We start from the raw sequence: 72,089 nt of genomic DNA on the forward strand, positions 1-72,089 counted from the left end.
CTGACATGGTGGTCAAGAGTCCCCCCCACCAGCTCCTGGGGTGCAGTTTCATGCTTTTCTCTTTGGTTCCCTTCCCAGCCATACCTCCGAAGGCCTTGTCCCACTGGAGAACGTGCATCCAGGTGGGCTTGGCACCCAGCCTCACCCATCTCTCAGATGCAACTTGTCCTCTTCCAACTCTTTTGTGCAATAGGGTGCATCCATCTGGTCCCTCTGGAAGAGAAAGGCCTGCCCATTGCCAAGCCATCCATAGGAGTGGACTGTGTAATTTGTTTTCTGAAATAAGAGTTTTGAGAGTGAGATGGGGGGGTGTTTTTACTGATGATGTTAAGAAAATAGGAGTAAACCAGGGCTACCCACATCCCCGAAACACTCTAACTGGTAGGACCACTTTTTCTGGACTCCTTGGGCCAGCCCACCCACTTCTGATGGTCACATTCTTCAGCTACTTTGGTGCCTTCAACACGATTTCATTTTTTGGCTGCCTCTACCCCTTCAGGGTAACTTCTCAAATTGCTGTACTCACTGATTATGGGTCGGCTGTTACAGCAGAACTCTCAAAGGAAATCTTATTTCCAAGTTCCTGAGGGCATCTTAGGATGCTTGTCCACTCACTTCCTCTCCCCTACCCCTTACTCTCCTACCCAGTTGGGGAAATTTATCTTAACAAAACAATCTGAAATTGTACTATTATTTAAAATAACGCAGAAATAAAGCCCCAAGAGCAATGCAGATATTCAACAGTAAGGAACTATCCAAGTAAAACTGACGTGTGCTGATGATTGGTTCATGTTTAGAGAGGTGATGATTTTGGAGAATTTAGCAACATGGAAATTGTATATCCTGTAATGGTTAAGGAAAAATTAGGAATGAGGGTATACAATGGTAACACTTTGACTATAATTATATAAAAATAATAACAAATACATTAAGATGTCGGGGTGAAAACAATTGCCAGTATGGTAACAATAACTTTGTTTCAATTATGGGATTAGGGCTGATTTTTTTTCTCTCTTACTATTCTCCAATTTTTCTGGAATGTGGTTCATATAATGGGAACAATGCTCTCTCCCTCCCCTTCTGCAGGAATTAAATGAGGTAATGATTATGAAGTACTTTTCCCTTTGTTTCTCCCCTCTCCGTAACCCCATTGTGTCCTCATGACCTTGTCCTGAAAGAGAGGGAGAATGGGGTTTGGCTGGATTCTCTTGTTCCCAGGGCAAGGCTTTCTCTAGTTTTCTTCCCTGTCCTTGAACTGTGTCAACCATGGGCCACAAATGAAATACCCTTGACAACCCCAGTGGACTTATCTTGGGGATCTCTTGCACCTGCAAACTGAAGGCCTCCGTATCCCTTCCACAAAAACTTCAACCCTGTCAAAAACAGCTTGGCTATGTGAAGTTTTATTGGGAAAGGAAGTGTCCCAAGAATTTTCTATAGCCGAGCCTGTTACAAAAGTTCACTCCATGTCTCTGACACTCGCTCAGGTTTCTAACCGCCTTGGTGGTCCCTGCTCTCTTTCTGCGTGTTGAGCTATGATTCCCTGCTCAGGTCTGAAGCAATTCTGTATGTTGCCTCATTTTGACGTATGTTCTCCACTTCTTCAATTTTACTTTGTTTTTTCTAGACCACTTGTGAAGAGGAAAGTGATTCCTCTTAAAGATGAAACATGTTTCCACTCTAACTAATGAAAGCATCCCCAGTACGATCCACCCCAGGCCAGTCCTGGAGAAATGAATGGCCCTTGGCAGTCCTGGGCATGGGTCTGAGCTGGGGAGGGGCCAGCATTCTGCTTCCGAGGGAATCCTGAACACGGCTCTCATATTCTAAAGAGACTTGGAAATACATCACCGATATTTATTTCAGCATCACTTGTTAATATTGGACTATTGGACATGTTCTGATGTCCATTAAGTGGGATCTGGCTTAAGAAAATACGGTCCATCTAACAAGGCCCAGAGCAGTGTGTGCAGTGAGGTCTCATTTGTATTAAAATATACTTATATATTTATGTAACTAGATGTGCATAGAATATTTCTGCAAAGATAGAGAAGGAAACAGTAACATTCTCCTCGGAGGAAGACAAAGAGAGGGGCTGAAAGGCAGAGGGGTGAAGACCAACTATTTTATTTTATTTTGTATTTCTTTGGTTTCTCTGAATTTTGTATTAAATTATATATATATATATATATAGTCTCTTTGTATTTACTAGGAAAAAATGGAAACCTATAACTAGTGGGCATGCTAAGAGACCTTTCCATTTGGGTGAATTACCTCTTAGGTTTACAATTTTCTCATTTTCATCTCTCTGCATTAAAAAAGGAAATAATTTCCATGCCTGTGTCTTTGGCAAGCCCTCTCACCCTACTTTATAAAATTGCTTCAGGCTGCTGCAAACATATTCAAGGTTTGCTTTCTTTATTTTTCAGCTCCTCACTCTCTTGGGAGCCACTATAAAAATTTTCTGGCTAGGAATTCACCCCACCCCTCCTGGCCCCACCTGTAAAGGGTGGCAAGAAATCTAAAACACAAATACTGGAAAACTGATTTTTGATAAGAACGTAAGACGTAATATTTATGTAAACTTTAGTTCTTGCGAGAGGTGCCTTGAGTATGCTGGGTGTCAAACGATAAGGAGGGTGCAGCTTTCAGCAGCCCAGTGAAGTGATCTAAAATCGCTCACACACTGATGGATGAATTAATAAGTGGAGGGTGTAAATTATGAGTCGCTCCTCCACACTCAGGTGCAAGAAGCATCACATTTCTTTATTTTTCCAAATCAAATTACACCTGGCTCCAAGCATCCGCTCCCTAGGGTTAACGAGAAACACGATGCTCGCTGTTCTCAGGGTTCCTTCCTCTTCAATTAGGTCATGCAGGGATCCCGGGCCCAAGAGCCCTGGAAAAGGGCAGGAGCTGCTCCTCAGCCTGCAATCAGCATCACAGCTACTGCATGTTCTCTTGGCTTCATGATTCTGCCATCTTTAGGGGTCTGCAGCTCAAGGGTCACAGAAATGCCGCTCAGACCACATTGTTCTTGGCCAGAAGGAGGGTTTGCTGCTTGGCTCAGAAGCAGCGGAGGGTAGTTTCAAGCTTCCATGCAGCTGTGAAGGACTGGCTCCACACTCTCCAAAGCCCTAGCTGCCCCCAGACCTCGGTTTCAATGGCAACAGGTTCCCAGGGCTCATGCCTGCCCACCTGGGGCATCTTCCCTGTCTTAAAAACACCATTCTCCCTCCTCTTCTTGTGCACAAACACAGAGACTTCTCTGGATGGTTTAGCTTTCCAGAGCAAAAGCTTGAGTCTGCAGAGCTGTGATACACCTCCTGAAATTTGGGAATTGGGTGTTCATGGTCTCAAGAAAATAGTGCCTGCTTCTCTGAGTGGCACGTTGAAGCTTTCCCTGGTAAGCTGAGGATAGCAGCACTGACTGCATAAACGGCCATGCTGTGTCCACCCGAACCGTACACTCATCTCTCTAAACACAAAGATAGTGGCTGCGTTATGTTCTCCAGCTCTCACCAGGAAAGGGAAAAATGGGCAGTCTTCAGCTTGCATTCATCTACCTCTGCTGGGTCTCCAAGCTCAGCCACCCTGAGCCTCGCAGTGACCATGGTTCCTAAGCTTCCTCACTTGCAGGCTAGCCTGCAAACAGCAGGTTTGATGCCTTGCCCATGGGCCAGTGGCTCCCCTTAACTGGGCTTGTCCCTTCTGCCCCAGAGAACGTGGATGCAGGAGGACACTTCGGAAGCTTTCATTCAGTGTTTTGTAATAATATGGTTCCACCCGAGGTTTGCAGTCTACAGAAAAGTGATTCTCAAACACTGTGTTACAAGATTCTCTATATGTGTTCCTTCAAAAACACACTGAGAGATTGAGACAGTTAGCTGCCTGAGAGAAACTGAGTGGACGCACAGTGGATTCCAACATAGCTGGTCCCTTGAGCTGTCATTGAGAAATAATCCTTCCAAAACGACAAGTCCACCTGAGATTTACCCTGTCACCTGAAATCCACACTCACTTTTTCAATGGTGTATTAGTTAACAGACAGGGGAAAGCAGGGCCTTGTTGTGCATTAATCAGCTCCAATACCCTAGGCTGTCATGGGGCAGTGGCACACCTATTTGCTGCTGTCTATCTTGCTACTTGTGGTGGGATCACCAGCAGTTCCTCTAGAGGCTCTGATTCCCCAGCTCCTTGTAGAGAGGATGGGCAGAGGCACTAAGTGCTTGCTTGATGGTGGGAGTGTGCGCTGAGGACAGGTGAATGCATAGAAAAAGGAAGAACTGTAAGTTTAACCAAATACTGGAAAAACAAAAGGACACAATAGAGTCCTGAAGTGTTCTGAGGAAAACCTTAAAGATCGTTGGCCAAGGTAGTTGTGATTTGCTTTCAAATTTTAATTTTTTTTGGATGACAGAGAGTGATATATATTCAAAGTATCAATTTTATGCAATAGAGAAATAAATGCATAAAAAATCATGTCCACCTGTCCATATGACTAGAAGCAATATACAGATTTGGTGCAATCGTATACAAATTTTAATAACATTTTTCATAGAAATAAACAATCTTAAATTTTTATGCAATGACAAAAGACCTTGAATAACCAAAACTATCTTGAGAAAGAAAAACAAAGTTGGAGGCATTACACGTCTGGATTGCAAATTATATTACAAAGCAGTAATATTCACATGGTATGGTACTGGCATAAAAACATTCATGCTGTGTATACCAGTGGGACAGAACAAAGCGTCCAGAAAATAAGCCTAAGTATACATCGTCAACTAATTTTTGACAAGGCCACCTGGAAGACATGATGGGGAAAAGATGATCTCTTCAATAAGTGGTGTTGGAAAGACTGGACGTTCACATGCCTAAGAAGGAAACTGGATTTTTATGTTACCTCATTTACAAAAATCAACTCAAAATTGATTAAAGACCTAAATGTAAGGCATGAAACCATAAAATTCCTAGAAGAAAACACAGGAGAAAATCATTTGGCATTTTTTTTTTTTTCTTTTTGTGGACATGACTCCAAAAAGCACAGGCAACAAAATAAAAAACAAACAGGTAACGGCTACATCAAACTAAAGTTCTTCCGCACAGCAAAGGAAACAGTCAACAAACTGAAAAGGCAACCAGCAGAGTGGGAGAAAATATTTGTGAACCACAAATCAGATAAGCGTTAAAATCGCCATGGAGCTCATACAACTCAGTAGTATAAAAAACAAATTAACTAATGTAAAAAAGGGCAAATGGCCTGAAAAGATATTACTGCAAAGAAGACATAAACATGGCCAACAGGTACATGAAAAGGTACTTAACATCACCAATCACTGGAAAAATGCATGTCAAAATCACCATGAGGTATCATCCTACACCTGTTAGGATGGCTATTGTAAAAATGACAAGAGATAACCAGTGTTGAAAAAGGTGTAGAGAAAAGGGAATCCTTGTACTCTGTTGGTTGGAATGTAGATTTGTGCAATCATTATGGAAAACAGTATGGAGATTCATACACACACACACACACACACACACTACACACACACAAACAGAACTTCATACAACCCAGCAATCCCTCTTTTGGGTATACTCAGATGAAAGCTCCAGCTTGTAAAGATATCTGTATTTATCTGTATTGCCATGTTCACTGCACCATTACTCACAATAGTTAAGATATGGAAACAAGTCGTGTCTATCAACAGATAACTGGATAAAGAAAATGTGGTACACATACACAGTGGAATAATATTCAGCCTTAACAAAGAAGAAAATCCTGCCATTTATGATAACACAGATGAAACTAGAAGATATTATGCTAAATGAAATAAGCCAGACAGAGAAATAAAAATATGGCATTATCTCACTTAGATGTAGAGTCTAAAAAAGAAAAACCATGAATACATAGCAGCAGAATAGAAAGGTGGTTTCCAGAGGTAGAAGCAGGGGTCGATGAAGTGGGGAGATATGGTCAAAGGGCACAGACTTGCGATTATGTGGCACGCTAAGGTTAGAGACCTAATGTACAGCAAGTGGACTAGAGTTAATTCTGTTGCAATGTATATTGAAAATTTGCTGGAGTAGATTTTAGGTGCTCTTGTCACATACACACACACAAAAGGAAATGTAACTATGTGAGATGATTGGTGGATATGATTGGTGGATATTTGATTGTAGTAACCAGTTCACTATGAATATGTAATATCAAAGCATCATGTTGTATTCCTTAAATACATGCAATTTGTAAAATAAGGAAAAAACACAATGCCCACCTCCTCAAACTCACACAACAGAGCTAACTGCTGGTATGCATCCCTCCACATTTTTTTTTAGTGGTCATAAAACTTATATGAGCAAATGTAAAGGATGTTTTCTTTCCTTAAAGAAAAAAACCCCACCGAAGCCAAAGTAAGGACTTATTATTTCACTTGCTTTGCAGTTTGCCTCTGTCCCCCCAAATATATCCTGGACATCTCTGTAGGTCAATTTTAAAAGATCTAGTATATTCTTTCAAAATTATTTCATAAGATTCCATGATATGAGTGTTGTGTGCCTTAGTCTTCCTGAGCCTCTTCCCTTCCTTCTTTCTCTTCTTCTCTTCCTCTATTTCTTTTTCTTCCCTTTTCTATCATTTTCCTTCTCTTCTCTTCTTCTCCTCATTCTTCCGATCTGTACAAATAACCGTGTAATAAAATCCCTGCATCATTTGAACATCACTGCTAGTCCAAATGGTGACAGTTAGAAAAAGGCATCCCCCGAGACATTTTACTGCCAGAAACTGTTATAAAATATATACAAATCCATGATAACTAACAGGAAGATGATACGTCTTAGAGTTCACAGTTGCAAAACTTTATGCAGCAGTCCTCACATACTAAGACCATTATTTACATAAGACCAGATTCTTAGTCAATGCAGATACATACTTTAACTTTTAGTAGCTTCTGTCAAATTACATTCCAAAACAGTTGTAATACTACAGTGTATGCAATACACTTTCCACACCCTTAATAACATGAATTTCTATCTGAAGATAAAAACTTCCACAAATAGCTTTATTGTTTATTGTATAATGAAATAAGCTCATTGCCCAAAATCCCCAGAGTCCTAATAGCCTAAGATGGCCATTGTTAACTCTCAGATTAGCATTTGTGCAGGTATTTCTTTAAGCCTGTTGAAATACATGCCAATACTTTTCCTCACTGGCATCTCACTAAAACAGCTGTTCTTCGACCTACTCTTTAAACTTAACGCTATTGGGAGCCCCTTTGAGGGCCAAGAAAGGGAGATGTGCGCCGTCATTTTCTGGGAACATGCATTATTTTCCACTCTCACCTTCTGGGTGGACATGCATCATTACCTAGCCTCACTTTTGCGGGTTTATGTGTTGGGGCCCATTTTTACTTTCTTGGATTCTTGCAATATGTTGTGATGTGACTACTCTGAGTCCAGATATTACTAATTTGTGTCTTCTGTTTTTTTTTCCTGATCGGTCTGAATGGAAATGGATCAGTATAAATTTGATTGGACTTCTGAAAGATTCCACTTTTGACTTTATTAATTTCCTATATTGCTTTTCTTTTTTGTTTTATTGAAATCCACCCTGATCTTTATTATTATTCCTTGTCTTCTGCTTATTTGGAGTTTCTTTTAAAAGTAACAACACTAAAAGTATTGTCTTTAATATTTTTTCTAATTTAATATTTTTCTAAATTTATTTTTTAAAAGTTGACAAAAATTGTATATATTTATTGTATACAACATGTATTTTGAAATATTTTTACTAGCTTCTTTCAGTGGAAGCTGAGGTTATTGATTTGAGACCTTTCTTTTCTAATACAGGCATTCAGTGCTATAAAATTCTACGTTAGCTGCATATCACCAATTTCAGTATGTTTCATTTTCATTTACAAATTACCTCAGAATACTTTCTAATTTCTGTTTTAATTCCTTCTTTGATCCCTGAGTTATTTAGAAGTGTGTTACTTATTTTTCTACATAATTGGGGATTTTAAAGGTACGTTTCTTTTACTAATCTCTTTTACTAATTTCTAAAGCAGTTTCATGCGGTCAGAGAACATGCTTCGTGTGTCCTTGCATGCTTTTACCATTGAGACTTTACAGCTAAGAGTATGCCTTGGCAGATGTTCCGGGTGCCCCTGAAAAGAATGTGCGTGCTTGTCAGGAAGAGTGTTCTATCAGTGTCGACTAGGTTAAAGCTGGTTGATAGTTTTGTTCAAATCTATATCCTTACTGATTTTCTACTTGTTCTACTAGTTATTGAGATAGGAATTTGCAAATCTTAGATTCTAACTGTGCCTTTTTCTATGTCTCTTTTCAGTTCTATTAGCAGTTTTTGCTTCATGTATCTTGAAGCTATGTTGTTAGTTACAGAGAATCTCTTAGTTGTTTGACCTCTTTGACATTATAAAATGATGCTCTTTATCACTGCTATTCTTTGCTCAAAATCTACTTTGTCTGATATTTATTTACATAGCTATTCTTAGTTTCTTTTGATTGATGTCAGGATTACATATCTTTTTCCGGTCTTTAGCTGTTCAGCTCTTTGTATCATTTTATTTAAAGTGTTTTCTTATAGGCAGCATATACTTAGGCCTGTTTTTTTTTGGTCCTATTTTATTAATACATAATTTGCCTTTTAATTGAGGATTTAGATCACTTGTGTGATTATTGATATGATAGGTTTAAAACTATCATCTTGCTATTTGAGACCAGCCTGGGCAACATAGGGAGACCCTAGCTCTATCAAAAAAAATTAGTTGGGCATAGTGGCACGCACCTGTGGTCCCAAGTGGCTGAGATGAGAGGATCATTTGAGCTGGGACAGTTGAGGCTGCAGTGAAATGTGATATTGCCACTGCACTCCAGCCTGGGTGGCAGAGAAAGACCTTTTAAATTGGTTAAATGATCACTGTCAGCCATTTGACCCTTATGTTCCCAATTAATTATGACTGAATTTTGATTAATGTGCTTTTTCTGGATTATGTTTTCAAGAATAATTATCAGGAAGTGATGTGGTTCATCCACATTTGGATGACTTACCTATATTAGAATATTTCTATTGCCATAGACACATGACAACTGAGGAGTAATAGAGCTGTTAGTCTGACTTTCTGCAAATCTTGATTGTTTCATTGCATTTTAGTAAGAAGGAAATGCTGAGGAAAGTATGATAGTCAGCTAATAATCTTCCTTTTAGGATATTGGCTTTTACTTTTTCAAACCATCTGTGGTTCTTTGTTGGACAAATCTTGGTGTATTTAATCCTATATTCTTTTTATCAGGACACAGTGAACCTTTGAATTGTATTTTTTTTTTATTGTAGAAAAGATCCTATTTGAATTTTATGTCTTACAATATTTCCTAGTCTCTTCCTTAGGTATATAATTATTTTTATGTTAAATTTCCAATTTTCTTTTCTGTTTGTCTCTTTTATTTTCACCCTTGTCACTTTTATTTCTTTATTCGTATTCCTTTGTGTTTCTTGTCATTAATTTTATTTTCTTCTTTGTTCTCCTGGTGTCAGTATCCTACAGTGTTTGCTTCAACTATCTTTTGGAATCTGGGATGCTTTTCTTTCTCTTGCACCCCCCCCTTCTATTTCCTCCTCCTCCTCCCCGAATCATCCGGTATTTCCTTCTCTTCTTCTCTCTATTCTTCTTCCTTCTTCAGTTCAAGTTTCACTGAATATTGAATGACATGATTTTAAATATACTTTTGACCTGTGAAGAAATAGGTTTGAACAACAGGGGTCCACTTATATGTGGATTTTGTTTTTGAGCAAAGGCAGATCTTAAAATACAATATTCGCAGAATAGGAAAGTCAAGTACATGGAGGACCGACTTTCCTAGAAGGAGGTTCTGCAGGGCTGATGGTGGAGACCTGAGTATGTGCTGATTTTTGTATACTTGGCGGGTCCTGGAACCAGTTCTCTGCCACTTTGTATAGTGAGGAATGTCCGTATTTGCTTTTGAATAGGGTCAGTTCTGTTTGCCTAACCATCATTCTAAGCGTCTCCTTAGGACACAAGTTAAATGAATGTGTTAGACCTCGTGTTTGGGCATAGAGCATGCTGAGCAAGGGAGGGAACCTAGAGCCTTGATTCTACTTCAGGTGAGAACCAGGGAGGCAACACAAAGATGCTAGCTAAATGTTTGCTGACTGAGTGTGCGAACCACTGAATGCCTGCCTGACTGCCTCACAGAGAAGTGCAAGATTAGGTGAGATGACTAAAGCCGCTTCGAGACATGGAATTAATCATGGTGCCCATCAAGGGTGGATTGGATGAAGAAAATGTGATACACATACACCATGGAATACTATAGCCATAAAAAAGAAGGAGATTATGTTTTCTGCAGCAACCTGGATGCAGCCAGAAACTGTTGTCCTAAGTGAATTAATGAAGAAGTAGAAAATCAAATGCCAACCAAAACCAAGTGCATTTCTCACTTATAAGTGGGAGCTAAACGTTGGCTACACATAGACACAAAGATGGGAACAATAAACAGTGGGAATTCCCAAAGTGGGAAGACTTGGAAAAACTACCTATTAGGTACTGTGTTCACTACTTGGGAGGCTGGTTCATCAGAAGCCCAAATCAACATCATGCAATATACCCATGTAACAAAACTGCACAGGGATTTCCCAATCTAATATCAAATAAAATTAAAAATACAAATTTAACAACAGTAAAAAAGCTACTTGGAGCATTACCAAGCACTCCACACAGCCTGGGCTGAGGTTCTAAGGGTTAGCAAAGGTGGCAGCTGCAGAGCATTGCTTTTTGGTAAAACATCTGACACCACAACTTTTTATCCAAAAGAAATTGTGCCGTGTGCACTTGGGTCCTGTTGCATGGCTACAAAACAGTGACAGTTATTACAAATTAGAAGTCTGTGGTTGTGACCAAATTCCTGGGATGGGTGACTCCAGGGCCCAGACAGACAATGTCTGCCCTTCAGAGTGCAGACTGGGGAGGGAAGTCCCCTGGCAGTGCTGCCACTGATGTAACACATCTGTGCTGGACACTCACTACCAAGCTCTCCTTTCCCAAACATTTCCTATGCTGCTGTGTGGGAGTAGATCCCATAAGGTGCATTAAATTGTGCTCCACTGAGAGGCCTATGCCTCCCAACAGCTTCCAGAGATGGGCAGTGTGTGATCTGGGGAGGTCATCAGGTTCACTATTACTCTTGTTCCCTCTGCACTGTGACATTTTATGGAGAATTCACACTCAGACATGTCAGAGCTAAATGGCGACAGGCTGATCCGGTGTCACTGTGAATGCTCTGGATTCTTTACTGCTGCAGACTTGCACATGTGAGAGACAGGTCAGACTCCCAGGCTCCCAGCTTGGCCCCTTTCCACGCTGGACGGCAGACAGCAACCCCCTCCTTCATCAACTTCTTTTGGAGCAAAGTCTTCGCCTTTATCCTGTTTTCTCGTAACTGTTCCCGAGCTTGGTTGAACCTCTAGTGTTAATACTCCTTTGCTACTGCTTGATCTGGCCCATGATCCTGTGTTTCTGAGGACTAAATACATCAACAGAAAAGGGACCCATGCATTATTTGCATATAATAGATGTGAGATTTGCATCACTGAAATTGGGCTTGAATTGGCTAAGCAAGCTTCAATGAAAACTTAAGACTTCTGGGATATACAGAATACAGAAAGTGGTACGTTGTCCAGCTCACAACGTCTGCAGAGTGTGAGTGGTGCTCACCCACTCCACTCTAGACCATGGCTGATTGATTCTAGGGAGAGGAGCCTGAGCCAAGCTCAGCCAATCACATTCTCACTCTCAGGAGTATGAAAACCTGAGTGGAGACTGAAGCACAGTCATCCTAGGGAGGAAACCCAGACCTAAGGCCCCCTAGCCTCTACACTTGATGTTCTCAGCCTCTCCTCCAAGGTCCTCTCATTTCTGCTATGATCCTTCGCTCTTGCTCCTTAACATCTAGGCCTCTAGATTCAAGAGCCTCAAGACTGTTGTGGCCATGCCCTTGCTGCTGGCCATGCTTGTTGGACATGTCCTCACATCTTGTCTGTGATGCAGCTCAGCCAACATGCTCAGAATCCAGGCCTCTAAACTCATTGTCTCAGGATACTCAGGCCCTACTTTCACCCTTTTTTGTAGGCCACAAAACTCAAGTTATGGAAACAAAATGAAGATGAAGATCTATGGGGTATCTGCCTTTTTGAAGTCCAACAAATTTGAGCGTAGAAACCTTTGGTCTGGTGGGCTCAAAAATAAGTCAAAAGACTTTAGGATTATTATCTAGACCCAAGATGCATGCACTCAGTTGACCAATTCAATAATGATTATTATTTCAAGTTAATCCTTGGTGTTATAATGGGAAGTAAACAAAATGCAGAAATTGAGTCAGTCTCAAGGAGTTTAAAGTAAACAACGATTGACTTATTTATTGATGGAGTAATTCTTTAATTTATTTAATGGTCATCTATTCATTCAACAAAAGTTTATAGAAAATAAGCTGATGGCACAGCATGTTTTGGGTGAGTTCAGGGATGAGCAGTCAATCCTAATGACTCATGTCAAAATATGCTGATAAACATGAGAAAAGGCTTGGCATGAGCCTAAAAAAGTACTTACATTTAATACAGGCATTGCACTAGTCAGGGTTCTCTACAGGGACAGAACTAAAAGGATAGATGCATATGTGAAGGGGAGTTTGTTTGAACTGAGTCACAGGATCAGAAGGTGAAGTCCCACAGTGACCATCTGCAAGCTGAGGAGCAAGGAAGCCAGCCCTCAAAAGTTGGGAAGCCGACAGTGCAGCCTTCACTGCGTGGCCGAAGTTCCCAGAAGCTCCTGGCAAATCACTGATATAAGTGCAAGAATCTAAAGGCTGAGGAACTCGGAGTCTGATGTTCAAGAGCAGAAAGCATCCAGCACGGGAGAAAGATGGAGGCCGAAAGACTCAGCAAGTCAGTTTCTTCTACCTTCTTCTGACTGCTTTATTCTAGCCACGCGGGTAGCTGATTAGATGGTGCCCACCCAGATTCAGGGTGGGTCTGCCTCTCCCAGTCCACTGATTCAAATGTTAATCTCCTTTGGCAACACCCTCATGGGTACCCCACCCCGCTGCCACCATAGGGAACAATATTTTGCATCCTTTAATCCAATCAAGTTGACACCCAATATTAAGCATCACAGCCATGTATGAAGGCAAGAGACTAGAAGTTTCTTGCCATCAGGCAGGGAGATGACAATGATCTAGACTATGGAAATGGCAGTGAGTATGAACGGAAGATTAGTTTTGAAAGATATTTAAGAAGTAGGTGATTGAAAGGTATGGAGATAGAGGGGGAGGTGAGGGAGAGTCAAAGGTGAGGTCATGTTGCTGACTTGTAGGGCTTGTTAGATGCAGATAGAGATAGAGAAGTAGTTTATGTGGGAAGATCATTCTGTTTTCTGATATGGGTTTCTTAGATGTGAATGAAAATGTTGAGTGAGTCTGAGTTTTGGAGAGACATATAGGTTGAACGTCTAATCGGAGAATCATTTTCTTCCTTTTTGTTTTTGTTCTCCAGCTTTATTGACTTATCAGAGAATAATTTTCTTAAGAGATGGTAATGGAATCCATGCAATGAAATAAATCAACAGAAAAAAAAATGATCCAGAAGAGAGGTGACTATCCTAAGAACCACTGTGATATTATGAAATATATATGGGTCTTCATCCTGTCTCCTGTTATACACCTCCTAAAACCCTTGGAATGTCTAAAGGCATACTTTCCATGTGCAAATGTTTGACTGATGTCTTCATGATGGAGCCAATCACCAGAAATATCAAAGCATAATTAGAGTGTTGGGACTTTCAGCCACAAACCACATGACCTTTGGGGAGGAGAGAAGGGCTGAAGGTTGAGTCCATCACCAATGGCCAGTGATGCCTATGCAATGAAGCGTCCATAAAAATCCCAAAGGACTGGGTCTGGAGAACTTCTGGATTTCTGAGCACATGGAGGTTCCTGGAGGGTAGTGCCTGGGGAGGGCGTGGAAGCATCTCATCCCTTCCCACATGCCTTGCTCTACACATCTTTTCATCTGTATGCTTTAAAATATCTTTTGTAATAAACTGCTAACCATAAGTGTGTTCCTGATTTCTGTTAGTCATCCTAGCAAATTAAACTGAGAGAGGGATCATGGGAACTCCAATTTATAGCCAATCTGTCAGAAGCACAGGTGAAATAACCTGGGGCTTGTAATCAGCATCAGAAGTCAGCGGCGATCTTGTGGGACTGAGCCCTCACCCTGTGGGGTCTGATGCTACCTCTAGGAAGAGGGTGTTAGAATCGAATTGGAGGACACACAGCTGGTGTCCACTGCTGCAGGACTGGTTATTTGCCTGGTATGCGGGAAAAATCCCCTACACAACCTGGTTTCACAAGTACTCTGCATTGTGAAAGTAGAGAAGAAACTACATTTTCCCCCCTCAATATTATTACATTCAAAATATAAAAGAAAGCATGAGCAGAAGGATAAGGGAGATAACTGAAAGGGTGTCAAAGGGGCAGAAGAAAAATTAATGGAGGATGGTGTTAAGAGAGCCAAATAGAGTCTTTGGATTTAAAGCAAAGAATCATCATTGAATGATAGTGAAATGTGAAGGAAGGTATCTGCCAAGTTCTCAATTAATGACTTCTATTTTCTCTGAGCTGCAGGAGAGAAAGCTTTCTGAGAATGCATTTCAGAGACTGGAGGGCAGGGTTTCTGGGCAGCTTTCCAGCAGGATGCAGGGCATGGGACGAGATAATCTATGTAATGAACTTTGAATAATGTCTGGTGGGGATTACGCTTTCAATAGATGCAGTGAGGTGAGCTATTATAATGGCTCCAAATTGTTCAGCTTTGTGGTTTTTCTCTAACAGTGATTAACACCCGGGATGTAAGCACAAAACAGTTGGCAGATGGTATGGTTTGGCTGTGTCCCCACCCAAATCTCAACTTGAATTACATCTCCCAGAATTCCCACATGTTGTCGGAGGGACCCAGGGGGAAGTAATTGACTCGTGGGGGCTGGTCTTTCCCGTGCTATTCCTGTGATAGTGAATAAGTCTCAGGAGATCTGATGGGTGTGCCAGGGATTTCTGCTTTTGCTTCTTCCTCATTTTCTCTTGCCACTGTCATAGAAGTGCCTTTTGCCTCCTGCCTTGATTCTGAGGCCTCCCCGACCAGGGGAACCATAGGTACAATTAAACCTCTTTTTCTTCCCGTTCTCCGGTGTGTCTTCATCAGCAGCATGAAGATGGATTGATACAGCAGTTGTATTAATTCTGAGGTGATTTTGTCAAGAAATAAGATAGGAGAGTAAGAGGATAGTGGAAATTGGGAAGCATGATAGATACATTGTTCTCTGGAATCTTAACTTAAAAAACTTAAAAAAACCAACAAACAAAAGACAAGGGAGGCTGCTAGGTAACGAGAAAGGAGATGGTTCCTAAGCCAGAAAGTGTCGATGATGCTAAACATTTGGTGCAGAGGGAGTGACTGACTGAAAGGGACTGAGGGAAGGTTGAGGAAGAGAAAGGGATGTTGACATCTGGACTCATGAATATGGCAGTCATTGGCGATGACAGTGCTCTGGGAGGCACTAGAAGCAAGCTGATAAAGTGGAATGGAGGTGAGGGCACTGGAAATGAGCTGATCGAGGGACGGAGAACTCAAGGTGTAGGACTTGAATGTCACATTCGCTGGTAATTAGGAATGGGTAACATGACAGCCTGGTATAGTAGTCGGGTTCTCCAGAGAAACACAAGCAAACTAGAAGATATATGTACACATTTAGGAAGAGTTATGGGAACTGGCTCATGTGACTGTGGAGGCTGAGAAGTCCCTTGATCTGCTGTCTGCATGCTGAAGAGCCAGGAAAGCCGATGGTGCAATTTAGTCTGAGCCCAGAGGGCCAGGAGACGGGAGCACTGATGTCTGAGGGTGGGAGAGCGTGGGAGTCCCAGCTTAAACAGTAAGCAAATGCCCTTCCTCCTCATTTCTGTCCCGTTTGGGCCCTCAACAGAGAGGCTGGCTGGTGCCTGCCCATGCTGGTGAAGTGGCTCTGCTTACTCAGCCCACCAATTCAAATACTAATCTCCTCCAAACACAGCCTCACAGACACCCCCAGATATAACATGTTACCAGCTACCTGGGCATCTCTTAGTCCAGTCAAGTTGACAACTAAAATTAAATGACTACATCTGGTTTCCCCAGAAAGCATGCCTGGAAACAGACACGGGAGTGAAAGCGCTGTCCTGGAGCATGGAGCAGGAGCAAGGCGGGAGCTTGAAGCAGGGAAAGAAGAAGAGCTGTGCAAAGTCTGTCATTGTGTCAGTCACTGCTGCGGGCAACTGTGTGCTTGATCCCAGGGACAGCGAAGGAGCCGCGTGACAGGGGTCTCAGGGACTTCTCTATGGAAGAGAAAGAGGGACATGTTTACCCACCAGCTCCCATCCCTTATTGGTCAAAGAGCCCTGCATTGGGCGTATTCCCCCTAAACTCTGGGTTGTGCACCTGTGGGCACTAAGCAGGTTCACAGGGAAATTCTGGGGTGGAAGACCAGAGGCACACAGCATGGAGTTGAAGGTAGCTGTCTCCAGGTCGTACCTGTGTGGAGTTGCCAGTTCCCACAGAGGATGGCTGGAATGAGTGGGAGGTACAGCTGAGGGCATTTGATGGGGTGCCCCAGAGACATTCTGCGCAGTCCACCCAGGGACAGTCACACCCACTCACGCCATCTGTTGAGTCCAATCTGCCACAGCATCAGTCTCAAGGCGGTGGCTTGCTATAAGCTCTGTAAACGTTTAACTTAAAAGTATCAGTGAAACAAGCTCCTGTCTCCACTAATGCAGCAGGCTGTGTGGCCATAATCTGTGTCACGGACTTCTCCTCCAGCGCTAGGCTGGCCTGGATAGCTTCCGGGTTTGGGACCTTTGACCTCTTGAAGCGGAATATCTAAGGCCTTGGTTGTCTTGCCCTTTTCAGGGGCTGCAGTTGCCTGTCCACCATCCTCACTGGATGTGGAGGCCACAAGGGGTACCCCAGGAAATCAGTGCACTCCATATAAGACTCCTCCTTGAGTCCATTAGTAAGTGGAAACTCTAGCTCCTCAGAGCCATCGGGATCCAGGCCCTTCACCAGTTCCCTCTTGCCTGTGGATTCAGTGGCATTTTTGGCCCAAAAGTTACCCAGTGAGAACCATGACTTCAAGCTGAGTAGACGCCCTGTTGTGCTCACTTAGTGGAACCTTCTCTCTTGACCACCACCTTCACCCCCTCTGCCACCCCTGAGCCAGGACCTTTGATCAGCCCAAGCCTAAGGTTGCTAAAGTGCATATTCCCCAGGGGTCACGGGGGGTGGCCCGAGGGCTGGGCTTACTTCCACCTTGCTTAACCTCACGTGGTCTTCCAGTCGGCTCCTCCCAGGCTCCTGCCCAGCCTGCCCGGCTCCTTGGCTCCTCTGGGAGTCTGTGCAAGGGCACATCTCAGGTGGCTTCTGCATAAAGATTGGTCAACCCTCAGGGCAGTTGTAGCTCTGTCCATGGGGAGGAATTTCCTTCACTTTTGTCCTCCAGGGACCCCTGAGTGGCAGGCCTGGGCAGTCTACCTTTGCTAGTTGGTGCTGATGCACAGGGCTGCCCTATGTGGCCCAGGCCCAGTTCTGTCCCCCTGGCAGCTGGTTGGAGAGAAGCCCTGGAGTCTGCCGATGTGAGCTGAGGGCGAGGTATCAGTGCAGCAGGCAGGGGTGCAGGAGCCTGCACCATCTGTGCACATCATTTTCTCTTCACCTGGGTCTGCACGGGCTGGATCTTGAGCATCTCAGTTCCTGTGTGCAAAGGATTGCTGCCATAACCACCCAAACTTACGGCACGGGGAAAAGGGGCATCTGACTTCATGCAGCTCCTGCCCGGGAGCTCCTGTGGACCAGGGCCCAGTGTTGTGTCTGGAGCTGCTCTTCAAATGTGAGTAGTTCCCTGCCACAAAAGGGCAGCCCTGTCCAGATCCCTAGGGGCCCATGTGGCAGCTCTGCTACTGGGGCTTTCTGGAGACTGGAGCAGAGGCATGCTTCAGCGGATGCCATGTGGCCTAGGGGCAAACTGCACACAGCCATAGCCTGCAGTGAGTCTTTTCTGGCTCTGAGCCCCACTCAGAGTTGACAGCCGACTAGGTTATGTGATAAATAGATCAGATCAGTACTTCCAGGTGTGGTTTATGTGGCATTGCAAATCCACGAGGCCTGGCAAAAGCCAGATGCCGTCTTAGTGGTAGGAGGTACAAGATGCAACAACGTGTCTTTCACCCCAGAGGAAACATCCCAGCATCACCCAGACCACCAGACCTATGAACTTTGCAGTGGGCAAAACCACTTTGGGATCTGCCTCCACCTTCTGGGCTACATGTGCTGGAAGAGTACATCACGCTTCCAAGTCAGAGAGGACCTTGCACTGGGTGCCTCTGAAAGGTCAATCGAATTGTGATTTCCAGCATTAGGGTTCTCAAGGGTCAATCCATTTATTTCCATCCGAAGAATGGGGCTACTAATGTCTGCCCTATAATCCTCCCAGTGTTATTATGTGGGTCAAAAGAGGAAATACACAGGAAGCACTTTGTCAACTGTAAAGCATTGCACAAATATCAAATGATTGATATTATTATCCTGTTCTAGAGGTCTCATTGCTTCTTTTTCTGGCCCGATTGGAGGCTTGAAAAAGGAGGAAGGCATAAGCTGTAGTTGCCACAGAGCTCAGGGCCAGAAAATTCCAGAAAATGAAGCAAACAGGGCAAACAGGAGCATGCTTCCATCCAGGTGAGCCTGTCCTCAGCCTTCCTCTACATTTTGGCTGGTGACCTGGGATGGACGATGGAAGGGTGAAATGGAGCATTTCCAAGCCCTAATTATTTGATTGGTAGTTCTCTTAGGTGGAGCTACACTTCCTCAAGCTGTAACCAAACTCGCCTTGAATGGGAAGATGGCCAAGCACTTCCTGAGCTCCACGTACTGCATGAGGGACCTGCTCACTCCACGAACCAGGCAGCCAGGTCCAGGCCCTTGGAGCAGATCTCTGAGGAAGAGGCAAGGCGTCGTCCAGACACTCTCAGCAGCAGCGCACTATTTTGGGCTGGGAGCGTGGTCTGGGATGGATCGGATTTTCCTGAGGTTTCATTTTCCCTTGAGTAGAAGGTGTGCCCCAGACAAGCAATGTGACTTGGACGCCGATGACCAAGTGCATGGGTTTCTGAGCATCACAACAGGTTAATGACAATGACACAGGAAGAGGCACCAGAAGCAAACCTTGGAGGGTTTGGCTTCAGGAGTGAGTTCTGTCTGGCCTCCCCTGCTGTGGTGCAGGGCTGCACCAGAGTTGAGGATGGTCAGGGGGCCACACTGCTTCCCTGTGCGCCTGGCTTTCTGCAGCAAAAGTATGCGGGAAATCCAAGCCTTTCTCTTGGGGGTGATTGAAGGAAATCACTAGAACTACAGCAGTATCCCTGGACACCGAACAAGCGTGACTTATGGGATGCAATCTAAAGCAACTTTTATTGTCAGTGTGTGGATTTTTATTTTTTCTTGGTCCTGGATAAAAATTCTGCAGTCTCAGGACAAGAGTTATTTATTAAAAAGAAAACTTAGAAATTAGAAAAAAATGTCGAAGCCCAATACTAGGATAATGTGAGATTGTGAAAGCACACAGGGACATTCACGCAAAAACCTGAAGAGTGAGGGAGGACTGGGAGCAAAAGTGGAAACATTCTTCTTTCCAGGGCTGAGCCTCTGGTTTTGTGCAGCTAACATTAGGCCTAGCCTGAATAAAAAAGGTAAGTCCTCATGGGCATTTATGTGTCTGCAACTCTAGTGTGGTATATCTATGTATTTTCCCCCAAATTAATTTGCAGACTTTTGGAGAGAATAATAATGAAATGAAAATAACAAGGAAAAATACACTTGTAAAAGATTAGGAACAAATTTGATGGCCTATTACTGCCTTTTAAAATTAATGACAATTCTAAAGCTGGTATAAAATGGAGTTTATTTAAATAAACCCAATCACATTGTAATATCTTAAGAAGAAACAGTTTTCTCTGTATCATACTGCAATGTTAGTTTGCATGAAAAAGCTCCATGGTACAATGGCAAACAGGGCTAAGGATGTTTGCTGATGTCTCAATGGAAATATTGTGTATTGTGTTGTGGATAAAACATACACAATAAAAGCAGAATTTCACGTCTGTAAACTATCCCCATGTTCTTCTAAATTTCATGGGTTTTCAACTGAACAAGAAATCCACAGGAACCCTATCACTTGTAAACCTGGAGCTCGCTTCTGTCTTCATCCTGTCTGGCTGTTGCTTCATCTCAGAGAATGATGTGGCTTTAAGGCAGACGGCTCTGTCCAGATGGGCTGGCTGAGATGCCCGAGGCCCTGTTTATTTGCCTTTGACCATGGAAAGTTATATCCCCTTTCTAAACCTAGATCTTCACCTGTGAAATGAGAATAAAAAATTAGTACCTATTTCAAAGAGCACCTGTAAGAAAGAAATGAGCTAATATACATGATGTGCTTATTCACATTGAGCCTAAAACTAAGGAGAGTTGATAAATGACACCTATTTCTATTTTTCTTCTTATGAGAAACTTTCATCGGAGGCTGAGTGAGTTGACTCAAATGATATTACAGAGCACCTGCTTTGTGCAAGACGTGGGGGGTTGGACCATCACAAGGACTTCAAAGGAACAGAGAAATGGTAGAGGAGCAGCCACATCACGTTAGAAGTGTGAGAAGCGCAGCACACACATACAACACACGCACCCGCAGCCTGTAAACACCCACACCCTCTCGCACGTGAACACCAGAGCGCAGCTCTCAGCTCATGCACATTCCCTGTGCTCCTGCATCTCCCAACCTCCCTTGCCGTCAGGTCAGATGTTCCGCCCAGGGGCCTATGGGTGTCTGTGAGAAGGGTCACCTCTACGCTGAGCAGGTGGGAGCCCGTGAGCTTCCTTTGTCTCTGCTGCTCGGACCTGGGAGGTCATGGACCTGGGTCACGTAGAGCAAGGTGAAGGAAGCTGCCAGGCCCACATCAAATATTGTGTGAGAAATAAACTTTTGTGCATTGCAACTGTGATACAGGGGTTGGTTGTAAGAGCTAGTCGAGTGTCAGTTATTCTGGGATGTTCATCTATTACCTAAAAGGTCTCAGCTCTTGAATGAGGGAACAATATCCAAACGCTGCCAGAGCAGACAGCTCAGACAGGGTTTCAATAAATGATGGACCCATTAAGAAGTACCGCTGGAAAGACCATCCTGACAGTGAGCTCTTACTGCATCTGCCCAGCTTGTGTTTGGAGAAACCATCTTTTGCTTCCTACAGTGGCTTATGCCATGCTGGAGACCCTCAGAAACTGGATTCTTCCCTCATCGCTTTCTGGCCCTCCTGATGATCGATCCTCATGCCCCCACAATCTAGATGTCCAGAACATCGAACGTAGCTTCTTGGCAGGAGGTAGTGAGGGACGTGCAAAAGATTCCGATAAGTCCCAGCCACAGGCAGAGGCTGTGACAAGGCAGCTGGGGACGGGCAGGGCTGTTGCTGAATTGTCTGCACAAGCCCATTGGAAAATAGCAACTCATGGGATTTAGGCTGTGAACCAGATCAAAGGGGGTCAAAGGCTCCTAATGGCAATTGAGAACAAGGAAGAGCCAAGAGGCTGGTGGTTATAACGTGGGCAAAGTGCGGGTCCACTCAGAACAGTAGCCGGCAGGTCACCATGTCCGCTATGTGCTAAGTTTCTTACCTACATGATCTGTTTTGATCATCCTGATAACATTATGGAGTAAGACTGATTATATGTTAATGATGAAAAAACACTGAGGTTCAAAGATGGCAAGCAATTTGCCCAAGAATTACAGAATTATTAAATCTTGGAGCCAAAATTCAAGATGAAATTCCTCAGACTCTCTTCACTTTAGCCTCCCAAGAAGGAAAAGACATGAAACAAAATGGATGGCTTAAAAAGTCGGCGTGGCCATTACTTGTGTGACTTGGCAGGACATGGCATTGGGACTTCTGGAGCAGGCCGAGAGGAAGCCGGAAATAGGTGTGGCAGAAGCAGCAGGATCCAGGCCAGGGTCACTTTCCAAGGGGAAGTCTATTCCGGTCATCTGGGCAATGGCAGCAGTTTCCAGTACGTGCAGGTGGACTAGGAGGCAATGACATTCTTGTTCCGCCTGATCTGGTTAGCACCTTGCTGGATGTGTGGGGCAGAGTCTCACCTCCTCAGAAGGGATCTGGGCAGCACTGTACAGGACATCAGTCCTTCCACCTGGACCTCGGGGTAGGGGTCCAGGCCCTGAGGGTGGGCTGGATGCAAGTCAAAACACAGAGATGGACATGTTGCATTCTGACCAGGGAGACGGCCAAGCTCAGCAGACTCTGACAGTGCAGAGACTGTGAGGGCATCAGGCTCGCCTCGGACTGCAGGATCCCCATGAGCAGCAGCAGGGACTGCTCGCCAGATGGCAGGGCTAAGCCTGCAGATTCCGGGGCTGCCGAGTGCCCACAGCCTCAGTGTTGTGGAGAAAGCAGCACCTGACGCCGGGTCCGAGGAGACAACCTGCCACTCTCCGAGTTACATGCTGGATTTCACTCCACTTGGGGGTCCGATTCTGGATGGAATTTAGGGCCATCAGAGGCAAGGACTGAGGGTCACTAAGGCTGGGAGGTTGGTTGCCAGGTCAGTGATGTGGTTGTTGATGCGAATGAAGGTGAAGATGATGAACCACGTACCTGATATCCAGCAGTTTATAGACAGCAGATCCCTAAAAGGGTTGGGCAGGAGGTGAGGCAGCTGTCCCTCTAGATACCTACCAGCTGTGACCAGAGTCCCCAGGACATGTCGATCTCTTGGGAACCACAAGCTGATGACTCTTGGGCTCTGACAGGTTTTGCATGGCTTGCACTGGATTAAAAGGTGAATTTGAATGTCCTGGGTGGGGCCTGTGTTTTCCAGGCCCACCAGTCCCATCTGATACTCAGACAGCTTTACTCAGGCGTGCCAGCTGCCTGGGCTGTGGGCATCTGGGGACCGTTGTGGGAGCACCCCCAGCCTGGCTTAGTTGCTCCACGCAGAGGTGGTGGTCCAGCTTCAGACTCAGCCGCAGGACTCACAGTGCAGTGAGTATGGCCCTTCCCCTTCCCTGACTCCCCTCTGCAAACTGTTTTCCCAGGAGAGGACCCAGAAATGCCCCCGGCATCCACACCACCATCCTGCTTAATCTGGAAAGGGAGAGCAGAGAGGAAGACAGGAGAGTGTGGAGAAACAGTGGCGAGACAAAGATTGGAAGGGTCAGGGAAGACCTGGGAGTCCAGTGTAATTCGGATACGTCTGGGAGCTCCCGCACATGTATTTTCCAGGTCCTGCGATTTTAATCACAAATTTCTGCAGGAACCAAGAGTGAGGTGGGCTGGTAGCACAGGCCTAAGAGTGATGGTTCACACACCATTCAAGGAGCTGGCAGAGGGGCGCCTCAGAGAGGGCGAGCTTCAGGATGAGGGAAATACACCGGAGCAGAACTGAGTGAGTTAGAACCGGGGAGGCTGTTCCTCCTCCTGCCCAGCCTGCCGGGTCCCAGCTGCCGGCACATGAGTACTGAGACCCAGGCGTGTGGCCAATCCACAGGAGGTGGGCTGTGAGTGTGAAACGCATGGCAGACACACACGAGCTCAACGGCCTGGCCCGAGGAGAGGAAAACAACCGATCCTGTTAATAAGGTGTGTGTAGGTTACATGCTGAACTGATAATATTTTGGACGTATTAGGTTAAATAAATTATATTAAACAATTTTACTGGTTTCTTTTTACTTTTTTTTTTTAGTGTGGTTCCTAGAACATTTTAAACGACACGTGTGCTTTGTATTACACTCTATTGGACAATACTAGGCTCCTCTTAAAGCTCCAGGAGCAAAATATATGAACACAGAAGAAAACATACATGTGCGCATGCACACACACACACACACACACACACACACACACACACACACGTAGAGTTCCCGGTAACTCCAGCAGCGGGAAGAGAAGACTGCTCTAGAGAAATGTCTTGAAACCATGAATTAAAAACCAATGCAGACCACCCCCAGCCCTTGGGGAGCTCCTGCTAGTGCTCAGGCCCCACTACCCCAGCGCGCTTGGCTCCTCTGTTCCTGCCCCCGCCTCTAGCCCAGTTCAGGCTGCTTCCAACTTTCTAAAGCCACCACAGACTCAAGGTGTCAGATGTGCTGGGGGAAAACAAGCACTCACATTTTGGGAATAAGAAATCTTTTTCTCAGACTCTGGGGTTAACGGTATGAGGATTTCTGCATTCCAGCTGCCACGCTGGGTCTCTGGCAGGACAGCTGTTCTCTGCGCTAATGGAAAACATAATGCAGTAGTCATTTCAATGTGTAAAAAGTTTAGCAGAATTGTTGGCGCTATCACCATAAATCAGAAACGACTTTCTTTAGGGACTCGATTGCCACTTGATCTAGCATGTCCTGGCACTTTGCCTATCATAGAATGAAGCCATGATTGCTTCCTACACAAAATGTTATCATGAAAACATCTCACCAGAAGTCCATAGAACGCTGACCAGCCTGCAAGTTTTGATAATCTACGGCTGGCCTTGGTATTGAGAATAAATTTGACAATGGGACCCATTGTTAAATTGAACAATATATTCCTTGGAACAGCTTCCAAATGAAAATGGGGCTCACACAGCTTTTTGCATATCATTTCTTCCAGAAAAAGAAGTGGACTCTTTTCAAATGAGAAAATTCAGCAAAATATTCATACTGTGAAATCTGAGAAATTATCCTAAGCAATCTCCACGCTGACATGTTCTGTTACTGTATGACCCGGGAAATGTGAATCGGCTGAGGCAAGGGCAGGGTGACAGCCGCATGATGGAAATGTCGAAAGTTCCCTTAGCTTAGTTCCTTACACGTAAAGGAGGAACGCTGTAGTTGGGAAGGACACGGGGAAGGTCTAGATGACTCTCTCCAATGCCGCGGTAGCTTTTCTCTGCATGTGCGCCGTCGGGAAAGAGGCCGGGAGGGGAAGAGGGAGGCTGTAGGATTTGTAGGTAGAAATTCTGCCTTTCACAAAGCCAGGAAGGCAGTAACCCCAGCTGACACTTGTCATGGGCTGTGAACCATGAACAGGCCAAGAACTGGAGTGACCGTCCCTGGTACTCAGCAGAGAACAAGGACACTTCCGGGAAACTCCTGATGTCTTCCAAACTGACCAAGAACCGAGGGCAGAGATGCTCCGTGCAGGCCTTCTCAGAACGGCAGGCTCCCCGGCTCCTCGGCTCCTGAATCAGCACAGAGAATTCTGTAAGTCTAACCCCATCTCTTCTTCCCTGCCCTTCCCTTGTGTCGGAACAACTCAGACCGGGATCTCAACTACTGATTCTGGACAAACATTGCACTCCCTCTGTAATGACCAGCACACAGAGAAAAAGCACCAGGAGAATGAGGAGATAACACAGTTCAAAAGGAGGAAGCACTCTTAGGAATCAGGGAAAATATTTTCCTATAAAATATAGTTTCTGCAAGAGATGGGAACATTTTGAGAACACTTCTGATTTGTGTTTCCAATAAACTTCAAATGAACATTTCTTCTATGAAATTTGAGTGGAGAACCATAAAGAAAAAACAAACAGGGTCAGGAAGGCTGTAAGGAGATTTAAAAAGTGTTCATTTCAGAAATGGAAACGGGAAGGGGAGAGCAAAATGGACCTTTCAGTAAAAAGATTTTATAAGAGAGAAGTCAAATTTGACATCACGGAAGTCAGAGGAAGAGGATAAGAGAACATTAATGAGAGGAAATATAGGAAAGACATGGACTGAGATGATTTAATTTATAAATATTAGGCATTTCAGAAAAAGAACCACTGAAAGTGGAGTTCTTATTAAAGAACTATTTGGCAGAAATTTTCCGGAGCTAAACACATACTCGAGTTTTCAAAAATGTAGACAAAATTAATGAAGGGTTTTTATTGCCCAGACTTACCCTGATAATGTGTTTGAATTTTAAGAATAAAAAACAAATTCAGTGAGGTTCAGGCAATAAAACTTGGTTCCTGCTTCTTTGTAACACGAAGACAGTGATCAACAGTTGTGGAACTGTGATTAGGAAAAGCATGGAGTGACCCACATGGGATTTCCAGATAAAATGCATGATGCTCAGGCAATCTTGGGGGCGTTCTTATGCCAGAAGAGTTATTTCATGTTTAGCTGAAATTTAAATGGAATTGTCCCGTTTTGGCTCCTGTAGCTGCCATGTGGACATTGAGATCCCAGCGCAGAAGAGCTGTGTTCTCTTGTGTACATGAGCTCAGAAGTGGAGACCCCACCTGACAGTCTGGACAGACAACATCCACGAAAAAAACGCAAAGAAGAAACATCTTAACGAGTCATTTTTTTAAGCCAGTTGAGTCAGGAATCAAAATATCAAATTTAAAAATGGAGAATTCATGACATAAAATACTAATAAAAAAAAACTTCCCCCAAAACAAACATAAACTATGGAACAAAATTAATGTAATTGTCAATATGACATTAGAACACAACGAGAATGCCAGAAACAACTTCCAAAAGAGGACAATGGTTAAAAATGTTAATTAAGTAATAGTGATCTAGTCTAAATTACCTACTATGTCACTACAAACTGGGAATTGAATGGCCAGAAGAAAGAAGTAAAAGTGGAGTATATTACTCATATCACACAAAGAAAGATAAATTTATATTGCCCCCTTTTTTTTTTCTGAAGCAGGGTCTTGCTCTGTTGCCCAAGCTAAAGAGCAGTGGTGCAATCACAGCTTCTTGTAGCCTTGAACCCCTGGACTCAAGTGATCCTCCTGTCTCAGCCTCCCAAAGTGCTGGGATTGCAGGTATGAGCCACTATGCTGGGCCTATTTTGATAATGAAGATTAGAGAAAATAGATTCCAATGCATACTTATTAAATGCCATTACTAATAGAATGAAAATAGTAGATATAACTTCTAAATCACAAGGGAAAAGTCAGGTTAAAAAAATAACCTTAATATAAAAGGCCTGTTAAGAGAACCATAAAACAAAATAGCAGAAATAAAACTAAGCATATAAATCATGTTAATAAAATAATCAGCCTGAACTCTTATTTTGAATCACAGACTAACATTTGGTTAAGAGTAAAATTTAAATACTGTGTTAGTGTACCCAGTTAACCCAAAAATATTAAAAAGAAAGCAATGGGCAATGATATAGTGGATGAATCCAAACGAAAAGAGACAGCAGTATGAATATGAACAGGAGACAAGGTGGAACTCAAGGCTAAAACAGTTAAAAGAAAAAACACACAATGAAAGTATGACAATTTTGCACACTTCTATGGTGACAAAAAAAGCATCAAATGTAATTAGCAAAAGTTCTGGCAATAAAAAAGAAAATGAGGAAAGCACCAAAATTTATGTTGCGACAAATCACCTGGACAACAGCCAATCAGTGAGTAGGGGATTCAAATCACGCCACATACTTGTATTGCACAAATGGAGAATGTAATTTTCCAAATATACTTAGAATATTGATTACAAATTGATTATAAAAAACACATTTTCCAACTAGCCATTAAAATTTGCACTAGTGCCCAGTTTTTGGTTGTGTTATAAAACACCCAGTGCTGTTGGGGAATCCTTACAATGACGGCTATTGTTACCATAAAATATTGACCAAGAGCCTGCCATGCACGTGTGCCCCTGCAGTGTGCCACAGACAGGCAGCCCAGGGGAGGCCACTGTTGTGCATTCAAGAGAAAAGAAAAGAAGCCAGGCTTTGGTCAGTTGTGAATACACCATCTCCTGACTCCCAAGCACTGGCTCATCATCCAGCTGGCCATTGTTGAGCCTTAGCCAATGGTGAAACCAAACTCTAGTGTCTCTGGAGTAATTTCCATTTCCAACAGAAAGTGGGTGACTTTCACTGACTGTCTCCATTTGGATTTGAGGCATACGTGCCTCATGGTGGAATGAGAATGACTCTCCCTGGAAGGGTCGTGTTTTAGAAGGAGTGATCTTCATTGTGAAGTCTAAACTGTTCTGGAAATAATAAGCTTTGAAACCAAGGTAGGTAGTTTTCATTTTAAGCAACATTTCAGGCCCACAGGGTTATTAATTGTTTACAAGGTGATTCTTCACTGTACAGATTAACTCAAGGGATCTTAAATATTGAACGTGCTGGTGTGTTGCAAATTAGGTTTTTACATGATTTCTCTAGAATGTATTTATGTGTACCTCTGAGGAAAAATCATTGACTCTCTTACCAGGGGTGTCAACAGGGTGTAAAATGAGACCACGTGTCTCTCCCTGGCAGGAGCGGCGTGCTTAAAGACAAAGCCACTTGCGAGGTTAGTAGATTGTTTTTAACAAGTAGATAATGGAGAAAAAGCATGAAAATGTTTCCTTCAATATGTGACATGGCTTCATTCTAATCTGACTCGGCGGTGACTTTGTGTTTTGAAGGAGCTGACCTCCTTGTCCATTTTCATCCAGTTTCGCGAGAATCTGACCAGGAATGATGTTGAAAAGCTCCTCAGCCATAAGGTCCCTGAGGTTGTCAGAGCCCCGCTTGCCCTGTCCTAGATCAACCTGCCTGTCAGAGAATGGAGTCCAGTTCACGTACACCCCGCCTGAGAAGTTTATACCTTGTTCCATACATACACAATCTTATCTTGAGCTCCTTTTAATTTGAACACTGACATCAGTTATTTACAGCTGCATGATTTCATTCCACATGGTGGTATTATTTTTTTCTCCAAATATGGACTCACTGGATGGTCATAAATAAAGTGACCTGGGCGTAGGAAATGGAGTATCCTTCCCCTTGGGGTCATTCCAGGGGAGGCAGGGAAGGAAGCAGAGCCTCTCTATTTCAGGAAAGCTGATGGACGCTTCGGCTCCGAGGCTGGCCTGGAGGGCCCGTAGCTCAGAAGCAGCTGCCCTCAATCTCACAACTTTAATGAAGGAGGGCTGCCAGATTTACATTGTTTAAACACTTAACTAAATTAGCTATGAAAAGAAGGATGGGAGGAGCCCTTGTTAGTGGGGGAATTCAGGACTTCTGTCTTCACACACTTCATACCCACACACACACACAAAATGATTTTCCCAAGAGGCTGCCAGGTAACGGGCAAGACATTATGTGCCTCTTTATAGCAAAAGTAAAAGCAACAAGATTAAAAGCAACAAAAATGCCTGCTTTGAAGAGCTGTGTCTGGTGGGGACTGGTCAGCTGATTCTGAGCTGGCTCTGGATCAGCAGGATGAGCACTGGCCTAGAATGGTGGATCTGAAATTTAAGGATGGGAACCCAGGGCCTCCAGTGCTGGGAATGGAAATGCTGGCATGGAGGTGGGAGATTGCAGGCCCGGCCTTCTGAGGCTTTTTCAAATTATTCCTGGCCTACTAGATTTTTAGTTTAGCTCTAGCTGATTAGAGCACAGTTGTCTAAGAAAGTTAAACCTGGGCTGTTTGTCAAGCTGGGGTGGTCTCTAGTGGATGATCACAGAACTCTGTCATTGAACTATCTTCTTCAACATTTTAATCAATGGGTTGAATGACATGCAAGACATATTTACCTAACATTCCAGTAACTAACATGAAAGCACATATGAAATAGAAAACAAAATCATACGTGGAAATAAACGTGAAAAAATGGTAAATTGAGCTGAGATCAACAAGGTGAAGCTTGCAGGAGTAAATAGAAGATTCTAAAATCAGATTCTAGAAATTCATTTTATAAGCACAGTGCAGGAGAACCCCAGCTGGGCGGACGAGACACTTCAGAAAACCCTCTGTGGCTCTGGCTGAGGAATAATCAGTGACTCTCTTACCAGGGCTGCCAACAGGGGATAAAATGAGCAGAACACACGTCTCTCCTTGACGGGAGTGGTGTGCTTTAAGACAAAGTCACCAGCAAGGTTAGTAGATTGTTTTTAATAAGTAGATAATGGAGAAAAAGCATGAAACTGTTTCCTTCAATACATGGCATGGGCTCCATTCTAATCTGACTCAGTGGCGACTCTGTAATTTTAATTTTAAGGAACTAAGCCCATGGCGAGCCACGAAGAGCCAGAACTTGCTCCGTTAAAAAGCTCCAGTGGATCTGGATTACCTCGGAGGAGAGAGATGCCCCAGGCCATTGCTACAGCACTACTAGCGCCATGGCTTTCTGAAGTACCAGGTGGGCACTGCTGAGTCCTCTTTAAGAAGCAAGATTGATTCTTTCCCCTAAATGATGACATGAAGCATCTTTAATGAATGGGACTCCTCAAAATGACCTGAGGGAAGCTGAGAGGTATCTCAGTCAGGTGGACAAAAGTTTCAGTCCTCCAGCCTAGAAACTCCCAAGGCTGAGGGGTGTGGCTGAGAGGAAGAGGTGTTCTGGGCCCCGCCTGACTTTCTGGGGTCCTCCAGGCCTGTACTGGGCTCCTTGGGGAGCTACCATCTGAGCAGATGTGCAGAGATGAAGGCTCGTGCCCTGGAGGACCGCTCTCATTCAGTGCTCGCATCACTGGACTGAGGGGGCTGCATCAGCGCTGTTCCCTTCCCCATTCTGTGGAAAGCCAAAGGGATTGGTGTCTACCTCTCTCGGGGGAGGGGGGGCACAGATAGAGGAGCCTTTGATAAAGCTGCATAGTTCACAGAAACGGTCACAGACCCCCCCAGTCTCTATTGTCTTCCTTAAACCGGTAGCAGAAGATTTTCCAGATATCCTCTGCTCTACACAGGGCTTTGTGACAAACCTCTACTTGGATTCCATTTCTTCCCCTCAGTGTAGGGTGTTTATAAAGGTGTGCTGTTTCATCTCTGTGAGTCCCCTCACTCTGTGGCTGAGAGGTGGGGCCCCACCAGTTTCCCACTCTGCAGAGAGGGGCCTGGACACAGTAGAACTCAGAACGGCCACTTGCCTGGGCAATGTGGGGCTGGACATCAAACCCAGGTTCTGAGGTCCAGTGCATCATGTTTAGATACCATCCTCTAGGTGGCAGGATTACTCATGTCTCTTTTGGTGAATTTTCTTCATGTTTTGTGTATTTTCCAGTTTTCGACATAAAGACACTTTACACTAATAATAAAAAAGTTTAAAAACAGTGCTATACAACATGAATTGAGGCTACTTCAGAGAGTAGACCGGCTTCACCTGTTGTGCACGGGGTCCCCACCTGGGAACTGGGAGCTTTCTGTTGATGGCAGCCAGAACACTGAGATGCTGTGGTTTTGGCTGGCTTGATTTCAGACTGAGATATTGCAGTGTCTTCTCTAATCCTGCCCCTTTAATCCAAATACCACCTGTCTACTGGTCTCCTCCCTAAAATAAGCCAGCCCCAAACACTCAACAGTGTCTCCGACAACCGGATGAGGAGTTGGCTCCCTTTTCAGCCTCCTTTCACACTGGGAAGCTGCACTTTCTGTGCCTCCCTTGTCTCTGAGATCCAGGTGATTTGTTGAAGAGAAGTAGTTTGAAGAACCTGAGTAGCCAGGATCAGCCAACCAAGGGTCTCAGTTTTAAAGAGCTCAAGGGCCATGTAGTCTGCAAGCCATGTGGGCTTGGGAGACCCATCAGGGGCAGGCCCAGAGGCACAGCTATGCAGTTCAATGGATCAAAGAATTGCAGTTATTATTTTTGGGAGGTGTGACCTTGTCTTTTGTTGTACTGCTATAATAAAATGTCTTTGACTGGGTAATTTATAAAGAACAAAAGTTTATTTTTTATAGTTCTAGAGACTGGGAAGTCCAAGAGCAAGTTGCTGGCATTGGTGTCTGCCTAGGGCTGCTCTCTACTTCCAAAATGGTGCCCTATTGCTGCATCTTCATGTGGAGGAAGGCGGAAAGGCAAGGCACTGCTCTCTTCAATCTCAAGCCCTTTAGTTAGGGTAAGCGGTGTTAAAAGAAAAAAACTCATACTAATTAAATTTAACAGAGTTTATTAGAGCAATGAAAAACAAAACAAAGCAAAATGAAACAAGAAAGATTTGAAAATTAGGCAGCCCCCAAAAGTGAAACAGGCTCACAAGACTCCAGGCAGCAACATGATCAGACAACATTCCTAGATGGAACATGGAAGTGAGGTACAGAGACAACTTAATTGGTTGCAGCTTAATTGGTTAATTAATTATGGCCCAACAGTTTACATCATTTGAATCAGCCAGCCTTCTGTGATTAACTGAAGCTCAGCTGCCAGAAACTGACTGAAGCTCAGCCATTCACAAGAGTATATTTCTAAGTTAATTAGTTTTATTTAGCATGAATGATTTCATATTGACTTGGTCTGTTGGGCCCAGTACAGAAGCTTAGTTCAAAGCAATGGCCTCCTACAAATTTTATTTTATTTATTTATTTTTTTGAGACGGAGTTTCGCTCTTGTTACCCAGGCTGGAGTGCAATGGCACGATCTCGGCTCACCACAACCTCCGCCTCCTGGGTTCAGGCAATTCTCCTGCCTCAGCCTTCTGAGTAGCTGGGATTACAGGCATGTGCCACCATGCCCAGCTAATTTTTTTGTATTTTTAGTAGAGACGGGGTTTCACCATGTTGACCAGGGTGGTCTCGATCTCTTGACCTCGTGATCCACCCGCCTCGGCCTCCCAAAGTGCTGGGATTACAAGCTTGAGCCACCGCGCCCGGCCCAAATTTTATTTAATAGTGCTAATCTCATTAATGAGGGTAGAGCCCTCATGACTCAATCACCTCCCAAAGGCCACATCTCTTAATGCTACTGCACTGGGGATTAAATTTCAAAGATGAATTTTGGAGCGATACAAACATTCAAACCATAGCAGGCCCTTTGTGAACTCTGTGCTCTCCTGGTGTCTCAGTCCGTTCAGGCTGCTATAAAAGAGTATCAGCCTGGGTGGCTTATAAACAACAGGATGTATTTCTCACAGTTCTGGGGGCTGGGAAATCTCAGATTAATGCACCAGCAATTTTCTGTCTGGTAAGAACCTTCTTCTGGGTTCATAGACAGCACCATCTCCTGTGGCCTCACATGGGAGGAAAAGCATGTGAGAGCTCTCTGGGATCTCTCAGGGCACTAATCTCATCATGGGGTGCCACTGTCAAGACCTCATCTAAACCCGATTACTTCCCATAGATCCCATCTGCAAATACCATCACACGGGGGTTAGGTTTCTTTTTTTTTTTTTTTTTTTTTGAGACGGAGTTTCACTCTTGTTACCCAGGCTGGAGTGCAATGGCGCGATCTCGGCTCACCGCAACCTCCGCCTCCTGGGTTCAGGCAATTCTCCTGCCTCAGCCTCCTGAGTAGCTGGGATTACAGGCACGCGCCACCATGCCCAGCTAATTTTTTGTATTTTTGGTAGAGACGGGGTTTCACCATGTTGACCAGGATGGTCTCGATCTCTCGACCTCGTGATCCACCCGCCTCGGCCTCCCAAAGTGCTGGGATTACAGGCTTGAGCCACCGCGCCCGGCGGGGGTTAGGTTTCAATATATGGATGCTTGTGGGTGGGAGGCTGGTGGGCAACCAGTCCATGGCACTGTCCTCTAGCCCCTGAGCCAGCACCCTCTGCCCTGGGTGTTTCTTCTCTAAGGTCCGAATCTCCTGGCGCACTTTACCACCATGAGCCTGCCCTGTGTTTCCCGAGGATCCGCTACTTCCTTGGGTTTCACTGCACCTACCTGTCATTCTCCTCTTTTGGCCGTTCCAGAACTCAGAGGTGCATTATTACCATAGGGCTATTGTTACATCTTCCTGGCTGGCCTCTCCTCTTTCCTAGCTCCTCCCGCTTCTCCCTCTGCTGGAACAGTAACTTTACTGGGTGTGAATTTAATCACCGCAGCCCCACTTAGCATACTTGGCTGACTCCCAGCTACCCAAGGCTGCAGGCCAGGGTCTGACCCTCGCCTTTGCCTGCCTTTCCTGCCTTGACCTCATCTCTCTCTCTGTGCTCACCCTCCCACCCCTCATTGCTTCCCCAGCGGTGGTGCCTTCAAGCTGCTTGCTTGATGCTCCAGGTCTTCCTTCTCCTTCCTCTCCACCTGGCAAACCTCTCGTATCTCTTTCAAGGTGAGGATGAGACGCTCTGCCTCAAAAGGCCACAGTGCTTTTGCCTCCTTGAAAATTAATTCCTTTGTCTTGGGATTCTAAGGGTTTCTTGGCTATTTCTCTATAGAAACAAATCCTGGATTTGAGTTCCAATTCTGTCCCATGTCTGCTGGTGACTCTGGGCACGTCATATCAGGCCCTGGGCAATTTGGCCTGTCAGAATCTCAGTGTCTTCATGCAGAAAGTCGTAACAGTAATGCTTTCCTCCTTGCTGTGGATGGAATTGTGTTCCCCCAATTCCTATGTGAAGTTCTTACCCCAGTGTGACAGTATTTGGAGATGGGGCCTTTGGGAGAGTGATTAGGTTTAGGTGAAGACTTGAGGGTGGGTCCTCATGATGGGTTAGTGTCCTTACATGAAGAGACACCAGAGAGCTTGCTCGATCTCTCTGGCATGTGAATACATAGCACATAGGTAGCTGTCCACAAGCTGAGGAGAGGGATCTTACCAGAACCAACCCTGCTGGAACCTTGATTTTAGACTTTCAGCCTCCAGAATCATGAGAAAACAAATCACCCTTGTTGAAGCCACCCAGTCTGTGGTATTTTGTTATGGCAGCCTGAGATGCTAAGACACCTGGCAAACATCATGAGGTTTAAATATGATTCCATAGGCCGGGCGTGGTGGCTCCAGCCGGTAATCCCAGCACTTTGGGAGACCGAGATGGGTGGATCATGAGGTCAAGAGATCAAGAGCATCCTGGCCAACATGTTGAAACTCAGTCTCTACTAAAAATACAAAAATTAGCCAGGTGTGGTGGCAGCACCTGCATTCTGAAGCAGACACATTCAAACTGTAGTCATTTCTGCAGCTGGGGTTGGTTTGGGGAGAGGGGGTAGGATCTGTCCCAGCTACTTGGGAGGCTGAGGCATGAGAATTGCTTGAACCTGGGAGGCAGAGGTTGCAGTGAGCCAGGACTGTACCACTGCACTCCAGCAACAGAGTGAGACTCTGTCAAAAAAAAAAAAAAAAAAAGTAAATAAATATGATTCCCTAACTGTATTCTGTGGGACAACCCTGGCAATCCATAGCCCACACACCAATGGAACTGGCACATACTGGGGTTCTCAAGTTATCACTGTTGTTGTTCTGATTATTATTTTAGGCAATTGCTCGCATCTATTTTCTCTCCTATCTTGCTAGCTCTTTGAAGATAGGACCTAGTCTTATCCACTTTTCAGTAACCCAGAACTAGTCTAGAGTTTGATCCATAATCGTTGCCTAGTGAATATCTGCTACATGAATAGATAAGCTTATATATATATATATACTTTTTATTTTATTTATTTATTTATTTGAGACAGAGTCTTGCTCTGTCACCAGGTGCCAGGCTGGAGTGCAGTGGCATGATCTCGGCTCACTGCAACCCCCGCCTCCTGGGTTCAAGCAATTCTCCTGCCTCAGCTTCCTGAGTAGCTGGGACTACAGGTGCATGCCACCATGCCCAGCTGATTTTTGTATATTTTAGTAGAGACAGGGTTTCACCATGTTGGCCAGGATGGTCTCAATCTCTTGACCTCATGATCCTCCCGCCTCTGCCTCCCAAAGTGCTGGGATTACAGGCGTGAGCCACTGTGCCCAGCCTAAGCTTATATTTTAATATAAAATGCTGTTCATTACAGAAAGACCATCAATGTAATGAAGTAGCTTAGAGGTAATAAAAATAATGAGCAATTATTAATTATATCCTTTGAGCCACTTTTTATGTAGTACTGAATTCTCATAGGAAGTCTTAGACGAAGACACTGCTAACACCACTTTCAGAGAGAAACACTGAAGCTCAGAGCTAAACTAACTTGCCTCAAAGCCTATGTCCTGGGCTTGACCCTCAGGTCAAGTCTTGACCCACCAAAGCCTGCCCTCTTCTCCCCAGCTTCCTGGGCACTGGGGCAGATCCACAGTGTCAGATGTGTTGGTGGAAATGGCCCCCATTGCAAGCCACTTTCTGACCTGAGGGTAGCACCCTGCTAGTCCTCATGTGGAGCGCTGGAGAAGCAGGGTTCCTTAACCCAGATTTGTATCAATAGCCTCACATCTGGTATGCACATCCAGGCCAAGTGTGGCTGAATGGGGAGCATCTGTTCTGGAGACGGCCACCCTCATGGACTCCTCTGCTTCCTGTCCCTTTGGGCACTGATTTATGTCACATGGCAGGGAAGGGTCTGAGCTTGAGCCTTGACAGTCGTCATCATCATCATCATCCTCATTCCAGTGCAGTGAAGAACATTCTGAAGGTAGAGATGAAGGTCTTTCTGAGTAAAGCTCCTTGCATGATTCAGGTGCCTTACTCTTGAAGGCACCAATCATTTTGACTTAAATATATGCACTCTAACTTATTTATGGTGATCTCTCCTGGAAATACATGGAAAAATGAAAAATAGGCTAATTGGGAAGATTTCTTAAATACCAGTTTGTACGGTTGAGTTAACTTGAATGATTAAATACAGAATTGTTTTAAATTAAACATTGTAGGCTTCTGTTTTCCTCATTAATACCGATTGGTTCATTGATTTCTGCTTGCTCTGAAGCCGCAGAGTTCAACACAACTGCCTGTGTATTTGCTGCATCTACTAAACTGCCATGATCTTACTGAATGGATTTCTTAATATCCTTTTTGTATACGTCATTTTTGTTAAGTTCTATGAACCAGAACTGAAAAAAATTAAAATTTCATCTATTTACGAAATATTTTTTTGATGTTTTGGTAACAGAACAATTTTGCACTTAGAGCTCCCACTTTAGATGTTATTCTTTCTATTTTTATACAAAGCTTTTTATCCATGCCACCTGCCTTTAGGGGACACACAACCTATAGATACATTTGCTAAGGTGGTAGGCGTGCAACTACTCAATGCTGCTGGTGCAGGCAATGCACAAAGGAATAAGCATGTCCCAGAAAAACTTAATTTACACATCAAGCAGTAAACACGTGGGATCTCAGGCCAGAGTTTGCCAACCCCTGTTCCACAGAGTCAAACATCTCAGTTCAAGCCCTGTCTCTATCACTAACCGGTTTTGTGGGTGGGCACCAATGTGAGCCCCAGTTTCCGCATCTGTAAAATGGGCATTACAGCCCCCTAGTCACCTCGGAAGGAGCTCACTTTCTAATACTAGCACATTGGCAGCACCTGCATTCTGAAGCAGACACATTCAAACTGTAGTCATTTCTGCAGCTGGGGCTGGTCTGGAGAGAGGGGTGGGGATCTGAGCCTGAGTCCCAGAGGCGTGTGCGCCAGCGAAGGGCCTGAAATGTGGAACAAGATATTGCCCTCTCATATCCCAGAGAGATGCCAGACTCCCCTCACAGAAGCAGTGAGTTAAAAAGGCAAACAGAGATTACGAAGATTCAGAAAACACCGGCAAGCGGTGGCTGCCAAAGCCTGAAGTGGTCCAGGGCCAGAGAGAGGGTCCCCGTAGTCAGGGCCCTGTGGGGTGCTCACAAATCACCACACAAGACCACAGACAGAAGCATCGCAGACAGCAGGACCCATCAAGGGAGACCTCGGTGGCCCTCACTCTTCCTCCCTTCCTCCCCAAACACAGAGGAGTGAAGACCTAGCAAGCAGAGGAGGGGAGGGAGTGGAAGAACCCGTGGGGCGCTCTCAGGACAGGCCTCAGCCAGGGACGTTCTCAGTGGTGGCTGTGGGAGCTGACAGGCACTTCATGCCCGGAAGGGGGCTGTGTTAGTAGGAGAAGGGATCAGAGAACTTCCTCATGACCTGAGAGGGCCTGACAGGCATTGAGACTTCCTCCAGGGGCCGCCAGGAAGTGGCAGGCGGGGAGAATGTCTGGGAGGCGACCCTGGCCCTTTGTGAGGGCACTGATGTGAGTGGACCCTCCCCACCCAGCTGGCCGTGGTGAGGAGGCGGGGCCGCAAAGACCCGAGGCAGGGGCTCAGGGTGCAGACGGAGGCTGGGGCACGGTAGGGGCTATGACGGCATGGGAGGGGGCTATGGGCTGAACTGGGTCCCCTGCACCCCGCAGTTCCTACGTTGAAGCCCTAGCCCCCAGCATCTCAGAATTTGGCTGTATTTGGAGACAGGGCCTTAGATTAGTTAATTAAGCTAAAATGAAGCTATTAGGGTTGGCCCTAATCCAATCCATGGTGTCCACATAAGAAGAGGATATGAGGACACGGATGCACACTGGGATGAGGCCACGTGAAGACGCAGGGGAACGCAGGTGTCTGCAAGCCCGGGAGAGAGGCTCCAGAGAAACCAGCCTGGCCACACCTCCACCTCAGACTTCCGGCCTCCAGACTGAGGGAACCGTTTCTGCTGTTCAAGCCGCCCAGTCTGGGACACTCATCATGGCAGCCCGAGCACATCAGTTCAGGAGGGCTGGAAAATCGCTTCCCTCCCGCCCGTTCCCGGCCCCACCACACTGCTGCTTCCTTCTCCCGTGTCTCCCTGACTTCCAGGATGGAGACTCAGTTGCCAGTTCCTGCGCCTCTTTGCTGAACCCTCCTTCCCCGTCTCATTTCACCAACTACTACGAATTCCTGCCCATCCTGCATCTTAAATGTCACTGGGAATAGAATGTCCCCATCATTTACTATCAAATAGGGACACTTTAGAAGTGAAAGTAATTGCAAATTATGTAGGACTACAAGCAGACAGCAGGCCCGCCCTGGCAATGGCGTGGCAAAGATGGTCCTGAAGAACACCCTTCTCTTCCTTCTTACCCCCACAGCTTATTTCAGGTCCTCATCTTTCGCCGCCCGAATGACTGACAAGCCTTTCACTTCTCTCTCTGCCTTTGCATTCAGTAGCATCCTTCAGTGGATACTTGCTAAAATGCAAATCAAATCACATTACTGCTTAGCCGATACAACAACCAGCACCACAAAATCAAGAAGTGGAAGACACACACAAACTTAACGTCAGAGTTTCTCTATTGCCTTTCAGCGTGAGGAGAGCCAAGTCCTTTAGCAACGCACACAGTTCCACCCCGGCCCGTCCCTTCCAATCCTAACCTCCCATCCTAAGGGACTAAGCTTCATGACTCCATGTTTCAGGGCTGCCTCTTGTTTCTCTGAACATCGATGCTGTTTGCTTAGGACACTGTCTCATTCCTTACCTGCCACCTTATACTCAAGATTCAGGCCAGTCATTCACTGGGGAGTATGTGTGAAAGATTACCAGCCAGAAGGTTATTTGCTGGTGCCAGCAAACAGCAGAGGCCAGGTAGGGGACTGAGGACTGTGATCATGAAGATAAGTCAGGTCCAAGTGCTGTCTGAGTAAGGAGGAGAGGCCTCATCCAGCCTGAGGGGTCAGAAGACCTTCTAGAAGGCTGGTTTGGGAAATCTGTTCCCTTGAAGGAGAAAGGAAGAATCAGGTTCACCAGTAGGGATTCGAAAATATTTCAACCAATGGGGCAGGATGGCCCCAGAGAGGGGAGTGGGCTGGAACTTTAGGAGAACCTAAAGGAGGTTCAATGTGGATACAGCACAACATTTCCAGCCCCCAAGGAGTCCCTCGCCTCCCCCTCCCAGGCGCCAATCCCCCATGGGGAACCACTGACTGCTGATGCCATCCATCCGGCTTGTGCACTTTTGAACTTGCATAGATGAAATTGCATAGTCTTTAGTCTTTTTACTTGTCTCCTGTCCCCAGTAGACACTGAGCTTCTTGAGGGCAGAGATTGGGTCTTTTGTCTCCTTGTCCTCAGTAGAAGTTCAATAAATGGTGCTGGCCAATGAATGAAAGAAGGGGTGGGCACGGCTTCATGGGGGCCTGGAAGCCTGGGGGTGAGCGAGGATCCTGGCCCATGGGCCGCTCTATTCTCATACAGGCATTGAGGTGATCAAAGTGCATTGACCGTGGGTCTTTGAAGGGACGCTTGACTCAGGGGAAACTTTGGGACTGTGTCCAGATGACTTTTGTTTTAGTTTGAGGGCACTGTAAGTTAGCAATGCGATGTTCGTGTTGGGCTCCGTCTTCCCGAATGTGAAATGGAATATAATCTGTGTCAGATCAGGAAGGGTACACTGGAGCTCTCCAGAAAAGACAAATTATCAATAGCAAGTACAAAGACTTCTTATCGACCCTGCAAAGTGATTCTTGACCAGGGCCTGGGTGTCACAGCCTGCAGTGAGACATTCTTCTGCTCTCAGAGAGCAGAGCAGGTGAAACACAGCCGACGGCCATTGTCACTTGTCCAAATAAACGCTGAAGCCCTTTTCCACCCAGAGGGGGATTTTTGTGTGTGGGCTTTTGGTTTCGTCCTTAGGGATAAATATTGCACCCACCACGAGTCCCTCCTGCTGCTCCTGGCTCCTGCCGAAGCTCCTCCAGCCTCCGGCTGTGCTGCTTTCCTGGTCCTTGGCACTTCGGGTTTGCTTTTCAGGTGTGCTCGCCTTAGGAATTAAATTGCAAGTGACCTGAGGCTGATCCATATCAGATTCTTCATTTCCAAATGTCAGTCTGTCCCGCCTCTCTCCTACTGGGCTTTTTTTCCGTTGGGTGCTCAGAGAATACTTGAATAAAATGTTTTTATAGGGAGAAGAATTGGAATCAGAGAGGCCCAGCACAGAGAATTGGGTCTAAGCCCTGCCAGGCAGAGGCTTGTGGATTCATGTGGATTCATAACAGGACTTGGGGACATCACACTTTAGCTCTTTTGGCAACTGTCCCTCAGGCTGGGTCTGCTGATGGGCAGCTTTTGGGAATGCTCATCTTTGGTCCCTGAGATGGTGGTCTCTGCACACTATCCAAGGCAGGCTATCAGGGAAGATGAGCTTTGACAAAGGTAGTCTCAGCCAGCTGGGGCTGCTCTTAACCAGTGACCACAGACAGATGGCTGTCTTCTAGCTATGACCTCACATGGTGGAAAGAGAGAGGGATCCACTCTCATGATTTCTTTACCTCCCAAACGCCCCACCGCCCAGCACCATCACACTGGGGTTTAGGATTTTGACACAAGACTTTGGTGTGTTTGGGGGGGGGGGGGACATGTGTTCAGTGCATAATGAGGCTTTTAGTACCCAAGCTGGCCTTGTATTGATACAGTGGTGCTGTATCAATCCTGCTGCTCCGAGGATTCAGCACCAGGAAGCACGGTTTTCTCAGAGGCAATGTGGGATATGGACCTGTGCTTTGCCCCCCGCAGCTGTGGCACATCGTGGACTTGCTGGTTTCCCTCTTTATCTTCTTTCTCATCCTAGATGGCCTTTTGCCTCAGGGAGGGCTTCTGATGATACCAAGACCCTGAGAAACTCTACTTTCACCTAAACCAGAAATTTGGAGGGGGCTTGGGTACGGGATACTGACTGCAGTTGGTCCAAATGTTTTCTTTGTAATTTGTATAATGGTATGGGGTTCTGGCCAAAGCGAACCAACTTCAGTAGTCAGTGGGCTACATGTCAATGACCAGAATGACGCTCTCACGGGAATGCTGTCCTGGCTTAGGCCAGAGCGTGGGGGAGTACCTCACATTCCAAATCAAACTCCTGCCACTGTCTCTTTCGCTGCCTTTCTGAAAGGAGCAGAAATCCAACCTTCTCAAATAGATATTGATGGACCTGACCATCAGAAATTTCAGTGCCAAGTCCTTGAAAAACATATGTGTATATATATTTGCTGTTTGTGCTATTCTTAGAGTAGTCGAAGGCAACCAAAAAATGAAAGGCATGCACTTGACCTCTGATGCCGAGAACAGACAGACAGCGTGGGTGGCCCTGCGCTTCCTCCTCTTTTTACTCCCACCAGAGTGGGGAGGGGGGCAGAACGGGGTAGAGTCAGCTGCTGCAAAGAGGGCACAGGACCTGCCAGGAGGCATGAACTCTTCCCTCCACCGGGGCACAGAGACCACAGGGGTATTTTGGACCAGATGAAGCCTGAAAATAATCCAATTTTTTTAATAGATGAGGTATCCATTATTTTCTGCTTCTCTGCAGTGTTACAATGCAATTCCTAAAGCCCTAAAATGGAGAAAGATTTAAAAAGCCTGTTGTGGACACCCTGTGGGGAAGTCACTCATAGTTAAGTCACTGAAGTAGGAGGTTGGAGTGGACCGTGGCCAGGACTGAAGAAGGCAGGCAGGAGGTGCAGACCCTTAGGACACCTTCCCTGTCCCTGCCCTGTGGAGGGGTGCTGTGGTGCTCCCCAGAGGAACGGCTCTCCTGCACTGAAGATGGGGCCAGACCCCTTACTCCACGTTTCCCATCCACGTTTTGGCCCCCTGCAAGCTCCTGAATGTCCACCTGGCACTCCATCACCAGTGAGCACCTGCATCCCCGTCAGACAGATGCCGCTCTGTCTGCAGGACACTCCCCATGTCTCAGCCCATAGGACTCACTCCAGGGCCATCTCCTGGGTCTTTCACTTGCCTAGGCCCTGCCCCTGAGTCTTTTCTTGGATCCACAGCACCCCTCCATCAGACCACCCTCCTCCTGAGCTGGGTTTCTCTCCCACTGGGCTGGGAGCAGCTCAGGTGAGGCTGTGTCATCCCAGCCTGTCTCCCAACAGCAGAGCCAGACAGTCCCCATTCCTAGATGTAGGGACTATCCGGTGAGGAGTTGAGGCAAAAATAGAATGTTTTCTGAAGCTTCTTTTTAACTTGATTATTGTTTCCTTCTCCAACTCAAGTGTGGTTGCTAGGGGAGCTACTGCAGTGGATGAAACAGGAGCACCGCAAGTGTGGAAACAAACAGTCTGATCCATTGCTGCCCTTTGGCAACCCCATCCTTTTCCTTCTGTCTTCCTGTGTCTCCTGCCAAGCCAGTGTGGAGCCTCACGATGCCACGGACCCTGGTTTCCAGGACATGGCTGCTCTGGAAAATCACTTCACCTTTCCTACTTAACATGCCCAACCCTCAGTTTCCCCATCTGTAAAGTCATGACAATGGTACTTATCTAACCGAGTTCTTGTGAGCATTAAGTGAGGTAGCAGCAGTCCTGGGTCTGCTCCAAGCCAGCTCAAGGGAGCACATGCACTCTGCCATGTGTCCTGTGGTAACTTCTCTCTCCTCACAGATGCATGAACTCCACTTAGAAACCTCTCCTCTTTCTGTAGCTGAAGGCATCCATTTCCAGCATCAATTATGGGAGAGGGGAAGACTTTCCCTCTACCCTCTGAGTTTTGGTAACTGGGTCTATGAAATAAATGGGCAGCATGGAGATTAACAGAAGGGACAGCTGCACTTACTATGTGCACAGAAGGCATCGCAGGGGAAAACACGGGGACCTGAAAGAGTGGGGAGATTGGGAGCTTACATACCATCTTCACAGGGGAAAGGGAAGGGGAGCTGCAGGCCGCTCAGGGGAGATAATGGTTTTTAGGAAGGCTGAGGGGTGCTTAGAAGAGCAGATGGGCGATGTGAGACGAAGCTTGTCTGGGTGTGGCACTAGCTTCTGGTCTCCACTCTTGTGATGGGAGTCAGTCTTCCCGGCTGATAAAACTTCTAAGGAGGGGACTCGTGACTGGAGTTGCTTTTGGAATATCTCTCTTTAGGCAGATAAGAAGAGTTCAGAGAGAGCTTCTTCTTGTATTTGCTGGTTTTCAAGTGCCTTTAACTCAAAATAATCAGTATATCAAAGTGGCATATTTTGGGGTGGTGCATCCTGAACTCCTTCACATGCGTTTATCTCAGCTCTGCCCATAGCTAATCATCCACGAAAAGTCACATGGCTGCTCTAAATCTCAACATTCTTGCCTGTAGAGTGGTAATAATAACATTACGCACTTCACAAGGTTATTGCAATGGCTTCAACAGTGTCTGCTCTGGATGACAGTTCCACAGATATGCCAGGGGTGGAATGTGTGATGCCTACGCCCCCCACAGGCTTGTCCCAGAGGCGCTAGAGCCTGAAGCATAATGAATGGCATCTTTACCCAGCGTTTGCTGGAACATGCTCCAGACAGATCCTCATATGCTATTTTTGGACATGACTTGTCATCACATTGGCCACACTTTCCTTGAACATGAGGATGCCAGGCTCTGAAGCGAAGCTGTGCCCATAACTCCTGGGCCCCTGCCCTTGGTAGAGTTATGGCCCATTTCCTTCAGAGGTCTTTGTGTGCTGATAACACTGGACTCACGAGACTATGAGAATAGAGGAAGGAGGTCTTGCATTTCTTTGGCATCTTTCCTCAGAGGCTAGAGCACTGTGGACACTCACCTCCTCATGGCTCCATTGTGAGCCCTAGAGATTGGGTGAAGGGGCTTACTCTTTCCTGCCTTCCAGTCCCATTGCCAGCAGGTGATTTGGAAACTGTTGGCGGGACAGCAAAGTGAAAAATGATTCTAAAAGAAAACCATGTCAGATGGCTCTAGATCCCCTTAAACAAATAGTTTAAAAGGCATGAGGAGTAAAATGAGTCTACTGCCTGTGTAGTGGAAAGCTGGGGTGGACAGACCCTCCAGAATTGTTCTGCAGTGTCCCAGGGGCTCTGGGCTCCACGGTCCTTGGTCCTGTCCTGGGAGATGTGTCATGGCATCCAGCTAAGGTTCCGAGGCACAGAGGTAACATCGATGTCACTGGAGCCACAATCCCAGAGTGCACATCATGGACCCAAGGGTGTGGGTCCATGGGAAACTGAGGGTTGGGCATGTTAAGTAGGAAAAGTGAAGTGATTTTCCAGAGCAGCCATGTCCTGGAAATCAGGGTCTGTGGCATCGTGAGGCTCCACACTGGTTTGGCAGGAGACAAAGGAAGACAGAAGGAAAAGGATGGATTGCCAAAGGGCAGGGTGTGCCCAGCAATGGATCAGACTGAGTTTGTTTCCACACTTGCGGTGCTCCTCTCTGTTTCACACACTGCTGGCTTCATGGGTCTGTGCTCAGAACAACCGTGGGCTTGGCTTAACACTCTGGTGTCACAGGCTTGAAATTCTTAATTATTTTTGAAACACAGGCCCCACATTTTAATTGTGTACTGAGCCCTGCACAGTATGTAGCCAGTCCTGCTCCTTCTCAGCCCAGGTCTATCAGCGTCTCCAGAGGAAGCCCCTGGTGGGCATCCATGGAAAGGAGCCGACAGATGACCCAGCTGCTGGCCAGTCTTGGTAAGGAACCCCTGGCACAGACTCAGGGTGGAGACTCCTTTTAACCGCTGAGTTTTCCCGAGGGAGCCCCACCCGCGGAGGCGTTCCTGCAGGTACTTGCTCCTCTGTGGGAACTCAGGATGAGCAAGACCAGCACTCCTCTGAATAACATCTCCCACTGACTTAGCAGCTGCTAAGACACCCCATCTCTTCTGAGAGTCCACGTTATAGCCTTGAGTCAGCAGGCCACCGTGTGACTTGGTTAGCCTTAGTTTCCAAACATTCTGCAGCTCTTTATAATTTCCTGATGATTTTGAAAAATGCAAGCCTCTAGTGATTCTGACAACGTGTAAAGCACGGTGCCTTTGATAGAGATGTCTGGACATCAGAAGAGCCCCTGCTCTCTTCCTGTACAGAGTGTGGAGCCCGCTGTGGAGAGGGTGGAGAAGTGAGGGGATGGTGAGTGTCCACCGTCCTCTAGCCTCTGAGGGAAGGTGCAGAAGAAATGCAGGACTTCGTTCCTCTAGTCTCATAGTCTCCTGAGTCCAGTGTTATCAGTGCACAAAGACGTCTGAAGGAAGCTCAGAGGAAGGGAGGGCCGAGGAGTCATCGGCACAGCTTCGCTTCAGAGTCCAGCATCCTCATGTTCTCCGACATGACTGTGCAAGCGTGCACCTGGGAGGGGTAAGCACAGAGTTACCTAGGGGGAGATGGGTGGTGCCTCAGCTGGCTGGGTGCTTGGCAGGGGAGCGTTAAAGTGAGGATCAGAGGTGGGTAGAATTTAGACGCGGAAGCACGGCCACGGCTGAGAAAGCGGGATTTGCGGAGGCCTGGAGGAAGTGCTTCTGAGCAAGTCCTATGCATAGGGTTTGCTAGGAAACTTGGGGGTAGGAGGCTGAGAGAGGTGCAGAGACTGCATGCTAGGGAGAAGCTGGCTCTATACTAAGATGCAGTCTGAGGGAAAGCTACTGAAGGGCAGAGAAGTGGCACGATCGGATCCACGCCGTGGCTGGAGAGTGGAGAGTGGACTCCATGTTGGGAGGGAGTCGGGGGATGTGAGGAGGGTAAGGGAAGTGGACACCTGGGTTTCAGAAGTTCAGTGTTTGCAATTTATCTGTAAGGTGGTTTGATCCTGGGTAGTGGCAGGAGAGTGACAGCTGACAGGGAGTTCCACATGTTTGGAGCCAGGCTTCGGTGGCTGAGGTTAGAGAAGGGTGAGCGAGCAGAGAAGGAGGAGTGGTGGTCAGCTCCCTGCTTGGGGCTGTGTGGAGGGCCTGGCCATCCGAGGTCAGCATCCCTCCAGGGGAGAGCAGGCTTGCAGGCAAGGGAAAAGGCACGAGTCCCACATTAAAGAGGAGGAGTCTGTGGTCCCTGTGAGACACCCCGGAGCGTCCCATAGGCAGTGCGGTAGCTCAGAGAAGGTCTGCATTGTGGAAGCAGTCAGCCCCCGCAGGTGTGCATTGCACCTGGGCTGCTGGTGCATCTGCCCAGGGAGAGTAAGGGAGTGGGAGAGGGAGGCCAGGTCAGCTCCCAAAGGAGCACAACTCTGCAGATGGGCCACGAAGGAGAGTCCGGGAGTTTCCCAGCACAGCCTAAGCTTCCACAAAAGCTTCCAGTTCCCTCTTTTTAGGAATGTCTGTGGATGTCCTTCTGTGCTCTTGTCTCCTCTTGCCTGGGCCTCCTATCTCAAATGTCTAAACCGATCCCAGTGCCTTCTGAAAAGGGGGACACTGGACTCAGTGGTCCTGGACACAGTCCCCTTAGCACACGAATTTTCCGAAATGTGAAGTAATATGAGCAAAGACAAGTAATAAGCATTGCTACACTTATGGTTAGAACCATCCCTCACACAGAGTAGTCACCCAATAAATATTTGTTGAGTGAATGAATGCATGACTGGCAATTTTAGACATTCCTTGGCAAAACTGACTCATCCTTGAATACGATCTGGGCAATCAGTTCCTTCCTCGAGGGCTGGGAATAGCTGATGCGGCCCCAGTCATCAGTTTCCTATCTTGGGTGTATGTTTCTCAGAGGGGCTCAGTCTGGTTGCTGTTTCCCCCTGCGGATCAGTAGGGCCCTAGGGACAGACATGGCTGCCTTGAATGGCAGCACAGGAAGCAACACTCACCCTCCTATGTGGCCAGCAGGGTGCCTGGAATGCACTCCAGCTCCAGTACAGAAAGTGAAGCCCAGGGCACCAAACTGATCCAGACAAATGTATCTGAAGCAAGGGCTTTTAAATTTTTTTCCAATCCTTTTTATTGTGGTAAAATACACATAAAATTTGTAGTTCAGTGGCACCAAATATATTTGCATTTTTCTGTAGCTGTCACCACCATCCATCCCCAGAACTCTTTTCATCTGCAAAAATGAAGCAGTACACCTCAAACAACTCTCCATTTCTCCCTCCCCCCGCCCCGAGTTCCTGGCACCCACTGTCCTACTTTATGTCTCTCTGATCTTGACTACTATAGGTACCTCATGTAAGAGGAATCACACACTATTTATCTTTCTGTGATGATGAGCTTATTTTGCTGAGCATTAAGTCCTTAAGGTTCATCTGTGTTGCATCACCTGTCAGAATTTCCTTCCTTTTAAAGGCTGAGTAATATTCCATTACATGTATAGACAGCAATTTCCTTATCCATTCATCCACTGATGGACACCTGGGTGGCTTCCTCATTTTAGCTATTGTGAATAATGCTTCTATGAACACGGTGTGCAAATATCTCTTGGATACCTTGCTTTCAATTCATTTGGATATATCCTCAGAGTGAAATTGCTAGAGCATAAAATTATTCTATTGTTAATTTTTTAAAGAAATTGACATGTCATTTTCCACAGTAGCTGCATCATTTTACATTCCCATCAACAGTGCACAAGGCTTCCAATTTCTCCACATCCTTGCTAACGTTTGTTACTTTTCACTAAAAAAAGTATGTGAAATAGTAGCCCTCTTAATGGTGTGAGGTGGTATCTTGTTTTGATTTGCATTTCCCTGATAATTAGTATTGCTGAGTATCTTTTCATGTGCTTATTAGCAATCTGTGTATTTTCTTTGGATAAATATTTTCTCAAGTCCTTTGCCCATTTTTGAATTGAGTTATTAGTTTTTGTTGTTGAGTTTTAGGATTTCTCTATATATTCTAGATATTAATCTCTCATGAAATAAATGACTTGCAAATATATTCTCCACTTCTGTGACTTGTTTTCACTCTGCCAATAGTGTCTTCTGATGCACAAAAATTTTAAATCTTCATGAAGTTCAATTTGTCCATTTTTTTTCCTTTTGTTGCCTGTTCCTATTCAAATCAATAACTACATTAAATGTAAATGGGTTACATACCTCAATTTAAAAGAAGATCTTCAATCTGTGATATCCTTCCTTTGCTGGATCAATGCAGCTATTGATACTTGTGTAGGCTTCACAAAGTTCTCATGCTGTGTTTTGCAGCTCCATTAGGTCATTTATGTTCTTCTCTAAACTGGTTATTCTAGTTAGCATTTCCTCTAACCTTTTTTCAAGGTTCTTAGCTTCCCTGAATTGAGTTAGAACATGCTCCTTTAGCTTGGAAGTATTTGTTATTACCCACCTTCTGAAGCCTACTTCTGTCAGTTTGTCAAACTGATTCTCCATTTAGTTTTATTCCTTGCAGTGAGGAGTTGTAATCATTTGGAGGAGAAGAGATGTTCTGATTTTGGGATTTTCAGCCTTTTTTGCTGGTTTTTCCTAATCTTTGTGGATTTATCTACCTTTGGTCTTTTATGTTGGTGACCTTTGGATGGGGTTTCTGTGTGGAAATCCTTTTTGTTGATGTTGATGCTATTCCTTTCTGTTTGTTAGTTTTCCTTCTAACAGTCAGGCCCCTCAGCTGCAAGTCTATTGGAGTTTGCTGGAGCTTCACTACAGACCCTGTTGGCCTGGATATCACCAGTGAAGGCTGCAGAACAGCAGAAATTGCTGCTTGTTCCTTCCTCTGGAAGCGTCATCTCAGAGGGGCACCTGCCAGATGCCAGCTGGTGCTCTTCTGTGTAAGGCAACTGTTGATCCCTGCTGAGAGGTGTCTCCCAGTCAGGAGGCATGGAGGTCAGAGACCCATTTGAGGAAGCAATGTGTCTCTTAGCAGAGCTTGAGTATTGTGCTGGGAGATTCACTGCTCTCTTCAGAGCCAGGAGGTAGGAATGTTTAAGTCTGCTGAAGCTGCACCCACAGCCGCCCTTTCCCTCAGGTACTCTGTCCCAGGCAGATGGGAGTTTTATCTATAAGCCCCTGACTGGGGTTGCTGCCTTTCTTTCAGAGCTGTCCTGCCCAGGGAGGAGGAATCTAGAGAGGCAGTCTGGCTACAGCTGCTTTGCTAAGCTGTGGTGGGCTCCACCCAGTTAGAACATCCTGGCAGCTTTGTTTAAATTGTGAGGGGGAAACTGCCTACTCAAGCTTCAGTGATGTGGATGCTCCTCCCCTGATCAAGCTGGAGCCACCCAGGTTGACTTCAGACTGCTGTGCTGGCAGTGAGAATGTCAAGCCAGTGGATCTTAGCTTGCTGGTCTCCATGGGGGTGGGATCCACTGAGCTAGACAACTTGGCTCCCTGGCTTAACCCCATTTTCCAGGGGAGTGAACAGTTCTGTCTCGTTGGCATTCCAGGTGCCACTGGGGTCTGAAAAACACGCCTGCAGCTAGCTCCATGTCTGCCCAAACAGCCGCCCAATTTTGTGATTGAAATCCAGGGTCCTGGTGGTATAGGCACCCAAAGTAATCTCCTGGTCTGCAGGTTGCAAAGATGGTGAGAAAAGCATACTATCTGGGCTGGAATGCACCGTTTTTCCTGGCACAGTCCCTCAAGGCTTCCCTTGGCTAGGGAAGGTAGTTCCCTGATCCCTTGTACTTCCTGGGTGAGGTGATGCCCCACCCTGCTTCAGTTCACTCTCCATGGTCTGCACTCACTGTCTAACCAGTCCCAATGAGATGAACCCAGTACCTGAGCTGAAAATTCAGAAATCACCTGCCCTCTGCCTTGATCTCACTGGAAGCTGCAGATCGCTGCTGTTCCTATTTGGCCATCTTGCCATCCACCCATTTTTTTTTTTTTTTTGAGACTGAGTCTCACTGTCACTCAGGCTGGAGTGCAATGGTGTGATCTCAACTCACTGCAACTTTCTCCTCCTGGGTTCAAGTGATTGTCCTGCTTTAGCCTCCTGAGTAGCTGGGACTACAGACATGCACCACCACACCTGGCTACCTTTTTTTTTTTTTTTTTTTTTTTTTTTTTTTTTGTATTTTTAGTGGAGACAGAATTTCACCATGTTGACGAGGCTGGTCTTGAACTCCTGACCTCAGGGGATCCACCTGCCTCAGCCTCCCAAAGTAGAACTAAAACACTAGGCAACATGATAAGTTGGCAGATGAGCAGAGATGTACTTAGGGTAAAAACCATTCTAAAATTGTATTGCCTGGGAAGAAATTAAACGATTAACTTTACACTTTGTAAAGTCTAGTATGCATATTAAAATGTAATGGTAGCTAATAAAAATAACAGGAATAGAATGTGTAATTCTGAACTAATAGAGAGCAAGGGAAGATGATGAATTAAACCTCGATACATACAATGACACGTAAAAAGGAAGACATAAAGAAAGAAAAGGTACAATAAATTCAAGATAAAAAATAGAATGACAAAATAGTCCAAATATATCAACATTTATGATAAAGTGATTCTTTCTAGAGAAAAACTACTTTTTTCAAATTAGATTCTTAAATCTATTTATATTGCTTTTACAAGATGATCACCTAAACATAAAGCATAGAATGAAAGAGAAGTATGTTTTCATCATAATTATTAAAAAAGCAATACTCAGATTAGACAAAATATATTGTTAAGCCTGAAAGCACTAATAGGAATAAAAAGCATAATTACTCAATAAGAAAAAGAAAATATTGAGTAGGAAGGCAAAATAATAAAATAATACATAATATTTCTCAAAACCAAAAAGCATAGTTTCAAATAGATAAAATGGAATCTGGTCAAATTTGATGGAATTTTTCACAGAGATTGATAAACATGTAATACAGCAGGAGATCTTCATGGATCTCTGTCATAACTGATGAGCTAAGTTAACTGAATAAGCTTAATCTAATAGCTATATGTAGAGAGCGCTGCATCAAACCAGGAAACGGTCATTTTCAACCACTTGGGAAATGCATAAAGATAGAAATCTCAGCAAATACCAATGCATCATTATCATATAGACCATATTTTCTGACCACAATGGAATACAATTAGATATCAATAAGTAGAAGGCAAAAACCCCTAAGCAAACATCAAAAATAACAAAACATAGCAAACTAAAAAGACCCCTTTAAAAATTTTATGAGTCCAAATAAGTTATCATGAATATTACCAAAGACTTAGAATTTTGTAACAATATAAGTGTTGCTTATCAAAAGCCATGGAATAGAGCTGGAGCCATACTTAGGGAAATACTGGTAACTTTAAGTGCGTATGCTGTTTTAAAAAGTTAACAACAGAAAAACAGAATAATCCCAAAGTTAGAAGAAAGTAAATAATTAAAAGAGAAAGTTAATGAAGTTGTGTGTATCACACACACAACTACACACATACCACACACACACACACACATACATTTATACCAAAAGCTAGGTTTTGAAAAGACAAGTTATAGAATGGTACATTCTACCAATGAGCTTGATGACACAAGGAGAGAAAGCAGAGATCACCAATATTAGAGAAGGAGAAGGATGTTGAGATCGGAACAGGCTGGGAAAGGTCAGATTTTGAGGAACTTGTATGTTATGTCAAAAGATTTGGGGCTTTATTTCAGAGCAATGGGAAACCTTAAAAGTTTTTAAGTAGATGGTAAATATATGGATGGTGGGGGATGGTGGGTTGAGAAGGAGTGAGTTGGACTAATGCGAGGCGCCAGTTACAGAGAGGACTGCAGAGGCCCAAGCAGAAAATAATGGCGGCATTCATAAGGGAAGAAGCAGATAGAATGAAGAACTTGGAGGCTCAACAGAAATGTGGATCGTAGAACAAATGAGATTTGGTGTTTGATAGTGCATCAGGTCTGATCGGGAGGCAGAAGTCACACAATAATTTGGACTGAAAAGTTTAACATAAAAAATTTCTTACCAGGCATGATGGCTCATGCTTGTAATCCCAGCACATTGGGAGGCCAAGGTGGATGGATCACCTGAGGTCAGGAGTTCAAGACCAGCCTGGTCAATCTGGTGAAACTCCATGTCTACTAAAAACACAAAAAATTAGCCTGTATGGTGGTGTGTGCCTGTAATTCCAGGTACTCGGGAGGCTGAAGCATGTGAATCCCTGGACCCGGAAGGAGGAGGTTGCAGTGAGTCAAGATTGTGTCATTGCACTACAGTCTGGGCGACGAAAGCGAAACTTTGTCTCAAAACAAAACAATTCTTAACTGTAACAAGGGAATAACTACAAAGGGCAAAACTAACTTTAAAGAATACTCTGGGGATGAGTAAAAATACCCAAGGAAGGTGGAAACTTGGAGTGCCCTTCACCAAGGCTGGGATTCAGACCCAGTGGGAGAGGGCGTGGCTACTGCCCATTACACATCACTAAGGAGTGGCCAGGCGTTGCTGGGCTGTCCAATGCTATGAGTTGCACAAAGATGGCACTCTCCAGAAGTGCAGCTGGCCAGAGCTCTGCTGGGCAACCCCATCCCCACCTCTGCATGTCATTTCTGAAGCTGTGCCACTCAGTAGCAGGAGGAACGGACCAGCACCAGCAAGACAGCTCCTTCCTGTTGCTGCGTCCCTCCAGCATCCTCTGTTGACAGTTGAACCAGGTGCCAGTTGCAGACAAGAAATGCTTACAGCTCGTGTTTTGCTGAACAAGAAATGAAAGATAGGTTTGGAGCTGAGCGGCATTCAACTGCTAACTGGTACAGATGGGACGCAGGGAACCCATGATGACTCCCAGGAAACTGGTCAAGTTCCTGAGAGGACAGTTGGTGGTGTTCTAGGAGATGGGACCCTTGAGGAGAAACTCTAGAGAAAGCAGAGGAATGGTGTTGGCATTTTAAAAATTCTGAGTTAAATGGGCATTTGAGAAATGCCCAGTGAAATGACAAATGGGCAGATAGTTTCTCAGGGGCCTGGGGCCCGGAGCGCGGCTGGGCTGGAGTGAGAGAGAGGCAGGTCCCCAGCTGCGCTATGCACACCTCAGGTTGGAGATGCTGCATAGGTAAAAGCGCTGATGGTTCAGCATGATTATCAAGGTCCTGGGGACTGCATTTAGACTGAGGCTGGTGTTTTGCATTTCAATGGACAAAAATATCGCTGTCACAGCCAATTTGGGGCTCATTCATTGCACATACAGTGAAGGCAGCTGTGTGGCAGTGAAGCCACAGGGGAGGGAGCATGGATAGGGAGAGAATCCTGAGTAACTTTGACTCCACACGTTTTTCATAAGGAAAGTCTGAACAAAAACAGCCAAGGGGACCAGAGAAAGAGAAAGGAGAGAGTGTGAGATCAGAGGAGATGGGCGAGTTCCAGCGAAGACGCAACTGCACTTGGTGTCACAGAAGACAAGACTGCAAAGAGGTCCTTCGCGTCAGTGACCCAGAGACCTGTGCTGGGGCCTGTGCTGACTTGTGGCTGGAGAAGTTTCAGTGGAGGTGGAGGCTGAGAGTACTGTGGGCCAAGGAAAGGGGGCAGGAGAGGCAATGTGTGGTCATGTTTGTCCGTGAATGAGAGGAGAAAGGATGAGAGCAACTGCAGAGAGGCGTGAGACTGAGGCAGGATTTTACTTTGACTGCATGAAGTAGCATATCGATGGTGATGAGACTGCAAAGGGTGGCACATGGAAGTTACATGCTATAACAAGCGTGAGTGAGTGAGGGAAGACTGCACGGGGCTCGCCTAGAGTCGGCAGTCAGGGATGGCTTAGGATGTTCACCAGCTGGGAGGCCTATAAATGTCATTTGGATGCCTTCCAGGGATGCGCCAGGGGACACAGATGGATTTAGTGAGGATGATAACAGATAGTTCTCTTTTTAAGCAAGGTCACGTGGAAGTGCACAGTGTGTGTGTGGTGTGCATGTGCGTGTGTGTTAATAGTTGCCAGAGCTCAGGTTATAAACTGAAATCACTTGCAAAAAGGTGAATGTGGCTGTGGGGGATGGAATCAGAATGGAAGGCTAAGCATTGACTACGACCTTCAGTTCTGGCCTGTGAGCAATAAGAAGATATCTTATTAGCATAGTCTGACTTTCTCTCTTTTTATTTCCATCTGCAGTGATTTCTCAACATGTCTTCCAACAGGCTGCCGTGACTTTCGGCACCAGTCCCCAGTTTCTATTGGCACATAAAATGCATCTCCCGACTCCCAGCTCTCCAGAATGCCTCCTAATGCTCCCAGCTCCCTTTGGGTTGTGGATTTGTTTGTTTCGTATTTATGGTTTTGCCAAGTTTTGGCATTTTTTTTGTTGATTTATATCTCACTTTATCAGTCTGTTCAGGGTTTCCTTCCCTAGGTTCTTCTCAGATGTGGCCAAGCCTCGCTCTTCACCAGGAAACGAGTGGCTCTGTCCTGGCTGTGGGAACACGAGCAAGGTTGTGCTACATCCCTTCACCCAAGACTGACATCCTCTCCTGCAGTGTGGGGTGTCTGAACAGTGGCTCTCCTCCCTCCAGAATCTCTCAGGGGTGAGGCAATAAAGGCCGTGTGAAGATATTGTACTTACAAAGCTATGCACACCTCAGGTTGAAGATGCTGTGTAGGTAAAGGCGCTGATGGTTCAGCATGAACAAGGTATTGAGGACTGCATTTCTTTTTTTTTTTTTTTTTTTTTTGAGACGGAGTTTCGCTCTTGTTACCCAGGCTGGAGTGCAATGGCGCGTGATCTCGGCTCACCGCAACCTCCGTCTCCTGGGTTCAAGCAATTCTCCTGCCTCAGCCTCCTGAGTAGCTGGGACTACAGGTGTGCACCACCATGCCCAGCTAATTTCTGTATTTTTAGTAGAGACGGGAGGTTTCACCATGTTGACCAGGATGGTCTTGACCTTGTGATCCACCCATCTCGGCCTCCCAAAGGAGGGTACTGCATTTAGACTGCAGCTGGTGTTTTGCATTGCAATGAACAAGAATATTGCTGTCACAGCCGACTTGGGGCTCACTGATTGCATGTTTTTGTATAAATGTGTATGAGCCAGAGCAGAGCAGGATGCTGAGGTCCTGCCTTTCGGGGCGTCTCTGGAGGCAAATCACACCGTTGAGCTTCCAGGTGTCTGGTTGAGGTTGTCCTGCAGCCTGCCCCTCCATTCCAGGAGCTTCCTAATGTTTGACTTCCAGAAGAGACCAAAAGCCAGCTGACATTAGGAGCTCCAGCCCCGCTGCGTGCCCCGCTGGCACATTCAGCCAGACCTTGCATGTCTGTATTCCTCTGATAACGCTGGGGGAATCTGGCAGCGCTAACTGGAATGCATACTCCATTAACTAACTCAGATCCTAGGAGGTGCCAGGGACTTTCCTAGGAGTCGATGTGGCTCCTGCCCTTGAATGGCTCTTGGTTCACGGGGGAGACAGTCCACAAAGCATTGCAAACAGTACCTGAGAGAGGCATGTGCACAGTGCCATGGACACACAGATGAAAGAGCAGCTGATCTGGAACTGATGAGACAGAATGATGGCATGGGAGGGGAGCCAGGGAAGGCAGGCTGGGCCTGGAAGGAAGATGAGAAGCTCATTATGTGGGGGAAAAAAAAGAGAAATGGCATTCCAGGCAAAGGTGAAAATGGGTAACAATACAGAGGGAGACTATGCAGGGAGTGGGCAGAGAAGAGGTAGCATCCTACGAGACAGGGAAATGGAGGGATGGAGTGAGGAAGGCGGATGGAAATTAAAACCAAAGAGAGTGTTTGATGCCCAGTTCGAAGAGAACCTAATGGCTGAGTTCCCTCTTCAGCAGCAGAAGCTCTAGAAGGATTCTGATTAGTGGAGCGACCAAAGGAAGCTGTGGATGCCAGCAGATTAGAGAAGGTGAAACTGCAGGAAGCAGAGTGTAGCTGCAGGGGTCCTGGCTCACCTGTCTGTGGGTGAGCTAACGGGGGCTGCAGCACCATCACCATGGAGCTGCGTGAGGCCCTGCATTTCTGAAATCTGCTCTGCTCTGCAGCCTTCTGGGAGAGCTCAGCATGCCCGGGAGAGTCCTCTGGGCCCGAGCAGCTCTGAGAGGCCCTGCAGTTCAGGGTGCCTGCTGGAAGCTGGGACTTCCCCAGAGCAGTGCCGTTTACCAGGGAGTGGCCTGGGCTACACATGAGGGACCGTGGAGACTCGAGTAGTTGGGGGTTCTGGCCATGTTCTCCTTAGCACACCTAGGTGAGCACGTGATTTAAGGAGAAGCATCTTCAGTTTCATGGAAAGAATAAGTCTATCACCTTTAAGGCAGGAGCCAATTTCAAAGCTGCTTTCAAATGCTGATTTCATCAGCTTCTCATAGAAGAGTGTTTGCTGTAGACTCTTGTAACCAATTCGAATCAGCAGCTGCAGGACACTCTTTTGGTGCACACACATTTTTCATAATTAAAGCAAGGAAAGGTCATAACCCTTTCCTGCCAAATGGTGTTTCTTTTGGGATCCCTTCAGGCAGAAACATCCTACTGTCTTCCATTTATGATGCTTCCGAGCAAACTCAAAATATAACTAAAAAAGCTGACGGCCGTAAAGGGAACCCCAAGACACCAGGTGGCCCCACATCATGGAGGGTGGATTCCAAGTAGGGTTAGTTGGGGGCAGTTATGCTGGCTGCTCTACGTTTGAAAATCATTGTTTCGTGCCAAGGCTCTGTGACAACCGTCTGCTAACAAGAATATTAGCCCAGGTGCCACCCAGCAGAGGGTGGTATCATCCTGTGTCCTCCCATAGTGCCACTCCAGGTGGGGCAATGGGGACGAGTAACTGTTCTGTTATGAGACAGGTGAGAACACAGACCTAGCTCTGTTCTTAAGCGAGGAAAAATCACCTATTTTTTCCCACCAATATATACCATGGCAAACTGGAGACACTAAAGTAAAACAACTGTTAGCACAGGTGTCCCGTTATAGCAGGAGCTGGCACAGCCTCACCAACCCATGCCCGACCAGTCTAGGTGTGCTGCTGAGTCTGGGTTGGGGAAAGGGCATGGGGGTAGCTGTGTGGGGAAGCATGGGTGTGAGGCATGGGGGTGGCCAGGTGGGGGAAGCATGGGTCCGGGATGTGGGCATGGCTGGGTGGGGAAGCATGGGTGGGGGGTGGGGGATGCTGTGGGGGTGGCAGTGTGGGGAGGCGTGGGTGGGAACGTGGGGATAGCTGAACAGAGAAGCGTGGGTGGGAGGTTGGGAGTATGGGGATGTAGAAGCGTGGGTGTGGGGCAAGAGGGTGGTCTGGTGGGGAAATGAGGGCAGGAAGGTAGTGGGTGTGCGGTTGAGGAAGACGGCAGGACCCGAGGAGGGGGTCCCCCCACAGCTGAGCACCATTCCTGGCTCTGTGGAGCATAGCAAGCTCTGTCTGTGCAGAAGCGCATTGAATAAATTAAGCCCCAGTCAATCAAGAAGGTTCTGGTTGGATTCTGGTGCCTTTGGAGGCACTTTCTTTAGGAAAGGATGCTGCTTCTCGTTTTTCACCAGTCAGCATGACTGGGGCCCTGAGGTGCCCAGAGAAGAACTGACAGCTTATCCCATTCCTGTCCAACAGGAAGCATCAGATGCATTTGAAGAGTCCTGGGCCTGAAAGCAACTCACGGTCCAGGAAGATGCCCAGGCCTTGGGTGATGCTCTGTCTCAGTAAATGGCCCTGACTGGCAGGCAGCAGGAGGGACCCACATGGGGCCCTGTGCCTGCCTTTGTGCTCCTTAAATCCCCTTGTCTAGGGTCAGTCTGGAGTCTGGTGTGGGGTAGGGACAGGAGTGCCCACATCTGCCAGGGAAATGCCCTGTGGCGGAGGGGGCAACTGGCGCCCCCAGGCCACACTGCATGCCGCACCCTCTAAGCTGCAGGGTGCATGTGCATCAATAGAGCACAGAGGGAGGGTCCCAGGCTCCTCTCCACACTAAAATGCATGGGAATCCAACCCTTTGCAGACGAGATCCTGCCTTATTAGGAAGTGCATGTGACTTCTCCAGCGGCTTATTCCCACTTCCTTTGTCCTCAGTAAGGATGGAGGATGGCTGGAGGATGGCTGGCCTCCTCCCACAGGAACAGTGCTCATCATTAGCCATGGCAGCTTCAATGCTCAAAAAGCCTTTGCAAAACAGGTACCAGACAAATTACACTGTGTTTCCAGCCACACACATTTGCTTCTTTATTTGTCTCAACATCTTGGCTCCTTCCTTAGAGATAAGCACAGGGAACCCAGAGAGACACATAAATTATCTGGCTCTTTTATTACCCTGGTTCTCATAATAGGCTACATTGTGTGACCCGACCGTATCTTTTCTAGGTAATTTATGTCGTGGCAGTAATAATTCCTCCTAACAGCAACAGCCCTTAACAGGGTAGGTTTATTAGGAGAGTATTTATGGCTAATCAAGCTGCCACAGATACTCCTGGGTGCCAGGGAACAGATCCTATGGGGGATGGTGGGCATGGGAGAGAGCATGTGTTTCTGAGGGCAGGAGACCCTCCTGTGTCCGGTCGTGGACTCACGCCCAGCAGCACTGAAACAACAGACTGAGACAATTCCCTTCTCTGGACTGAACTTGTGTCAGCTGGAAAGTGGACGGGCTGAATTAGGCGACCTTCATGCCCTGTGATTGTGAAACTGAGGGCACGCTGTGTGGACAGGGACCGGCATGGGTGAAGGATCCCAGCCCTTCGAGGCCTCAGCCCCCACCCACCAGTTGTGAAGGTGACAGATACTTTAACCTAGTCCAGCAGCCAAATTGGAAAGTAAAAGTAAATTAGACAACTCAAAGCATCATGTTGTGTGTGTGTGTGTGTGTGTGTGTGTGTGTGTGAGAGACAGAGAGGTGTGTGTGTGTGTGTGTGTGTGTGTGTGTGAGAGAGAGAGAGAGAGAGAGAGAGAGCTCTCAGCGTCTGTCCCTGACCCACACTGAGAAAGCCATTAGGGAAAAACACACTAACAGGAGGCCATCTGTGAACCAGAAAGTGCCCGTCATTCATCACCTCCCCTAAGTGTGTCTGCTTCCCCTCTGGGGAGCCTAACAACAGTCTTCCCACTAAGGGATCCTGTCCATCTCCCAGCCACAAATCCCTAGGCAAATACAGCTGGGAAGAAATTATTCTCACAGTTAGCAGTGACACATTCTTCCTGGAAACTGTTTCAGCACAGTTCCGCCCGCCCCCTTGCTGAGGCGCTGGGTCAGTCTGGACCCCAGGGAGGTCAACTCCAACTAACCTGGGCCTCCCCATCCCTGCATGTACCGGGAGAAGGAACTGCAGCTCTTGCTTTCTCAGTAGGTGGCCGCTCATGTCCTGCGACGTTCTGACATCACTCCCCAGAGGAGCTGGGGCTCACGCTGTCCCACCAATTAGGGGCAGACAGGATTAAGTGTGTGGCCACTTCAACGAAATCACAAATAGTGACTTACCTTTGGTCAGTGATGGCTTCACCACCATCACCGCAAAGATGCAGGCTTTGTGCCACCATCAGAAGGTAATTCTTGGTGACTGACTGGAATTATTTAAGATACAGTAGATACAGTGCTGAGGTCTGCCTCTTCCTTCATTTCCCGTTTAGCCGAGCATTTATATCTAAAACCCCAGCATCACCTAGTATGCCCATGTAACAAACTTGCGCATATACTCCCTACCTCTAAAATAAAAGTTGAAATTATATAAAATTTTAAGACGTGAAATTTTAAAAAATTAGTTTGGAGACCCCTGCATACCATTGGTAACCTGAAAGGGAATACTTCCAAGTGAAATTCTGAACTAGTAAAACTAAAAGGAAGAAATGAGGGATAGCAAGAAAATATTCTTGTTTCCAACAATAAAAAAAATTATATGAAAGAAAACTAAGAAAGGCTTGGGACATGGATTCAAACTACTTATGTGGCCAGGGAGGAAAAGATTAAAAATATAAAGTAGACCTGGTTGATAAGGGCCCAAGATACCTTGCAGAAACTAAGACAAATCTTCTCTGGGAAATTATCTCACAACCAAGACCTAAAGAAATCCCTCAGATAAAGTCTCAATAAATATAATCTCAAAATCAAAAACACCACAAAGACATGGTAAAACAAATGGAATCATCAGAGATGAGAAACTAAAGTTAATACACAAACATACTTGTGATATTGGAATTACCGTATAAGAATATAAAATAGTATCTCATAGGTTTAGAGAAATAAAAAGTGAATTAAAATTATGAGTAACATAAAAAAGCTAACACACATCTCCACATCTTTAATGGCTTTATTGATATATAAACTACATGCCACACAGTTCACCCATTTAAAGTGTACATTAAATGACTTGGTATATGCACAATTATGCAACCATCATCACAATCTAATTTTAGAACATTTTGAGATCCCCAAAAGAAACCGTATAGTTATTATCAGTCACTCCTGATCTTCCCTAACCCCCAAGTGCCGGACATTATTAATTCTGTCTCTATAGATTTATCTCTTCTGGATAATTCATGTGAAGGAATAATAGATTACGTGGTCTTTTGTGATTAGCTTCTTTTTCTTGGCATTATGTTTTCAAGGTTCACTGATTTTATAGCATGTATCAGTACTTGATTCTTTTTTAACTGCCAAATAGTATTCCATTCTATAGATACATCACATATTATTTGTCTACTCAGTAGTTGATGGACATTGGGACCGTTCTAATTTTGACTATTATGAATAGTGCTGCTATGAACATTCATGTACAAGACTTCATATTGTATGTTTTCACTTCATTTAGAATTAGTATTGCTGGATCACATGGTAACTATGTTTCCTATTTGAGGAACTGCCGAAATTTTGCTGCACCATTTTGCATTAGAATTCATTGAGTAAATTCTTTATTCAGCAGTCATTTTACAGTAGAATACATTGAGTAAATTCTTTATTCAGCAATATGCGAGACTTTCAGTTTCTTCATTTCCTTGCCAACATCTGTTATTTGTTGTCTTTTTTGTTGTAACTATTGCAGTTGGTGCAGAGTGGCATCTCATTGTGGTTTTGGTTTGTATTTCTCTAATGATTAATTATGTTGAGTACTTTTTCATGTGACCATTTGCACATTGTCATTGTAGAAGTGTCTATTTAGATCCTTTGTCCATCTTTAATTTGTCTTTTTATTATTGATTTGCAAGAGCATATTATATATTCTAGATATAACTCTCTTATCCAAATATATGATTTTCAAACATTTTCTCTCATTCTGAGGTGTTTTCACATTTTTAGTCATGCCCATTGAATTGCCAAGACATTTTAATATTAAGTCCAATTTATCTATTTTACTTTTTTACTTGTGCTTTTGGTGTCATATTTAACATACCATTGCTTAACCCAAGATTATGAAGATTTGCTCCTGAGTTTTCTTCTAAGAGTTTTATAATTTTTGCTCTTATACTTAAATTTATGACCAACTTGAGGTTTTTTTTTTTTGGTATGGTGTACAGTAGGGTCTCAGGTTCATTCTTTTGCATTGAATATCCAGTTGTCTAAGTACCATTTATTAAAAAGACTAATCTTTCTCTCATTAAATTGTTTTGCTTGCTTTCCTTGTTGAAAATTAATTGACCATAAATGTAGGTGTTTATTTTTGGACTCCCAGATCTATTCCATTGATCTGTTCTTATAGGAGTACTACATTGACTTGATTACTGTAGTGTTGTAGTAAGCCTGAAAATCAAGAAGTATTCATCTTCCATGTTTATTTTTCTTTTTCAAGATTATTTTAGCTTTCCCAGGTCACTGCCATTTCCATGCAGATTTCAGTATTATTTTATCATTTCTAGAAAAAAGCCAGTAGGTATTTTGACAGAGATAGCTTTTAATCTGTGAGTGACGGGTTCAGTATTCTAAATTAATATTAACCAGTATTGGTTAATATTGACTTATATATTGGTTAATATTGAATTAATATTGATAATGTGACAATACTAATTATAGAATTAATCAATATTAACTCAAGGCATTTATCAATTTATTTTTGTCTATTTCTTTCGGTAATGTTTTGTAGATTTCAGGTTCAAAATGTGCACCTCTTTTGTTTGCTTTATTCCTAAGTACTTCTTTAATGTTATTGTAGATGGAATTATTTTTTAAAATTTTGTTTTTGTATGGCTCAATGTTTGTATATATTGCATTCTGCAAATTTGATCAACTTGTCTATTAGATCTAATCTTTTTTGAGTGTATTTATGATTTTCCATATACAGGATATGTCATCAGTAAATATAGTTTCACTTTATTTCAGTGTGAGCATCTTTTCATTCATTCATTCATTCATTTATTATTTTTTTCATTGTCTTGGCAAGAATCCAGTACAATGCTGAATAGAAGTGGTCAGAATGCACAACTCTGTCCTGTTTCCTGAACTTAGAATAAAAGCATTTAGTTTCTCATCATTAACAGTGAAGTTAGTTGTGATTTTTTTAATAGATAATCTTTATCAGGTTGAGAAAATTCCCTGCTTTTCTAATTTATTGAATCTTTTTATGAAAAATTTAGAATTTTTCAAGAGCTTTTTCTTTATTTATTAAGATAATCCCATGGTTTTTGTCTTTATTAATATGAATTACTATTTGAATTGGTTTTCAGATGTTAAATCTTGCATTCCTTGAATAACACTACTTAGTCATGCTATATGATTGTTTTTATATATTTTCTGGATTTTGTTTGCGATTTTTTTGTTGAGGATTTTTATATGTATATTTGTAAGTGCTTTGTCTATAGTTTTCTTTTTTGTGGATGTTTTTTGTCTCATTCTGATGTCAAGATAATACTGAACTTGTAAAATATGTTAAAGTGTTTTCTTCTCTTCCATTTTTTTGGAAGAGTTTGTGAAGAATTGGTATTGATTCTCCATTAAATTCTTTGATAGAATTCACCATTGAAGCCATCAGAGCTTCAGCTTTTCTTTGTGGATAGTTTTGAATTACTAATTCAATATCTTTACTTTTATAGGTCTATTCACATTTTATTTTTATATTTCAACTTTTATATTAAAATCAGGGGTACTTGTGCAGGTTTGTTATAAAGGTATATGTGTGACAATGAGGTTTGAAGTGTGACTGAACCTGTCACCCAGGTAGTAAGCCTAGTGCTCAGTAGGTAGTTTTTTGGGCCTTCCCTCCCCGCATCCCCTTCAGTAGTCCCCAGTGTTTATTCTTCCCATCTAAATGTCTATGTATACCCAGTGTTTAGCTATTACTTATTAGTGAGAACATGTAGTATTTAGTTTTCTGTTTCTGCATTAGTTCACTTAGGATTATGGCCTTCAGCTGCATTCATGTTGCTGCACAGGACACAATTTCATTCGTTTTATGGCTGCATAGTATTCCATAAAGTATATGTACCACATTTAAAAAATCCAATTCATAGCAAACCACCATGGCATGTGTGTACCTATGCAACAATCCTGCAGGATGTGCACATGTACCCCAGAGCTTAAAGTACAATTAAAGAACTAAATAAATAAATAAATAAAAATTAAAAACAATCCAGTCCACCATTGATGGATGCCTGGGTTGATTCCATGTTTTTGCTATTGTGTCTATTCACATTTTCTATTTTTTCTTGAGTCAGTCCTAGTAGTTTGTGTGTTTTTAGGTATGTGGCCATTCTATCTAAGTTATTTAATTTGTTGCCATACAATTGTACATAGAATTCTTTTTTATTTCTCCAATAGTAGTGATGCCCTCAATTATTTTTTATTTTAGTAATTTGAATCTTCTTTATTTATTGGTCATTCTAGCAAAAAGTTTGTCAACTTTGTTGATGCTTTCAAAGAACCAACTTTTGGGTTTAGTGATTTTTCTTGTTTATTCTTCTATTCTCTATTTTATTTATTTCTTTTCTAATGGTTTTATTTCCTGTCTTCTATTTTCTTTGGGTTTAGTTTATCTTCTTTCGAGTTTCTAAGATGAAATGTTAGTTTAATGGTTTGAGAACACTGAATCCTAACTACTAGACCACCAGGGGTGCTTGGTTTAATAAATGGCTTGAGATCTTTCTTCTTTTTCAATTTACAAGCATTTAGAGTTATAAATCCCCCTTTCCTCCAAGTACTGCTTCAGCTGCAGCCCAGAAGTTTTCTCCGTTATGTTTTAATTTTCATTTATCTCAAGTATTTTCTAATTTCCCTTGTGACTTCTCCTTTGATCTATTGGTTATTTAATAATTTCCACAAATTTGTGAATTTCCTAAGTTTCTTTATTTCTGTTGATTTCCTATATCATTGTGATTAAAGAAATACTTTGTATAGATTTAAATCTCTTTACATTTATTGATCCTTGCTTAGGGTGCAGCAAATCCTGAAGAATGTTTTGTGTGCACTTGAGAAGAATGTGTATTCTGTTATTGTTGGTTGGATTGTTTTATAGATGTTTCTTAAGTCTAGTTGGTTTGTAGTGATTTCTAGTCTTCTGTATGCTTTTTGATCTGTGTATCCCATCTTTACTGAAAATGAGGTATGAAAGCCTTCAGCTGATATTAGCAAATTATCACTATCTTTCTGCAGTTCTGTCAGCTTTTGATTCATCTATGTTGGGGTTCTGCTGTTAGGTGCCTGTGCTTATAATTGCTACAGTATTCTGATGGATTGACCTTATTTATCATAACAGAATTTCTCTCTTAACTCTAGGAAGTTTTTTTGCCTTAAAGTCTGTATTATCTGATATCTGTATAGCCATTCCAGCTGACTTATTTTTGCTGTTTCTGTGGCATGACTTTTTACATTCTTTTTTTTTTTGAGACGGAGTTTCACTCTTGTTATCCAGGCTGGAGTGCAATGGTGCGATCTCGGCTCACCGCAACCTCCGCCTCCTGGGTTCAGGCAATTCTCCTGCCTCAGCCTCCTGAGTAGCTGGGATTACAGGCACGCGCCACCATGCCCAGCTAATTTTTCTGTATTTTTTAGTAGAGACGGGGTTTCACCATGTTGACCAGGATGGTCTCGATCTCTTGACCTCGTGATCCACCTGCCTCGGCCTCTCAAAGTGCTGGGATTACAGGCTTGAGCCACCGCGCCTTGTTTGTGTCTTTGAATCTAAAGTGACTCCTATAGGATTTCGTGGATCCCATGGATTTTGTTTGTCATTTGGTCTTAAAATATCTGCCCTTCAATTGGATTGTTTAAAGTATTTCCATTTAATGTTATTATTGACATAGTTGAATTTATGTCTGCCATTTCACTTTTTGCTTTTTATGTCTCATTTATTTTTCTCTTCCTCGATTCCTCCTTTACCATTTTCTTTCTCGTTAAATGAATATTTTCTACTTAATATTTTAATTCCTTTAACAAGTTTTTAAACTACTTTTGAATTATTTTTTCAGTGGTTGTTCTGGTGCTTACAATATACATCTTAACTTATCTAATCTAATTTATATTTGAATTAATTTAATTTCAGTAAGATATAGAAGCTTTACTTCTGTATGGCTTTTTCCCTTCCTCCTGTCATTTCTTGTGTTATTGTTGCATATATTATAACATCTATATGTTATCAATAGAAACACAAGGATACATTGTTATATTTATTATTTTACATTTTTTGTGTTTTAAAGAAGCTGAGAAAAGAAAATAAAGCAAATATATATTTACAGAGTTTCCTAATTGTCATTGCCGGTTGTCTTTGTTTCTTTCTGTGGATCTGAGTTACTATCTGGTGTCGTCTCCTTTCCCATATAGCTTTTCCCCCATTGATCTCCTTTGTTTTGGTATTTTCAAATACAATACATTTGTGTGTGTGTTATAGATCCAATGATACGATTACACCCTTTTTATGTAATTGTTTTTTAAAAACATACCAAGATAAGAAAGGAGAAAAATATGCAGTTATACTCCCTTTTATAGTTATCTACATAATTACCTTTACTGGTAATATTTGTTTTATTGTGTGGATTTGAAATACTTCCTGAAGTCATCTGCTTTTAGCCTGAGAGATTCCTTTAGGATTTCTTTCAAGGAAGATCTAACATTGAATATTCTCATTTTTAAATTTATTTAGGATTTCTTTATTTAGCCTTCATGTGTTTTCCTTGTTGTAAGGTTCTTGACTGACAATTTTTTTCTTTCTGTATTTTGAATCCCCCTACCTATGACCTCCATTGTTTCTGAGAAGTCAGTTGTTAGCCTTCTTGGGGTTCCCTTGCATGTGATGAGTCACTTTTTTTGTTCTGTGTTCAAGGTTTTTTTTTTGCTTTTGCCTTTTGACTAGTTTAGCGATGTCTGTTCCCTTGCAGTGTAGAGCCTCTGATGTCTCTGCTCTGAGGGTGCAGCCTCGGGAAGGCAGACAGTCTCCCTGGACAGCATCGGTCTGTAGTTCATTTGGGTGCACTTTGACTCTCTTTTGCTGATCTGCCTGTTAAGCTTCTGGCTGGTCTGCCTCTATTTCTGTCTCACACAGATATTAGTCTCCACTAGTTGCTATTTGCTCTATTGTTTTAAAAATAGACCTTGTTTTAAAGCCTTGGTGTATAATGCTTCACTGTCTTTAATTCAATTAAAGCCATGTCTTTTTGCAGGGGCAAGGTGTTCCCATCTTCAGGTCCTGCACTGACCCAAGGAGGGCTCTTCTAAGCAGTCTCTTTCCCTGGTTCTTTTGTTAAACTTCTAGCTGGTCTACCATCTTGCTTGCTGCTACTACTGTCACAGAGAGACAGCCTTCTCTTACTTATCACTAAAATCTCCAGTGCTTTTAACAATGCCCTTAGACACGATCCTCCCAAACTATGTAATAAATAGTATCCAACCCTTCAAGGAGAGTTAGGGTCTTCCTGTTCTTAAAACCCCCTTCTCCTTTTGGGCAGAATTTTTATGCCACAAAAACCAGAGCTGAGGGTGGGGACAGTGGCCCTTTTCTCCTGGAGAGATATCCCTGATCTATGAAGGAGAGCTTTTCTTGTTGCCTCTCCCGGCATTGAACCACCACCCTGCAAGTGAACTGGGGCAGGGGTGATCAGGGTCTCAGGTTCTCAGCCTTATAAATGGGGCCTGAGTACAGGAAGGGAGCCCTGGTGCTCTCAGGCATGCCTGCCTGGAATAGAGCCCCTATTCTCTACAGGGGCACAGAGCTGGGGAGGGCTGTGAGACTGGCTGATAATTTCCTGGTCCTGGGTGAAACTATAGCCCTAGACTTGGATCTTGAGGGAGGGGAAACCCCACCTTCTGGGCCACACCCACCTAGAGTAGAGCTTCCATCCCAAGCTGAGGGTGGGCATGGGAGCTGGTTGTGGCTCAGATGCCACAGACTTTCAGTGTTATTACTGAGATTTAGTAGATTTTCTTGAACAAATGTTCCCTATCTACCAAGTGCCCTTAGGACAATTCCCAGAGACTTTAAATCATTGTTTTGTGAAACGTTCTCCAGTTAAACGGTTGCTTTGCTGGGGAGAGGGTTTGCTGAGCTCCTCCCAACACCACTTTTCAGGTCCCCATCTGCACCGCCTTATGATCCTTTTGAAGCTGGAGTAAAATCTGCCCTCCTCTAATCCTTCAAAAACTATCACAACACATGTCTACAACTGAACGTTAGGAAGGTTTATTCTCTCACATCATAGGGCCCCAGAACTTTTTAGCTTGGATTTTCTAGCTTTTCAGTTTCTTTCCTTGCCTTTGGTCAGTCAGCCATTTCTGTTGTATTTTCTCGGCAGCCTGTGTCTGTAGTTACCCTCTTTCATGCTTTCTAATTTTCTGATTCAAGACTGACTGGAAGATTATCAGAACTGTGGGACAATCACAGTAAAAACATTCTGCCAGAAAGCCCGGAGAATTCTTCAACAAACCAAGGGCGGGTGCTCCAGGTCATGTCGTTCCATGAAGACTACAGTACTGAGAGCCCCGTGGCGTCCTGCTTATTTTGGCATTGATGGCCTTCCAGACAGGGGGCTCATGGGGAGCTGAGGGGTGCTACACAAGGGACCTGGCAGGCTGCTCCCAGCGTCAGCGGTGATGACAGAACCAGGCAATCAAGAGACTTGTGAGAGCGTTACTGTTTTAGTATAGAAAGGGAGCACCTTACCAGGGATGTTTGCAGGGACTGACAGCCAATTCTGAGGTGAGGCAGGAAAAAGGCTAGCATTTGCACCCAACACAAAGAGATCAGCACTGTCTTTGCAGCTAGTCCCGTCCAAAGCCAAGAATGTCCTGATTCTTTTTTTTTTTTTGAGACGGAGTTTCGCTCTTGTTACCCAGGCTGGAGTGCAATGGCACGATCTCGGCTCACCGCAACCTCTGTCTCCTGGGTTCAGGAAATTCTCCTGCCTCAGCCTCCTGAGTAGCTGGGATTACAGGCACGCGCCACCATGCCCAGCTAATTTTTTGTATTTTTAGTAGAGACGGGGTTTCACCATGTTGACCAGGGTGGTCTCGATCTCTTGACCTCGTGATCCACTCGCTTCGGCCTCCCAAAGTGCTGGGATTACAGGCGTGAGCCACTGTGCCCGGCCCTGTCCTGATTCTTATAACTGAGCTGCTGCATTTTCTCTGCCTCTGAATATTGCTTTGGAAAACTGCTGCTCAGAGCGTCTAAGCCCTGGAGTGGTATTTCATCTTTCCTGTGTTCTTGTGAGAGATTTGCATACACAGCACCCCCAGCTGGACTTAGGCCCTTGATAAGCCTTCCTAATGGTCACTGCCAGCTGTCCAACTGCCCACGGCTCTGGCTCTGGAGGATCTCATCGCTCTTCTGTCCGTCTTCTGTGCTGTACCACCTTGCTGTGACTGTCTCCTGTGGTCCTACATATGTCCCTTCCTACAGCTGGTCTGGTGGCCAGTGAACGTGCAACCTCAGTTGCAAGGTGTGTTTTAAGCCCTGGCTTCTCCCAACGTATTTGGCCAATGTGCAACCCAGCTGCAGTTATTGGAGACCGGGTGGAAACAATCCGTGCTTTTCAAACTCCAGCAGGCATCAGAATCACCTGGGGGTGGAGGAGTGGGGGTGTCTTTAATACACAGATTACAGGGCTCCACCCCCAGGGTTTCTGATTCAGTAGATCTGAGGTGGGGTCAGGAACAGGAATCTGTATTTCTTTTCTTTCTTTTTTTTTTTTTTTGTCTACTTGGAAGCAACTTTAAGATACTGTTAGAAACAATACCAACTACCATAGTAATAGAAGAGCACTATTTCTATTTAAATTTATTTACAAAACAGAAATAAGACCATATTGTTGACAGTCATAAAACATAGATAACTCTTCGAAATGTCTTTTTCTTCTGGCCACAACAATTTACACCTTCTTTATTGATGCCATGATTTATAGATTTTGGTTTTTAAATGTCTATGACACAGACATTTATCTCATCATTATAGAAAAGTAAATCAGACGCAAATACTGGATGCATATAGGAAACTCCTCTGCTGGAAATATGCATGTTTTCAGATGTACAAATATGTGAGTTTGCAAAGCAGCAAGTAAGTCTGAAGCTTAGGGGAGGAAATCCTTTCATGTTCTCTAAAATTTCCCTAAGTGGTCACAAATTACTTTTGTCGTGCTTTAAAGACAGGGAAAATAAGTTTAAAATTCTGACTCGTGACAAATTTCTGCTTGAGAGCAAGACAGAATAGAGTAAAGAGGTAGATTCTTTCTAAAGTAAGACTTTTTTGTCTGGTTCTTAGGCATGTTTCCTTTGCACTGGCCGCCACAGACCCAGAACCCATAAGAAGTTTTCCCTGACTTTTCCAAAATAACTGTGTTCAGCTGAGGGCTGCTCAGTCAGTTAATCTTTGTAGATTTTAATAACACTTTGGTTTTAACTTTCCATATTGTACATGGTAATTTTTGGCATCATTGAAATAGCCATGCACTCCTGTGATACAGTGACATTACAAAATCAAAACACATTGTAAGATTAAATTATGTAACATTTCTGGGAGACTATTAAAATCCCCAAATTTAAAAGCAGATAATTTGGTGTTTTATCTAAGTATTTCTTCCTTACATAGATATGACTTAAAATACTTTTACAATGGCCTAATTCCTCTGAAGGTGTATTTGTCACAAAATGATTGCTTGTCTGATATTCTTAAGATTAAGTTATTAAACTGCTTAGGGTAGGTTAAAAAACAGAGAGATAGAGAGCTTTCAGATATTATCAACCAATATGAATATGCAGATTTTGGGTATCTTTACGTCCAAATCCATTTTAATTACATGAAATTCTAAAATCAGGGACAGTTAAAGCGTTGACCTAGTCATAGGTTTTGCAACCAGGGTTATGGCAAAGGGAAAGATTAAAATGTTGCTTATTGGTGTTTTTAGTCTGAAGGATTTATATATATGTGTGTATATTAATATATATAAACTTTGTTAATACATAAAAACATATAAAATATTGTTACTTTATTTACAATAATAAAATATTGTCTTACTTATGTTACCCCTTATATTATGAATACAGAACTTCCTGTGATTCACCTGTATTTCTCTTTATTTTTCATTATATTTTAAGTTCTGGGGTACATGTGCAGGTCGTGCAGAATTGTTACATAGGTTTACACATGCCATGGTGGTTTGCTGCATCCATCCCTTCATCATCTATATTAGGTTAAGAGCTTCTGCACAGCAAAAGAAACAATCATTAGAGTGAACCAGCAACCAAGAGAATGGGAAAAATTTTTTGCAATCTACACATCTAACAAAGGGCTAATATCCAGAATCTACAAAGAACTAAAACAGATTTACAAGAAAAAAACAAACAATCTCATCAAAAAGTGGGTGAAGGATATGAACAGACATTTTTCAAAAGAAGACCTTTATGAAGCCAACAAGCATATGAAAAAATGCTCATCATCACTGGTCATTAGAGAAATGCAAATCAAAACCACATTGAGATACCATCTCATACCAGTTAGAATGGCGATCATTAAAAAATCTGGAGACAACAGATGCTGGAAAGGATGTGGAGAAATAGGAACACGTTGACACTGTTGGTAGGGGTGTAAATTAGTTCAACCATTATGGAAGACAATGCAGTGGTTCCTCATGGATCTAGAAATAGAAATACCATTTGACCCAGCAATCCCATTACTGGGTATATACCCAAAGGATTATAAATCATTCTACTATAAAGACCCATACATGTGCATGTTTATTGCAGCACTGTTTACAATAGCAAAGGCTTGGAACCAACTCAAATGCCCATCAATGATAGACTGGATAAAGAAAATGTGGCACATATACACCATGGAATACTATGAAGCCATAAAAAAGGATGAGTTCATATCCTTTGCAGGGACATGGATGAAGCTGGAAGCCATCATTCTCAGCAAACTGACACAAGAACAGAAAACCAAACACTGCATGTCCTCACTCATAAGTGGGTGTTGAACAATGAGAACACATGGACACAGGGAGGGGAACATCACACACTGGGGCCTGTTGGGGGGGTGAGGGGGCTAGAGAGGGATAGCAGGTGGTAGGGGGATTAGGGAGGGATAACATTAGGAGGAAGCTGCATTTTTAAGAACTTGCTAAGTGGTGCTGATTGCTGCTGGTTCAGGAACCATACATTGAGAACCACTGATCTAGAAGGGAACAACACTCTTGAAATGGTTCTAGTTGTCCCTGGGGGAAGATCACTGAAGCTAATTTTTAGTGTTTTCCTGAAGTTTTTATTTCCAGTTTTTGTAATTAATGAAATAATTAAAAATAGTAGGAAGAAACACAAATACCTATGGCTTCAAATGCATGCCATCAAGTTCTCCATTCAGGCTCTGGACCCCAGCCCCTGGGCCTTCTTCCTTTTCCTTGAGGAAAATGTGC

General features: G+C 44.5%; 1 long non-coding RNA gene across 2 annotated transcripts; it reads right to left on the reverse strand.

The window, feature by feature from the left end:
• Positions 1–20,057: 20,057 nt before the first annotated feature.
• LOC141580706 (uncharacterized) lies at positions 20,058–33,782 on the reverse strand. Of its 2 annotated transcripts, none has more exons than XR_012512998.1 (3): positions 33,709–33,782; positions 22,077–22,243; positions 20,058–20,524 (listed from the first exon to the last, which is right to left on the reverse strand). It is a non-coding gene; the product is annotated as an uncharacterized LOC141580706 (long non-coding RNA). The 2 variants fall into 2 exon arrangements; XR_012512997.1 differs by having other exon boundaries at positions 22,077–22,862.
• Between the last annotated feature and the right edge of the window lie 38,307 nt (positions 33,783–72,089).

Source organism: Saimiri boliviensis, chromosome 12, assembly GCF_048565385.1.
Source record: "Saimiri boliviensis isolate mSaiBol1 chromosome 12, mSaiBol1.pri, whole genome shotgun sequence".
NCBI classification, from domain to species: domain Eukaryota; kingdom Metazoa; phylum Chordata; class Mammalia; order Primates; family Cebidae; genus Saimiri; species Saimiri boliviensis.